Raw genomic sequence first — 69990 nt, forward strand, 5'->3', positions numbered from 1 at the left:
ACCGTACACCCGGATACTCCGGGTTGACTCGGATACTCTGGGTACCACAGTCTCCGGGTGAACCTCCGGGTGGGGGTTATCAACTATTTTTGGCTAGAATCACCCGGATCCCTCTGGGTTGTGACTCGGATACTTTGGGTGAGATTAGAAAATACGGATTTTCATCCAGGATCTCTTCGATGACGGTTCCGGTGACTTTTGGGTGGGGATTTTGGACATAGAGCATCATATTTACCTTCTCTACCACGTAGGATAACAAGCACACACAAAAAATAACCGAAACTCGATTATTGCTTCTAAAGGTGGTGAAAGCCATTGTTGAGCTCGGTGAGCTCAAATCTGATCGATCTAGCATGGAGAAGGAATTGGAGGGGGGTCTAGGGTTCTCACTATGTCCTAGCAAGCCCGTGGTCCGGTTGTGGAGGTTGGGGAATGACCGGAGCTCAAAATCATCGTCGGGGAGGTGGTGGATGGCTTGAGGAGGAAGAAGACGTTGCCGAGGAACTTGAGCTCGACGGGGAAGATAACCTCCGGTGAGGGAGCTCACCGGAGACCTCCTCCTTTGCCTCCCCTTGCCTCTCCTCCTCTCCTTTCTTCTCCTCACCTCTCATTTTCTCTTGACCGGTTGAGAGAGCAAGAGAGAAAGAGAGAGCACGTGAGGGAGAGGGAGTGGGTGGGGGTGAGAGAGAGAGAGAGGGCTGCTGGTGGGAGTGGGAGAGAGTGGGTGAGGTGTAGGGCCAGCTGGTGGGTCCCACGTGTTAGGGAAAAAGACATTTTAGCTGCGAATTTTATTATTTCTCTCCCGAATTTTCTTCTTTCATCCGATTGACTCAAAACGAAACACTCATTTGCTCCAAATAAAATTGCTCAAAATTAAGCATGATGCTTAAGAAGCATAATTATGCTTAAATACATGATTATGGGTTTCGGGCCATGACACCGGTTTCCATGTAGGCACCTTGTCGTCTGTCGAGCCAACTCGTGGCCGCCCTTGCTTCCCCCGAGGCCTCGTCATCTCCCCATATAAATGAGCTCATCTCCTCCATCTCCTCTCTCCGTCTCCGAAGCGAATGTTGTGTGAGCATTATAGATTGTGGCAACAGGTAGATCTAAACGAATAGCAAAAGACACATTCGCTTGAAGATGGTTGTGTTTTTGTTATTTGTTTAGACTTACTATTGTCACTATGAATGTAGATTTAGATATTGTCATTCGTTTAAGCTAGATTATGGCAATATAAAGATCTAAACAAGTGACCGAAAATACATTTTCTTTAAAATAATTATGTTTTCACTATTCATTTAGATGTACTATTGTCACTCGGATACCGTAATATATAAAATGGACATTTCGCAACACATTCACTTGAAGATGGTTGTATTTTTGCTATTCTTTTAGACTTACTATTGTAACTACAAATGTAGATTTAGATATTATCATTCGTTCAAGCTAGATTGTGGCAATAGAAAGATCTAAAAGTGACAGAAAATATATTTTTTTAAAAATGATTGTGTTTTCGCCATTCATTTAGATGTACTATTATTACTCGGATACTGCAAGATATAAAATGAACATTTCGCTATATAAAATACTCTACCTCAAATATAAAATACTCTTTGATATCAAATGTGAGGCAGATCCTTATGCTGAAGAGTTCACGGTAGAATATTTTTGCACATGTAGATAAATTATCACTGCCGGTTCTAGTTTTGAACTGACGGTGATAGTTAGATTATCGCTGCTGGTTCTAGCATAGAACTGATAGTGATCGTTGGATTTTCATTATCAGTTCGATGCTTGAGCCGGCAGTGATACTTACTATCACTATTGGTTTATACGCTAGCAATAATAATTTATAATTATCACTGTTGTTAATTCAGTCAGTTAAAAAAACGATAATAATATTAATTTTTAATTGATAGTAATGATATTTTCTATAATAGTGAAGTCCCTGTGACGCTTGCCGGCTGTGCCGAAAATTAGAGTGTTGTGGTCACGGGCACTTGAGAAATTGCAACTCTGCTATGCTATGGCACCCACCCTAGCTAGCTTAAATGTCGACACGTCCGTGTTCTGGGTAATTGTGTGATTTCTGGAGAGGAAGAGGAGTCATTGTTGTTGTGCGGCAGGATCGTGGGTCCTTAGTTACTGAATAGAAACAATAATAATTTACAAACGCAACACATATTAATTGTTCATTTCAACAACAACAACAAATTAAGAATAAGGTTAACTGTATCGGTCATACAATGAACCAAACCAAATAGCAATGTAATTAGAAAGCACGAGATCTAATTTTATTGAACAGAAACACGTACGTACGTACGTAGCATCACTCATGTACTTGTCACGATCAACAATAATGAAGACCGAAGTACGTAATTAATTAATTAGAGGCCGAGGAGCTGGCAGTTCTCCCAGATCGTCTTGGCCGAGCGGCGGAGCCTCTTGGCCTCCTCCTCGGTGAGCTCCATCTCCGCGACGCCGAGCACGCCGCCGCGGCCGAGCCTGGCGGGGAGGCTGAGGAACACGTCGTTTTCTGCCGGGATGCCGTGGAATCCCCTTACCAGCACAGACACTGGGTGAATGCGGCGCTGGTCGCGGAGGAGGGAGGCGACGAGGCTGGCGACGGAGTAGCCGATGGCCCAGGATGTGTAGCCCTTGAGGCTGATCACCTCGTAGGCGCTGTCGACGACGGCGCGGCGGATGCCCTCCAGCGCCTCCTCGTCGAAGCTGCTGTGGCTCTCCTGCAGCGACTTGAGCACCGGCATCCCCGCCACGCTGACGCTCGACCACACCGCCACTGAGCTGTCACCGTGCTCACCCACCATGTACGCCTGCAATGCATACACATGGCATCACACCACTGCACTGCTGCTAATATACTCTAGCTAGCCAGTAAGAAGAGAATAAATTCATCGATTCATAACAGTTTCTAGTAGCTTGCACATAAATCCATTTATCTCCACCGTTACCTCAAATTCATTAATTAGAACAATTCTTCTAAGCTGAGCTAAAGTAATTAGAACAATGCAAGTATCGCCATTCTTCAGGGCTTTTGAAGCTGAACTAGTTTTCACACATTTATAATCACCGGCGTAGCCAAGCAGCATTTTTCTTAGTGAATGCTTGCTGGTTCCTGCTAGAGTTCCCATGGACAATATTTCGAAAGCCACAAATTGAACCATTATACTAGAAAAAGAGCAAGACATTAAAAGATACTCAAAATTACAAGCCAAAGCTAAAGGAAAATATCTACAGCACCGCGAAAGAACGAAGGCCCATTGGGACAACGCTAAAACCAAAAACACTAACTACTATAACTATGTTCCCATAAACACTGATGTGGCGGTGGAGAGAGCCGTTGCGACTCGCAGGGTCATCGCCGCATCACCGGCTCTCTGTTCGGGCCCAGCACTGGTGTGGCGCCGGGCTTCGTGCGTCTGGCGCATATTGCTGGCAAGTCAGATATCGGTTTTCGTGCCGGCAAGCCAGATTCGTTTTTTTCATTCGGAGAACCTAGCGAGTAAAGGTGGCTCAGTCCGTATTTGTTCGAGTTTCTGCTTTTGAGTTTCTCTGAAAAACAGTGTTTTTGGTTATTTTAAAAGTTATTTTTGAAAATAGGTTGTTGACTTCTACAATAAATTTTTGACTTCTCGGCACATAGCTTCTCAGAGAAGCACATCTCAGCGAGCTCTCAGCTTTAGTTCATTTTTCACAGAAACAGGCTTCTGGTGGAGAAGCCACTTCTCCAAAACCTCGTTTGTTCTGGCTTCTGCCAGTAGCAGAAGCAGTTTCAGAAGCAGCAAACAAACACAGCCTAAATGTGCGGGATTAAATGGACCGCTAGGTACTGTCATTTGGCCGGTCAGCTACTATTCTATATAATTTATTTAGATCTAATATTATATAGGACTACTGTCATTTGTACGGTATATATCGGTGAATTAAGAACCAGGATTTTCGAGTTTTAAGATCGGATTCGTAATTTGCCACGTGATACCCTCCCGTGAGGACTACTATAACTACGTTCCCATAAACACTGATGAGAAATCCGACAGCCACCGCGCGGGTCCGGCCGACCATGGCATTATCCTGCAAAAACTGTCGCCCCTGAGCCAGACGACGCTAGGAGGAGTTCACGGCGATTGAGCATCGTGTACTCTTTGTCGTTGTTGCCAGGTCTACTTAAATGTGCAGAAAGAGACCTTGACAGACTTTATTAAACCAAAGCGCGCTGTCGCCTTTCGTCGATCTGTACCTTTGGCCTGTGGGTCCCAGCTGTGCCGGACAGGTAGGATTACAATATTTGTCACTGGAGTAGTAATTACTCGTATCGTGTCATTTGACAGACTCTAATGCTAGTTTCAAAATGTTTGTCTTTTGAGAGTTTTTGCAGTTTTTATTTAGTCTTGTTGTCATCCTTACTTTAGTGATGCTCCAATGGAGCATGGTGGCCGGGTTACGGATGTAAATACTCCACCAATTGAGCATGGTGGAGTAGAGATCGTGACAACTAGGATCTATTAGCTTGGGCTTCTATTTTGAATTTTTTAAAAATATATTTTTAATTTATTTGAAAAATTACTTTGAAAAATAGAATGTTAAGTTCTACAATAAATTTTTAACTTCTCAATTTTATTTTATTTTTTCATTTTTTTCAGAAATAGCATTTTAGTTTCTCAGAAATCACTTCTTTAAAATCCTATTTATTTTAGTTTCTAATTTCTAACCGCAGCAAAATAAAAAAACAAAGAGAGCCTTAACCCACCAACGGAAAAAGAAAAAAGAAAGCTGAGTGAGCACCGGGGCCCACTCCCGACGCCACACCACTGGCCACTGGCTACTGGGCAAGGAAGGAACAAATGCTGTGGCCCCACCCCCACGTGTCGCGAACAGAGAGAGAGAGAGAGAGAGAGAGGAGGGCACTGACGACGGACCTGCACGTCCTGGGCGTTGACGTCGAGGTGCTCGGCGAGGAGGAACCGGAACCTCGACGAGTCGAGGTTGGTGCCCGATCCGATGACGCGGCTGGCCGGGAACCCCGACAGCTTCCAAGCCACGTAGGTCAGCACGTCCACGGGGTTGGACACGATCAGCAGCAGCGCCTCCGGCGAGTGCTCCGCCAGCGCCGGCACGATCTTCCTGAACAGCCCCACGTTCCGCTGCAGCAGGTTCAGCCGCGTCTCCCCCGGGATCTGCCTCGCGCCGGCGGTGACGATGGCGAGGTCGGACCCCTTGGTCACGGCCAGGTCCGTGTCCGACACCAGGCGCGTGCGCGGCAGGAACGCCGCCGCGTGCTGCAGATCCAGCATCTCCCCGCGGAGCTTGTCCGGGAGCGCGTCCACCAGCGCGATCTCGTCGGCGAGGTCGCGCGTCAGGATGGTCTGCGCGATCGCCATGCCCACGTTGCCCGCGCCGATCACCGACACCTTGGTCAGACGGCGCCGGTGCGACGACGGCGTGCAGGCGCCGTCGGCCACCGGCCGGAAGAAGCCCGACGACGCGCCGTCCGCGTCGAACCCCAGCTGCGATAGCGACGAAGCCTTCTTCATCTTCCTGTTCTTGGCCGGCGATAGATACTGCTGGTGGCGGTGGTGGTGCTTGTGCGAATGGGGATTACTGGAATAGTGGGTTTGTGAGATTATGAAGGTCAATTGCTTTGTGAGAATTGGGGGCTGCTTCTATTTATAACCCCACTGAAACCGCGTACCATTTGCCACTTGCATCAAAAGTATCGGTGCTCCCTTCTCAAGAACAATAGTATCAAAAACAAAGGCGTCGATGGTTTTATGGAGTACAGTAGCTTCTTCATCTCATCATCTGTATGGTCATGAATTGGCGCCACTACTCCTAGTTTAGTTTAGACTAAAATCTTGAGTATGATTGTTACGTTAATAGTATCAGATTTGAGGTCGTCGCTCTTTGGTATTGGCTGTGTAGTATAAGTCACCCTATATAACAAAAGGGTATAACATACGCGTGCAAGAAGAAAAAAGATCCAAATGTATAGCTGCTTCTACTGGCAGTCTTTTGAGTAGTATCAGATTAAACTTCATTTGCCAGTAAGTTATTATATATGATCATTTGTCAAAAAAAAGACCCAAGGATTGCAGAGTGCCCACTACAGTAATTGGTCAAATCAGACCGGCCGATCAGTGATATTTTTCTTGTGTTGCAGCTGGGGTGGATATCAGATCTGGAAGAGAACTTATGGATCAAAAATCACCGATTGCCCATGTGGACCTGTAAGAAGTAGTACTTCGTTGAAATAAATCCAATCTGGAGGCGGCAGCACAGCAGCCTCCGGGAATGGATGGAGTTGCCGGTTTTTGACCCCAACAAAAATTCGATTGGAGATAGCCTTACCTAAGTTCCCAGGCTTTACAAATCTAGACGTTCGTTCGTTGACTCCCGCCTGCTTCGAAGCTTCCGATATTTCCCCTGATCCGCCTCTGATTCACAGTCGACACAATTTTTTTTCTTTTCAAAAAGAATATGCGGGAATTTGCAAAACTCCAAAGTCAAAAGCACGCGCTGCAGGTTCCTCTTTCTTTTCTTGCTTCCGCAACTTTATTTCGAAACCACATGCAGCTTTAATTCTAGAAGCGGAATGGCATAATCCATTTGCTTATTTTGTTTCTTCAACACCGATATTTTCTAGCCACCAAGAAGCTTGATCGCTTCTTTCTTACCTGTCTGTCGTTTAGGACATCACAGTCTTCAACAAATACATTTAACTATTACTTTTTCCAACTACTTTTAAAAACAAGTTAAAAAATTGATGACATAAAAATATTTTCACGACAAATACACTAATATTATTTTCATATACCAGATTCTAATAATTTTGTACCTACCGGTGGTCAAAATTCCTAGTTATTTAAGATCAGAACTAATTCCGTAAAATTGTTCCCACAAAGTCCTCCAATATAACATGAGAGCGCGTGCGAGTTACATATCATACTAGTATTACTTTGCCATAGCATGCATGAGGAGGCTTGAAGCATTTACTTCCATTTCACGTGTTAGACTGACCACCACTTACTAATGCATCCAACAACCCGGCCACCGTACGATTACCGATGGAACCATCATCATCATGCTTGAAGATACTAACAGCTAAACAACACGGGCTTAGTCCAACCAACGTATGGACATCTGGTCTCGTTAGTGTTGCATAGCAAAGGTGAAAAACCAGAGTTTCTCCCAATATTGACATCATTTATTCCGACTAATTTCTCTCAGCACAGAAAATGCAAATCCTATACCACAGAATTCTCCGGAGAGTGCCATTCTCGTGTCATAACCGCCGACAACAAAACAATATTTTTTTTTGGTGTCAATGAGGCTTGTAAGTTGATCCTACTTTCCAGCGTAACACTGGTTAGAACCAAAATGGAAACCGGAAGAAAAAAATCTTTCAATCCACGAATCAGGCCATGCTGTGTTGGTTCGGTGCTCTTGGTTTCCAGGTCCTCGAAACCGTGATGAGACTCTTATACAAAAATGGAGGCAGCACCGTTTTGCGGAGTTATTCAAGAACTTGGGAGAAAAATAGTGTTGGTCATCCTAACTTCACAGCAACATTGAGGTTGGGTTCTCAATGTAGCCCTTGAACGCTTTCAGAAATTCCGCACCAATTGCACCTGCACAGAGTTCCGCCAACATAAGAGTCAATTTCTCGTCCACAGTACAAGGAGACATGGCAGAAAGACCGAAGAGCTTACCATCAATAACCCTGTGGTCACAGCTTAGCGTAGCTGACATGAATGAACCAAACTCGTACTGAGCATCAGCGCCACCCGGTATCACCCTCTTCTCGGCTGCTCAAAAAAGAAAAAAGAACAAAAAGAAATGAAATTAACAGAGAAACCATATGGAATGAAAGAACATCAGACGCTCCTAGCTCCTAGCAGAACGTAGAGCCATTTATTTGGAGCTTACAGAGTTGTGCACAAACAAAACAAATATCACCTAAACTTCTATATTCTAAGTGCTATTTACAGATCCAAGATTATGTATGATTTCTGTGTCCAACTGATGGAGTCCCCATAGCAGAATGCAACAATAGGTTCGCACAAATCAGATAATACGCTTTTTAGAACAGAAAAGTACTATAAATGCAGATACTACTGTTACTTTTAAACACAAGCGATAGAGCAGCATATAAGCAGAAATGTAATGCAAATGTTTCATAACTCATTACCAGAACCAATGGCCAATATTGCTGACTGAGGAGGATTTATGATGGCACAGAATTGTTTAATTCCAAATGGACCTCCCAAGTTTGATACGGTGAACGTGCCACCCTGAAAATAAATCACCAAATTTATCAAGAAATGGTTTTTGGTTCACACTTAGCAGCTGCCATGTACTCCATACCTCGTACTCTGCTGGTTTTAAGCTGTTCTCCCTTGCTTTTTGAGCCAACTGCTTCACCTCCTCAGCAATTGTACCAAGTCCCTTCTTGTCTGCATCCTATAATGTAAGTTTAAGTCAGAAAACAGAAAAAGAAAACACATATTGGACAAATTTTGAGTAACTTACCCTAATTACTGGAACAAACAGTCCATGCTCAGTCTGAACAGCAACATTGATGTTCACATTGTGGTATCTGTATGAGAAATAAATTCGTCATATATAACTGACCTAGCAAATAATATATTTTCCCATTACAAATGATCCATCAGAACTTACTGACGAATAAAATCATTCATCCATGAGCTGTTACACTGAGGGACCTTTTGAAGAGCCAAAGCTGCAGCCTGCACATCACATAAAGACATTCAATTCTGGACAGCACAGAACAAATTAACAGATTCCACACTGAAACCAATAAAAAAAATGCACATACCCAACCTTCATGAGCCCAATGTAAACAAAAGAACAACAAAGGTAGAACCAGTAATTACCTTTATAACAAGATCGTTGATAGATATTTTCTTTCCACCAGAGGCATCCTGCAGAGGGTTCAGTTCCGCTCGCAACCTGGATCAGAATGAAACAAGTAACTCATAGTAAGACAGAAGTAATGCATCAGTGCTGTTGCACAAATAAAAATAATGCTGTATAAATTAGGTCTGAAACATACTTGATAAGTTTGTCGACACGTGTGTCAACTGTCAAGTAGTAATGTGGAATTGTTTGTTTCGATGCTAGAAGGCGGTTCGCGGTAACCTGAAGACAATAAAGTCAACACACTCTCAGGCTGTTAACATTGAATACGAAAAATCTTGCCAACATTCCGTGCCTTCGACATTTACCTTTCTTATCTGTGCATTTGGAATATCTACGTAACTTAATCCTGGAGCAGCAAGAGCCTCCATCTTGCCACCCTTGGCTACAGAAGCTTCATTAAGGCGAAAGAAAGAAAAAAGATCAGAAGTAGGCTGAATTCCATTCGAATCACCAAAATAGAAGCCAAAATGCCATCACACAAGATTATTAAAGGTAAAGTGAAATGAAATGCATCAATCATGTTGCAGCAAGCAGTCGTGAAATACAACAGCAACTACCAAGTATAGCAAGGATCCAAACATCAGAAAGAGAGAATTGTCCACTGTATCATCTAGGTAACTTGACGGGGAAATAGAAGCACGTGATCTCGCAACTTAGGATAAGTTTGCAGTTGCAGTGGTGAGCTTATTTTTCAGACTGCAGTGGAATGTGGAAAGCAGTCGTGAAGTACTATGCACCATGCTTGGACAATCAGATTATAGTTTAGTGAAACTTGTCATCCAATGGTCAATCTTTTTCTTTTTTCTGTCACGTAGATTTTCTCCAAAGTAACTAAACCATGTTTGTCTTATTTGGAAAGCAACGGTATCTAACTTGGCAACATGGTTTAGCAAAATCAGTCAACCAAACATTACATATTTAAAAGTAATTCCACCAAAAGAGATTACCATAATTTACCGCAATGCCAAAGGAGCCTTAGGCATGCACAATTCAATGACTAATATCAATCATTAAGAACCCAAATGTAAAGAATCACGCACGGCATATAATCTAAGGAAGCCCACTCGACGAGAACACAACATTATACAACAACCAATGTCGGGTATTTGCAAGGGGAACACATCCTAGGACCTCTAGAAAACCTCACCCAACTAAAACACAACATTATATAACAATCATGACAGGTACTTGCATGCGGAAGACATCCAAATTAAAATTGGCAGAAGAGATCTAATGATCAGTACTGAAGATTTATTCAGCTTGCAGTTATATTTTTCTACAAGTAGGGAACATAAGATTACATAAAAATCACCAAAAGCAGGGTTGCAGCAACAGGATAAATAATAACTCACCCAAGTAATCTTCAATGTCTGCCTTAAGAATACGCCCATCAGGACCACTACCTTTCACACTTGACAATGGGACCTGTTTTAAGGAACACAATCCTCATAATTGTTAGCTATTATATTTGTTAGAACAACTATCTATACAACTGAAATAACAAGCACTTACATTGTTATCTTCTGCCAGTTTTCGGGCAAGAGGACTGGCAAATATCCGATCTCCAGATTGAGAAGTTTCTTCAGTCTTTGGGGCCTTGGACTCAGGAGCCTTGGTAGGCTCTTTCTCCTCCACCTTTGGCTGCGAAGGTTCAGGTTGAGCCTTTGATTCAGCAGGAGCTGCAGGTTCAGCTGAAGATGAAGGCTTATAATCCTTAAACTTCTCAATGTCACCCTCTTCTTCCACAGTTATAGCAATGATCTAAGGGAACAGCATGGATCAAATTATTCGACCCAGATCAAGTCAGCAAAATATACATGTATTATAAAATATATGTACAAATAAATAGTCAGTCAAAAAATATCTATTCTTAAGTAAGTAAATATGTACCTCGCCAACTTTAATTTCCTTAGCACCATCGCCTAGAATAATCTTAGCGAGATAACCCTCTTCCATGCATTCCATCTCCACGGTGGCTTTATCCTAACCACCAGAAATCCACTCAAAAGGTTATTTGGTTTCTATTGCAGCTTAAGTAAAAGAAAATACTAGATAAAATATATCGTGTAGCTTTGCAGATAAAAAACTTACAGTTTCCACCTCGCAGAGGACCTCACCAGGGGAGACCTTGTCTCCTTCCTTCTTAAGCCACTTGGCAATGTTTCCCTATAGGCAATAGATGCATCAGGTACAGTACATATAAGTTAGAGAATAAAGGCAAGATGCAATCCTGATTTCAGTGTGGCTATAACTTTGTTCATAATAATGATTTCTGGGTAACAAATATACCTCAGTCATTGTAGGTGAGAGCGACGGCATCCCAATTTCCTGATGTGGTGGCAAGTCTGGAATAAGTAAATTATGTTAAGACAGCTAACATATGATCATGCTTGCTATATCTAATCGAATTTTGTAGACACTTTGAGGCATGAAATAAAAAAATGGTGGAGATGTGGAGCCCAACATTGGAAGATACTAGAACTTTTGTGCCAACAAAATGCAAACAAACTAAAAGGCAAAAGCCTTGTTGGCGCAACAGAAAATTGTCCAGAAAATTCAACAGAAAAAGGTGGGAAAAAAATCCAACCATCTTGTACTATAACGGAATACAGCTCTATATGCTGTGAAGATAGAGGATAAGGATATAATGAAAGAAGAAAAATAATGCCAGCAGATGCAATTTCTGCGAAAGCGATTGCAAGAAGATCTGTATTTATGAATATTCGTTAAAAAGGAACTTGTTTTACTTAGCAATCAGCTGGTCATGATGTGAAGATCTTCAAATTAAAAAAATACATACAGATGGACAGTACCTGTGCTACTTGAGAATGACCGTGCTGATGCCACCTTTCCACTGGCAATAAAAAAATCAAAACAGCTTCAGAGTATTACCAAGACCCGATAAGAGACAGTACACTGTACATCAATGGGACATTTCTGGTGAGAACCACTCTTAAAATAGGATAGTGTGAACTCCAATCTCATCCATCAGATTTGACTTTGTTATAGAGCAAAGCATATTGCCATTTGCGTGCACAACTAAAAGTGGAAAGGGCGTGAGTATAATGGAATAACTCAGCAGCCTTCTCAAAGATGTCATTGGCTCGCTGTGAGCAGCCTGCCCACCAGCGTTCGAATCTCAGGTTCAACTCGCGCTGGTGCTCACTGGGATTTAGTTCCCAATTAATTTCAGGTCGTGCTCGTGCTGGGGACTACAGTCCGAGACATCTCTTTAAGGCAGCGCATGAGTTTGAGTATAGGTGTAGGTATTAGCTTGCACATAGGGGGGGGGGGGGTGGGTGAGTGTGCGCGCGTGTGGTGAGTCTGTGCGTGAGTTCAGATTCTACAACTTGTACCTCAGGATAGGCCGTCTAAAAATAAAAGATGTCATTGGCTTTTCATGGTGTATCTGAGCCATCAAGATCAAATCCAATGGTCAACATTTCTAGTTCTAGTTTTCTGCTTCTAGGGATGATTTTTATTTCATGTGTTCCCATACAGACCAGTAAGCTATGAATAACACAATAAAAAAAACGCATACCTCAAGAATGAACCATTGAGGCCACCAATAGAATTCAGGACACTGCTGCTGGGAGCTCTTCTCCAGGTATAGCTTCTGTTTACTCCTAGTGATACCTGAAAATAAAGCAAACTCAAAAATCAAGAAAAAGAAAATACTGTGCATTAGTAGGGTTGTCAAGCACATACCTTGAATGTCTCAAGCTCTTTCTCAGGTTGGTTGTATTGGGAAAAACTGGTGCCCCCAGTTCTTTTTCCAACACCTGAGGAAACTAGAGGCATTGAATTTTCAATACCGACAACAAGGAGTATCGAATAAAAGCGAACTTTTCACTGCACACATAAAGTCCTGCAGGAATCAAAACAACTACTTCTGCAAACAAGGGCACATCAAAACTAAGTAGATGATGAATCAGGCATTAAATAATACAATAGGAAGTGCAAGGATCAACTCAGTAAGCCGAAAAATGCTTGGTGAGGATACAAACAGTCAAACAATAGTGAAGATGGTGACATAACAGGAGATGAAATGCCACATCAGGTTATACCTTTGTTGCTACATTTCATCTTGTACAAGCAAAATCAATCAATGGTCTTTCTATATCACATATCTACAGCTCCTAAATTAAATGTACTAGATACAGACATACAGTAGTACAGTACATTATAAATAAATCTATTATTTCTAGAAACCATGCTGATTGCAAAAGAGCATAGATGTATGCCTAGAGGATACAGAATAACCAATATATGTGTGCCCACGACATAAACCATATGCATCATTGCCTAAATAAGGTGCTGTACAAGTTTACATTGATGGCATTAACAGGTCTGAACAGTAACCGCAACATAACTACAACACTAGACACAGCAGTGGGCAATTTGAGTAGTAAATAGTTATAGCATAGTAAGTTGCCTGAGACAGCATATCCATCTCCAGCTCAGTTTAATGGATGAAATTCACATGACTATCCACCTCTTGAGAAAAGTGTATGAGTGTATCATCAAAAGGAGAAAAGAAAAGAAAGAAAGGTCAGAAAGATAGCACGTACCATTTTCCTTCACGAGAAAGGAGCCAGAACCACTAGAGAAGTGCCGAACAAGAGTAGAACGCTCACAATCTATAGCATTGTGCAAACTCCGCAGCTGTAGAACCAAAGGAAGACAGCAGCGTTAAGAGGAATAGCTGCGCGCTTATAACTCATTTTAGCAAACAGCAATTAGGTTTATGGAATCTTCCCAGAGTTGTGCTGTACTATTCAATGTCAAAGGAGGTGTAATCGATCTAGCCGGAACAAAAGCAGAAAAGGGCATGTCAAATTTCATCTGTATCGCACAATCCTAACACACACACACACACACACACAAATGACAAGAAACCAAAATTTGAAAGGTACAGGTGTTAAGGTTGTGATTCATACAAAAGGCTGCTATAGGTTTGGCTGTCAGTTTATCACACCTACAACAGTCGATGTCATGAAAATTACAACACCTCCGCTTCTTGAATACAAAACCAATCCTCCAATAAACTTCGGGTTGATAAAAGAAAAGAAATCTCCAACTGATGAGCCGCACACACACACACATACACATTCGCCTTGTCATGGCACAATACCCTAGGAATATTCACCCAACCGATCCCATAAGATCGTGGGAATGGAATTATACAAACTGCCGCACCGAGCAGCATATTGTACCATGCACTCACACAGACACCCACATCCACGAGTGGTTCGCGGCCTAATTCTAGCACCAAATTATCGGGGAAAAAAAAATCCGTAAATTACTCTGTCCCCCCTTGCCCAATTCAGCAACTCCAGCAATTACAGAACGCAGGGTCGACGCATCAGCGTGATTAGCCGACAGAAAAGGCGGATCGGCCAGATCGGAAGGATGTGTGAAACGGATTTCCAATGTATTTGGAGAGAGAGAGAGAGAGAGAGAGAGAGAGAGAGAGAGGGTGGGAGGGTTTGACCTTGCGGGAGTGGCGTAGCAGTTGAGCGGCGGACATGGCGATCGGAGGCGGGAGGGAAGGGAATGGTCTAGGGTTTGGGCTTCTGGAGAGGGAGGAGGCGGAAGAGATGGAGATTGGTGTGCAATGCGCTGCGCGGAATGTGGCTGTGTCTGTTTAGTTTAGGCTTGGGCTTTGTTTGACCTCCCCAACCACCACCCCACACCCTTAGCCCCTCAACACCTTATCGGCTGATGAAGTATCAGCTTTGGTTCTCTCGATCCACTTTGGCGGCGGTGATCGGAGAAGAAGAACTGGAGTGTCAGTGAAGAGGATCTGTGAAGGCGTCGATGTATTGTTCCTTTTCATCAGGTTCTTGTTTGTAATTTTTGTGTTCTGTGCTTGAATCAATGGAATCCACCCCTTCTCAAACAAAAAAAACAAAACAAAAAAACCCCTTGAGCCCCTCAAGCTAAGCTGCAGCCTGCAATGATGGTGATCTTATCATTCTCAAAGGAAAATGAATCTGCAATGCTCTTTCCCTTTCTTTTGAATTCCTCGCATCTTTGTTCTAGAGCATGCACAATACATACATGTAGCAACTCACTCTGGCCTGGATTCAACGCCATGCTCATCGTGCAACGGATCAACGCAACAGACGGCCTCACAGATACACAATTGTAGCAACCACATCACGCAATGCAACATCGACATATTCAGGCCCATCATCACAACACAAGGCAGCACTGAGCACTTCCATGCTTTTTTTTCAGATGTAAAGAATCGATTCATCTCCAAAGAATAACAACAGTAATAAATAATATAAGGTTTGGAACGGTACAGTATGACAACAACACTCTACGTAAACAACGCTTTCTTACACTAGAACATATCTCGCTCATCTATCCTTCTCCAAAAACTTCAAAGAAAAACAAAATGGAATGGTGGTGTCAATTTTCTTGCGTTTCAATAAATTGGCTAAGGGCAGATTATCTGTACAGTGGCATCCACATGCTGCTTCTCACATGTAAACAAGGGACACCCAAAACTCCTCTTTCCCTTGTCTCTCTCTTTCCTTCTAAACCATAAACTAACATATAGCTACAAAAATATTCAAAAACCAGCACTGTTGTACAACTCCAATGCACCTCGGTTTAGTGCGGATCGCAGGATCTCATGCAACATCGCATAGGTCCATTCCACTCACGCCATCCCCTTGATTTACTGTAAGGAAACTCCTTTCTCTTTCGCCCGCTTGGGTTTTTCTCGAATGGTCATGTGGATGAAAATCATGACTCGCACTCGTCATGCTTCTCTGAGCAGTCAATTCTCAGAGCTCGACCTCATGGAGATCCTCTGTCAATCCGTTGAACTGCACAGATGAGTTGCTGTTGGAACGACTATGAGAGGGTTTGCCAGGCATGAGTGGCGAAGGCGTGGTCTGTCCATCGGGTGATCTAGCGCCCGCAAAAGCACTGAACTGCTCAGAGTATGTTCCACTCCATGACGCAGCTCGTGATCTTGAGAATGAGCTGCTGTCGCTTCCTGATGACACCCCCGAACCCTGGTAAGGAGTGGAGATGTTGTCCATACTCGATTGCCGATGAATTGTTGATGGCATTGCTGCTAAAAATTGCGTCGATGGTGGGGGTGAAGAAAATGACGTTTCTGCTGGCGGTGAGGCTGAACGCTCATCCTGATGGACGGTTTCGCTCTGTATCTCTGCTGCTTGGTGAGGTATCTGATCTGCAGCAGCTGCTGCTGCAGTGGGCACGAAGAACTTGGCACCAGCTGGTGGTGTCACAGATGGAGCAGCTGGTTTGTTATACAATGGCACTGCTCCGGACGCACCAGCCTTATTGAACGTGTCCACGTACCTAAATGAAAAACAGAAAAGCCATCAGGTCTCCAGTCAATACTTTGGATAGCAATACAGAAAACAAAACTGGAAGTAAATGACAATACTACTCCTATTCAATTACCTGGACCGGACACCCATCCGTCCACGAGCAGAAAACTGGTTCTGGCTACGTGGGATTGGTGGCATCCCCAAACCTTGCTCTGAAGAATTTGATTTCCATTCCACGACCCCATTGGGAGCATGGCTTCCACTCATGGGACCATTCAGCTTATGGTCCGGCATACCATTCTGGAAAGATGATTTTGTTGGAGGTGGAGGGAGAGGGGGTTCCTCGGCAGGAATCGCAGCACCTTCTTCCACCCACCGCTTCAGCTTTTCATCATAGTAAAACTTGTTCTGGTCCCCTAATTTTGCCTTCAGAACAGAAATAAGATCTTAAGGTTAGCATTGCATGTAGAAGAGAAAAGCTGAATAAGAGGTGGAGATACTCCAGCTTCATAACTCAGTAGTCAGCAAATACCTGGCGGTGTGATTTTGACACCAATCCCATTGTCTTCTGCAGCGTGGAGCCTAACCAACCAAATCGGGAACTACCTGATCCTGACACACCCTGTAGATTTTTTTCAAAATGAAGTGAAGAGATAAAAATGAAAAGATCTATCCAACTCAACATTCACTAATCAGGAAGAAAGCCCTTTTTAAGTTTTGCTTCCTGAAACCAAGACGCAAGTACCTGTTTCGGGGTTCTGCCAAAGTCCGGCTCAGAAACACTTCTGTTGTGTGCAATTTTCCTGCCAGTGCCACCACTATTCTCTGCTATCTCACTCATAGACTGCATTGAAGCGGACGGCATTAACGATGACATGGCCATTACCGATTGGCTATTTACAAATTTTGAAGCTGCAGGTGCAGAGTAGGTCTCTCTATCACTAACGGAGCCCTGTGGCAAAGGTGGAAGTGGTGCAGATGGTGTACCCATCATGCGGGATATAGATTTATCAAGTGAGGTGAAAATCTTTCCAACTAGTTTTGTTGGGGCAAGATTTGTACCATACCCACCCTACAGAAAAAAAGAAAAGAAAAAAAAAGAGTGGGTTAATGATAAATAAACCAAGGAAGAGAGAGAACGAGAATATCAGATACAATGCAAAACAAGATTTGCAGTATAATAGAATAGAGTCATCAGAAACTACTACGAAATGGTATGGTCGTACCTGCTGATGAGTGCGTATCCTCTCTTCCAGGGAGGAAAATAATTGTTTCCATGCCTCCAATTCAGGGGCACGGCCAGAGGCTTTCAGCACCTTCATAGACGCTTGGCAATACCTGGAAAGTTTAATATTCAACTGAGTCATAACGTACAAGTATAGAGCCTAGGGGAAGCACTGAGTTATTCACTTGTTATGGAAGCCAACAACCTACCTCAAAGAATCAGAAACCCTTCCCACTTCAGCAAGCATATATGCATATATCAACTTATATGGCTGAAAGGGTAGCAGGATATACTGAGAATTACCAAGCACCTTTGCATATTCATAAACTTCTGTCCTCTGTTGTTTGTATTTTAAAGATATTAGTCCAGACAGTGAATGGCAATGGAGAATAAACCAAGAAATGAATGTGCACAATCCTGCCTATGTATCCATGTAATAATTGTTTAAAACATGTCATGTCTAGGACACCCTTCATCAAACAAGTAAAGGAAAGCATTGCACACCATATTAAAAAAAATTGCAGGTAACACAGCCAGTTACGGACCTGAATGGCTTCAGGGCTGACAAATGTTCGAGGACATTTCAAGTGGTCTGCACCGATGAGGCATAGCCTTGCACTTTCAGAGTACGGATCAATATTTAGTTCAGCAACTAAATAGCATGAATGAGCAGCTGCAGCCTGTACCAGATAGTGTGTAAGATACTTGATCACACACACCACCCAAAAAAAAAACTGAATCTACAAATGCATATCAGACAAACCTCATTTTTCTCTTTCCAAAGGCAATCACCAAGATGGGTTATTACTAGATCATCACCTTTTGTCCTGTTTGCAGTTATAATAGCCAAATTCTCCTCCCAATCATCCAACATGCCATTAGGACCAGGCTGTGTCAAAAAAACAACAAATTATGAACCCAGCCACAAAGTATATAGAAAACCAGTAAATATTATCAATAAGCAACAACCAAAAGTCATGATACTGCACTGAACAAGACATATAAGTGTATCGTTACATCGCACATGAGTAGCGATGACAACAGAAAAGTTAAGGGCAAATTTTCTATACCTTTGAACTACATGACCGGTACTTAATAGTCAAAATAATAATACTTCTAAGAACTGAAGAAATCATTAACTTTGCAAGTACCTCCATAGGTTGATGGGATGCTCCTAGTGTACCATAGTCGCTTTTGAAGTTGTTCTCTACATTAAAGACATCTGCGGGTTGTCCAGCAATGAGAAGACACAATGTTCGCAGTGGTGACCAAGATACAAAATGGGAGTGAGCCATTTTCTTCACTGTATCCACATAAAACTGTACCACAAGTCCAGAAAAAAAAAACAATGAAACTAACTTGGAAATGAAAACTCGACAGGAAAATCAAGCAACCTACTAGATTACAAACAAAAAGGGACGTTATATTAAGTCAAACAGACCTTGTCACCAAGTTGTAAAGCCAGTATGATTGCAGGTCCCCAAAGTTGACCTCCCTGGGCACACTGAAGGGCCTCTTTCCTTCTCCCACAAACTAGAAGATTTTGGACCTCTTGTGCAACAGCCTAAAAGCATAGTAGTTGTCTCAAGTGAGGACATTTGGCCAAAACAGCAGGGATATTGAATATGAACAACAACTACCTGCATCTGACTTTCCGAGGGAATATTTTTCATGCAGCGAACAACAGATCCATAACCCCCCATGTGAACACTACTTCTCTTACACGATGAAAATAGCTTAGTTACTGCCATCTCTGGACCATCTGTCTCCTATTATTAAAAATCCATATAAAAGTTAGGCACAAACTACAAAGATCAAATAAGTTCCCCCACAATGATGCTAACAATAACCAATCAAATTCAAGTTACTCAACAAACAGGAAAAAAAGAAATGAATCAAGGTTCCTCGTGATAATGCTAATAAAATAGAACTTAGATACTCATAACTTCACATGGTTGAACTATTGCTCGCGAGCAAATTCCAGACCAAATGAACATATATAATGATCTGTAGGTTTAGTTGCTCAAGTAACTTAGGAATTTTGGTTTCACTGTAAAAAAACTCGAAACCAGTCGTGGGTTAGTGCTAATTTGGCATGCCAATATTATCATAACACAATGTTTAATTCTTCTGATGTAAGTCATATAAATCAACAAGGATGGTAAAGGGGAACAAGGCAGACAATAGAACAGATACACAAACTAATAATACAACTATAACAGCAACAAACTAAAGCATAAGAGGAAGTACCTCGTGTGATGGGTCGGACCCAAAAGGTGAGCGCAATTTCCCATAGTGTTGACACAGTATCTTCAGCAATGAAATAAGCAACTTACAAGGATCACCTCTCTGGAAATCACTGGCTGAAGATTCGTACAAGGTAATCATCTCATCAAGCCATTTATTCACATCCTTTGATGCAGCACTTCCACCGACCAGAGGACCAGGAACAGGTTGACGGCATAAAGCGTGGAAGTAACTAAGTGCACCGCTATTAGTGATGCTTGACGGATCAACTTTATTGACAACAACCTCTGATAGATTAAGAACTGACACTGTGGCACTAGAATTCTCCTTAAATTGCAAAAAAAAAAAAAAGTCACTTCAAATATGTGATGTTGCTTTGTTATAAAAAAAAAATGCATCACAAAGGGAACTATCAGGATACCTGATTTCCACTGTTAAAGTTTGTGGTCATTGAGCTGGTTTCTTTCATAACTATAAGCTTCCCTCCAAATCCAAAAACAACAAGGGCATGTGGTGGTCGTCCAGCTGATGACCTCCCATCATTAGGGGAGTGACCGAATTGCAATTGTGAAGCATTTGCACCTGGAAATTGTTGCTGAGTGAAGTTCATGGAATTCTCAGTACCCAAATAGCTGTTTGACAAGTGCCCTTGTGGGTTTGCATTTGCTTGACTCTGGCTGTGGTAAATGCTCCCCGTTGGGACAAAGCCCTGTCTATTCACGATACCATTGACATCACCATAACCCTGGTTTGTGGAAGTTTCAAATCCTATGTAATTAGACTGGTGACCTGAAGAAGGTTGGAATCCCATGTAACCAGCCTGTTGAGCTGAAGAAGGTTCAAATCCCTTGTAACTAACCTGGTGAACTGTGGAAGCTTCGGACCCCTTGAAACCAGCCTGGTGACCCGTGGAAGGCACAAACCCCTTGTAACCACTATGGTGACCCGTGGAAGGTTCAAATGCCTTGTAACCACTCTGATTACCCATGGAAGGTTCAAATGCCTTGTAACCTCCCTGAATACCCGTGGACCGTTCGAACACCTGGTGACTGGTCTGGTGACCCGTTGCAGGTTCAAACCCTTTGTAACCGGCCTGATAACCTGTTGAATGTTCGAACACCTTGTAACTGGATTGTTGACTGTCAGTTGAGTTATAACCACTCTGAAGACTTGATAAGTCTAAGCCCTTGTGTCCAACATTTGAAGCAGTTTCGACTGTGTTAAAACCAACCTGATGGCTTGTAGAGGAACTGATAGTCCCAGCATTTGCATGCTGATCAAACCCATAGAAACTACTTGTCTGGCTACTGTCTGTAATACTTTCAGATTGCATAGTGTTACCAAATGCATCCGTCTGCCATTGGCTCTGATGAGGGTAACCATTCGTGAATGAGTTATGTTGGGCCACCTGATTGTGGACAGCAAGATCCTCGGTTTGTTTGACATTATAATCCATCCCACCAGAAGCCGCAACAACGCCATGGTTTGCACCATTCTGAACTGCACTAGCTGTCCCAGACTGCATGACAGCCTGCTGGTATGACTCAAGTGAGTGCCACTGCTGGGTGTTGGTATCAAAGTACCAACCCGGGTATTTTGCATAGAACATCATGTTGGGTGGGTACTCCGTGGCGCCCCCCTGTCCCCAACTTGAGACATCGCCTGTGGTGGCACCCTCCTCAGCAATTGTCTCGAGCGCTGCATGCGCTGAATTCTGTAGGTATGAAGCATCAAGCTGCTGCTGCTGCACATTCTCACTACTATGGTCCACCTGGGCAGCATTCGCAGTTGTATCAAAACTGTCAACCTGGTACCATTGCTGTGTTGCCTCATCGTACTTCCACCCAGGGTACATGGTCTCCAAATACTTGGGATCCGTGGAATCCACAGCACCACTGCCGCTCTGCTCCAGCTGCCCATCAGCATTCTGATTTGAGCTTCCCGCAAAAAAATCCTGATCCGACACCTCAGCGGCCAAGCTCTGATTCCCACCGAAGAAGCCGCGATCTGAGGCCCCCACAGTACCAACCACCGAGCTCCCCAGGGTCTGGTTCCCGGCCATGCTGCCGAAAAGGCCATCCTCGCCGGCACCTCCCAAGAGATCAGCGAATGGATCAACCCCATCGTCGGCGTCACCTCCAAAGGAGGCCCACTGCGCCTGCTTGACCGCAGTGTGGACGCCGCCGACCTTCCCTGAACCCGGCGACCCACCCTCCGGAGGCGGCGCCTCCGTGGCGGGAGCGGGTGGCTCGGGCGCCCCAGGCCCGTCATCGATTAGGCTGAGGCCGGATACGGCTCGAGCCAAGGCGGGCTCCGGCAAGCCGTCGTGACCGTCCTTGGCGGGAACAGGGGCGGGCGCGGTGGAGAGGTGGTTGTCGTCGTCGTCGTCAACGAGCTTGTCGAAGAAGTCGGCGTCGGTCTGCTCATCGGGGCCGAAGGAGGAGGAGGAGGCCATGCGGAATCGGATGGAGGAGATCTGAGCGGATCCGAGCGGAGGGTGGATCTAGGGTTGGTTCCTCGCTTGAAATGGGAGCGGGGCGGACGGCGGGGAGCCGGATCGGAATCGCAGGAGGAGGCGGGGCGGTTGCGGTCACGACCACGACAGCCGACGTCGCATCGCGCCACCCGTTTCCTTCTTCTTCTTCCTTACTTGCCTCCTTTTCTCTCTCTTCTCTTCTCTTCTCTCTCCTCTTCTATTCTCTTGGCTACGTATGTATGCTTCTTCGTTTTCCTCCTGTTTCGTTCCGTTTCGTTCGGGAGTTTTTCACCGCTTATTATTATTATTATTATTATTATTATTAGTTTTTGAGGATTAATTAAATTAGAAGGAATTGTTTTATGGAAGGAGGTTTTGCAGTGACCTCGCCTGAAGCTGCTCAACACATGCTATTGACAACCTATACAATTTTCATCTAACGTTAGCGTTTCATTCATACTTTGAAGAATCTAATGTTTTTTTCCCTAGAGAGTAAAGTGTAGATGCATACAAATACACGCAAATATATACGGGTGTGTTTGTTCCTCGAACGGGGTTTTGTAGAACTGTATCCTATCGTCTGAATGAGCGGAGTCATATCTAAACTATAAAGGCGTGAATACGTTTGATGTCGAGCATCACATCCAATCCCTCCAGTCGGATCCAACATCCCACTCTCCCCATTGCAATTCATCACTTTGTTATCTTCATATCTTCCTCTCCGAATCTAATCCAACGATCCCCTTGGTCTCCACCTCCCCCTGCCCGACCGAAAGAATCAACCCCCAACGATATCAGCGCTCCAGCCCAGCCCCTGCCAATCATGCACATGTCACTCCCTCCTTCCTGACGACATCTCCGCCCCCTCCTCCCTCCTCCCTGATGACGTCTCCGCCCTGTCCTCCCGACGGCACCACGGTTCTCTCCTCCCTGACCCCTATCACCGGCAACGCATATCAGGACCCCGACCTTGGATTTTCATATGTCTCATGTATCAGTCCCTAGATCAAGTAGCTGATACGCACAGAATTCAACAGAACAATATCAAATACATACTTCAAATAAAATAATTATCTAAAAGGGACAAAAGATGGTCTCGTGGACTAGGATCCACGGCAGATCAGCCAAGCAAAAGAGCTTACAGCGGAGCGAAGCGAAATAAACGGTGCAACCCAATGCCACAAACAACTCGGGTGCGGACGCGACCTTAGACTTCTTCTCTTTAACTTCATTTGGGTTGAAGTTATTCTCAATCTCAACAATTTGAAAGCAGCAATACTAAGTACAGAAGATACTCAACAAGTTTTATATTACTTTAAGGGTTGATAGATACATAAAAAATATTGTAAGGACAAGGTTTTACGATTTGGTTTTAAACGTAAAATAGTTTTAATCAGATATTCAGTTATATGTTTTGTATTGATAGTTTTGAAACAATGTAGACAAGGTAACAAGATAACAAGGTACATTGAGGGGTTTCAGTCCTAGCAGAGGCTACACCTTACTCTGCAGTCCCTATTATTATATCTAGTGTACCTCTAGTACCACATAGCTCCTGACGGATTGAGCCAACAACCTCATCATACGAACATCTAGTCCACACACTCACTCATCAAGGATACACACGTCCCGAGTCTAATCATTAAGGTCACTACTTTCGCATGTCCATAACTGTGGACACGGCTATTCAAATAGTTTTACACTCTACAAAGGTTGTACATTGTACCTACGTGATATACTCAGCCTCCAACTTTTGTAAGTAGAGAAGCGAATCACACCAAGACACTTTAATCACTTTTCCTGCCGCACTTTTCTACTTGATCCATCAAGTACCAGATGTAAGACCCCAAACCCGGATTCTCTTGTGCCTCCAGTATCAGTCCCTATATTAAGTAGCTGATACGCACAGTATAACAGTTATAGTATCACAGTCAAACATCGTACATAATTATTAAGGTTATAGAGTACAAAAGGTTTATAAACCATAATGTTTATTACAAACCTGGTGGAGAGACCAATAAAACACAGCAAAAAGCAAAAGCCTAAGCCACAAGTAGCTTAGGGTGCGGGCACGACTTTTAAGACTGTTCTTTATCCTTTTCTTCACCTCCGGCGAAATCAGCATCGGCTTTCTCATCTGAAAAACAGCAAGAATGAGTACGAAAGATACTCAGCAAGCCCTATACTACTTTAAGATGTTTGATAGATACATAAATGGGTGGTTCAAGGATAAGGCTTTACGGTTTAGTTTTAAGAGTAAAGTAGTTTATGTAGCTATCTAATTGTATCATCTATGATTGACTTTAAAATAATTTAAATAGTTTAAAACCAAGTGACAAGCTATATCTGGGAGTTTCTCGATCTTGGGAGGGGGTACACCTCACTCCGCAGTACCTTTCATCATATTTGGTGTACTTTTAGTACCACACAGATCCTGAAAGATTTAGCCAGCAACCTCATCACACAGACATATAGTCCACACACTCACTCATCAAGACACACGCACCCAGAGTCTAGTCAAAAAGATTCTGCCTTCGCATGACCATGACCTCCAACCATTGCAAGCGAAAGAGCGAATCATACTGAGACACTTCAATCACCTTTCCTGTTGGGCTTTTCTACGAGATTTACCTCCAAGCGTCAAAGTCCATGTACTGAAGGTCAATCCCCTTTTAAAGCCTAGACCGGTACTAGCAACCTCCAAACAGAGGGACAGATGACCACTTGACTGCTCGCTACTCCCAGCCTCCTAATATGATGCCCAACTCAGTCCGGTGAAGGAGAGGTCAAGTCTTGCACATTCGGGACGCATGGTTACACGGGGTTTGCTAAGGCATGGCTGCGAAATGACTCGACCCTTAAACGGTCAGGGTAGGTATTTTCCAACAATAAATACCACAAAAGGTAACTCAAGCCCTAAGAGTATCCTTATCCAGAGTACTACTCCATCTACCCCCATCAAACAGTTTTCATCTATTTTTACACATCACCCACTATATCCCACATGGCATCAAGGATTTTCCAACAATTACATAATTCATAACAATCAAGAATTTATGGTATATGAGTTATTACTGATAACAGTAAATCTTATCTCCGAGGAAGGTGTTTTAAAAACGATGTCTCCGAGGAGACGTATTCAATCATAAGCATGCTAGACATCAAGACGTCGTCTGTCATTAATATAGATAATAACAGGTAATCCTAAGGTGATATATATTTTGGATAATAATATTTATGGTATGGCAAGTGTTTAATAGGATTAACTACTACAAACAGTTTGTAAAAGCTCAATACATAGCACATTCAATATAAGTCCAGTTTTAAGTTGATTATGTAGATTATTTGAAAACATAGATTCAATATGATCAAGAGATAGAACTTGACTTCTCCGAAATTCTCTTCGAATTCTTGGTTGTAGTCGGGATCCTCCTCGCTCATGGCACTTCCCGCGCAACACTCGCAGAGTTCTAGTTGCTCTGCAATTGCGACTATGATCAATAAATGTTATACTAGAGAAGAATTAAATAACACCAAATGAAAAACCAAATGATCCCTAATAGATATCACAATATGATAGATGAGTAGATATTAATTTTAGATGAATTTCGGTGAAAAAATCGCTGAAATTAGAGCTAGAACGGAGAAGCTATAGCTACCAGAAGATTTAATCTAAAATTAAATCAGGAAATTACAAAATAGGACTATTTATAGATTGAACTCACAGATGAGGCAAACGTGAACAGTAAAACAGGGTCCACTGACCGTGAATCAGTGTGATCCATATGAACAGTAATATACGGGCCAAGTTGGACCTAGATGGGCCATGTTTGAGATTGGATGGGCCTAGGCTGGGCTTGGATATACAGTACTTAACTGCACAGTGCTGACCCACCCGGGTAGGGTCGGGTGGCTTAGTGGGCTTTAAAGATGGGCCAGCCCACGTGGTGCGACCATCGAAAAACTGGGCCACCCTAACAAGCCGGCCCACATGCGGCTGGGCTGCCATATGGCCAGGCCGAGCCACAGCCCGAGACTGTTTTCCACGCTCGCGCTACAGTAGGCATCAGCCGACCTGAACCTTTGCCATTAACTGGAATGAAAGTTTAACATCCAAGATTTGCGAAACAGGGGGTAGGGTGAGCGAAAAAGTGAAAGCTACGTGTTTGATATTAATCTTAGAACGGGATCAGTGTAGCCATAGCATGAGATCGGCCGCCACTCGCCGTCCATAAGTCGTTGCGGAATACTTTATAAGATGCCAAGGAGGGAAGACACAACAGAATAAGATGGGTTCTGAATGCAATGTCCAACACAAGCATGTCCCAAGGGTCATTAAGTGATTGTAACCATCAAAAGGGGCGACAATATAAAAAATAAAAATTCCGGTATAATTGATGGCAACAAGAACGAATATTTCATAAAATCGCTCATCATACTAAATGCTAACATTACAGATGCAAAAGCCTAAAAGGAAAGAGCATTACAACTGAGTCAAAGACACCACGGCTAACCATATAATACAACACTCCGCTGAAATATATATAGATCACTAAACAAACTACCAAATGAGAAAGAAAATGGACAGCAACAATCAAGATTAAAAAATAAGCCCAAACTTCTAAAGCATGCTCTACAGTACCCATTAATATCAAATTCGCCTGCGGTTATCTATCCTTGGTTTCTTAGATGCAGCAGCAGCATTGGAATTATCACCACCGGATTGTATCTGGTATTTTTAAAGAAATAAACTTTTAGGTTATCTGCATAATTGTTGTACGCCAAATGATAGACTGCAAGGATAGTCTTACCTTATCAAGCTTGTCTCTGACTAGCATTACAGTTGCGTTCATTGACTCGGATGGAAAATAATCCTACAAAGAAAAAGTATTTTATCCATATATTGGTAAAGTAGCATTAAACTTAAGGAAAGGAAACCACAAGCCACAAAACGAAGAGGAGAAAACTGCTATAGTGGCGGGCTACATAAACAGGTTGCATTGAATATTTGAATGGCAGGATATCCACATAAGCTACAGGTTTTGCGCTTGCTGGGTATTTTGCTTAAGTGAGCTAGTGCACGGATGTGTTCTAGTATTAACATATCTTAGTTGATTCATTAGCATTATATAGTATCCTGTAAATATGTCCAAAATTTCTCAACAAATGGTTTACGGCTAATCAGATTAAACTGTCATTTTACTACATACCTTATTGGAGGGCACATGACTGAAACGAGGATCTTCGATATGAGAAGCATGAATTGTCTTCACATATTCCCTGAATATGAATAAGATGAACCTGGTCAAGTTATGTTGAAAGGAATAAAATTGCACCAAATTCGTAACTTCCGTAATTTCAGAAAAAAGGGTATGGCAAACCCTGGGTACTACCAACGTGTGAAATGCTAACCTCTTATTGGAGTTCATCTGATGGTGTGAATTCCAACCAGATGATCCCTGAGCTAGAGAATACTGAGATGTCCCTTCAGGTCTGCCAGCAGATGCTGAAAATGCAAGCAAATACCTCAATCCAAGTACCAGGGTAAATAAATTAGCAATGCTCGTAATACTCGAAAATACTGGTTACGTGTTTTTGTCATATTAAATGCAAAGCTGCAAAGAAAGACCAAAACGTTAACTGTGAACCACACATTTTATTCGGCCAAGGACTTCATTTCTCCTAACTTCCAGTTTCTCCTTGGTATCCAAAAGATTCTCAAAATGAGGCGCATAGGACACCTGCAACCGGTTGCCAAGAAATACGGACTCATCAAGCTTCCTCTTTGCAAACCTGCAGCATCAAAGCACCAGCACCTCAATTTATATGAAATCCACTAATTCTGGATTTTACTGTGAGAAAAGATGCCAGAAGTTGGCAGCCGATCGGCTTGAGCTTCAATGCTAGCAACTGCACTACAAGAATTACAGTTCCAAATTTGGTAACCCCAACTTCCAATGGATATAATCGATGTTATTTGCCAAAAAAGAAGTCTGCTAAATTGACTTTTGTGTTCCAATAAGCAACCTCTTGAAGTCCGGTGACAATAAGCTTAATATTTTGTCCTGGCTTTAACAATAAGAATCATAGATTAGCCAACAGGCCACATGCTATATATCCTTCAACCATTTCATATAGCATGCAACAGTCAAAGTTGGTGCGACATCGAAAACACGAGACAAGTTGGTTCACGCACCCAATCTTACAGTTCAATCAATATCTGAACTATACTTGATGAACGCATGAACATCATGGTGGACTATAGCAGGCACTACTTGATCAACACACTAGTGCAAAATTCGGATGGGTAGAGATGCGCGTGTATTGTTAATCACCTCGCGTTGCTGACCTGTGAGAACTTGATGAAGAAAACATCGGTGTAGGGTTCACAATCCTCGGCATCCATGGGCTTACACCTGAACCCAAGGGGAATCAACCAACCAATACGATACGACAGCAGGGAGGGAGGGAGGAGAAGAGGTGACTGACTCCTCGACTGAGCCGTACGTCCCGAAGAGATTGGCGAGTTCGTCACCGCATCCGAGAGACGGCACGTTGCGCACGACCAGGTACCTGCGGAAACCAACCGCCAGCAAGGGCACTTGTGTGAAGAGGAACTCCAATCACAGAATCGGGTGACGCAGAGGAGGAGGAGAGGTAGGTAGGGTCAGGGGTGGTCGGTACTACTTGGACTCGTCGCAGACGGTGTAGACGCGCACGGCGGCCGGCTCGTCGCGGTCGCGCGGCATCCCTCCGGGCCCTCGATGAACGGAGAGGCGGGAACCGGGTGGCCGAGGGGCGCCTCCGGCTGCAGCCGCCCGACCACCTGGGGTGCGTTGGGGGAGGCGTGCGGGCTGGGTGGCGCAGCTGGAGATGGAGGAGTCGGGCGGCCGGACACGGAGGGAGGGAGCTAGGGCGGAGGGCGTTTGCCACCCCACCCCTACTTTCCTATGTAAATTTGCAAAGAAGGGTTGACGAGAGGTTCAAGCTCAACCGGTTTGCGCAAAATTTGTAAATCCAAATCGGGATAATTAAAAAAAATTACAAAAATACTATTAAAATTGTCATTCGAGTGACATCCTTGCAAAAAATAAAAAATCATAGAGTTATTTGCAAATACCCAATCAAATAAATTTGTTTGTGAGTTACAACAAAAACATAAATATTAAACGTGATTACATCAAATACAGACTCATATAAAGATATAGATATGTCATAAGAGTGATGTCATATTTTAATTTTAGACGAGATCTGAAAATAGAAAAGATTATCTACTAATTTTCTCTAAATTTTTAGTTATATATCCGTAACAGGTAACGATGAAAAAACTAGGATGAATAGTAAGAATGAATAAAATATTTAAATTTTAGAGTTTATATTAGATGTGAGGAGAGTAAGGCTTAGTGGCGCAGGAACCGACTTAGATAGTAGAGATTTGCCGAGTTCACTTTGAATGCCGTGCGAATCCGTGTGTAATGGGAGATGAATGAAGAATTATTGTCAAACTGAGCAACATGGGTTCATTCAGTAATGTGTATGAATCAGCAACACATTTGTTATTTGTACCGTTCGATTTGCAACAGGAGTAGTGTGCTTGGTTGCAAGTAAGGATTGATTTCACATCACCGGACAAAGAAACATTCATCTGTCACTAACATTTCAATGAACGCTGCTGCTTCTGCATCATCAGGCAGCAGCACACATTTACAGGCCTGCGAGAGTGACAAAACTTATTGTTTTCCCCTTCTTCCAAAACGATGTGGGTAATCGACATGGAACTTCTCTTCCTTCACAAAAAATAGATAAAATGGTTCCTCCGAACAAACTGGAGCGGCACTCAGATAGGGACACCGTAATTCACGATCTTCGACAGCGCTAAGTTAAGCACTCGCTTCTCCTTCTTAACCTGAGAAGCTAAGCCAGATATCTGCAAAGAAAAAATCAATCTATGCTATGAGTTCTGAAAATAACTAATCACTCAGTACATGAGATGTAATAAGTGGTCACCAATAGACAGTGAAATGCAAATTGCTACAAATATTGAGAAGTGTTTTTTTTTTTTTTTTTTTCTGAAACCAAAGCCCCAAAGGAATTGTTGGATAGTCAATGCAATTTCTGCTGCAACAAACAGCTCATGTAGATGGAGATAACAAAGATGACCCCAAAAAATAGATGTGATCCTCTATATAAGAGATTCTGAGAGGTCAAACAATAACAAACAGCCCATATATATACAAAGGCTACAGTATTTAAGAAATACATTCTTACACACATAATATCCATGCCAGGAGCAAGTAGTAAGACTGCCGAGAAAGTAAGGCTTCAATTTAATTCCATATTTAGAATATAGATTCAGCAGACATACATGTCATTACAGAAATCTAATTGGCTAGAAGTCTCTGATCAATTCCAATAAACATCACCATGTTCAAAGATACAGGTAGGTTTACTAACCTCCGATCGAAATTCAGATGCATGCGCTCTGGGAAGCTGATCAAGAATGCCCTTGAGACCTAATAAGATAAAAATCATCACATGAAAATTCAAGATAAGATGATCTCCATACTAGAAGTCAAATGTCACAAAACAAAACAGTAATATCTAGAGGAATTTTTACACACCTACTGCTTGTTTTTCAATATCACTAATCTGGTTCAACTCATGTTGAATGGTACGCCCTTCTTCCCTGATAAAGCAGATAGCAATTCCCATGCTATATTAGAGCAACAGGAAAGCAAAGAAATGATAAAAGAGTTGTGCGTGTGCACGCGCACGCATGTGTGTGTGTGAGAGAGATGCCTGAGTGTATTCCATCCTTTCTGAAATCTCTTTTCTGCAGTTGCTGCTCTATCCTGGATTCCATTTGCAACAAATCAACCATGAATAGCATCAGAAGTTAAGTAGATAAGTCGACAACAAACGGTTCAATTCTCTTGGAAATTAAATAAATTACCATCAGTTTTTGGCTTTCATTGGACACAAGATTGACAGTTTGCCGCATGTGATTCACTTCTGCTTGAATCCCAGAAAGTAGGGTCTACAATATCAATATGGAAACTTGTGTTAGACAATCAATCTATTTTCTTGTCATTTCTAAGAAAAATCAACCCTGCAAGCATCATATTTTATTTTATTTTTTAAGTGTGCGATATGAACTTCATGAATTGTGTTTAAATGTGTACTAAAACATAAGGAAATTGTATCAGAGCATTGGCATGTCAATGATAAAGTGCACAGTCATACAGGTGTGTAGCTAGTCACCTAGCAAGGAGATGGCAACTTCTAAGCAAGATGGTGAATGTAACTTTCGAGGGAATGAAACTGTCAAGAAGTAGCAAAAAGTATGTTCTACTCAAACTGGCATATAGCGCTTACCTCCTTGCTTACAAACATGCGTCGCACTCGTTGGATTAAGTAGCTCCTTGGCCCTGCAAGGATTCATTTATAATCAAATTTAATAATAGAAAAGGCCCAATTTTTCAACCTTCTTGGAATAATCATGGAACAAACCTCCACTGAATCAACAAATTAACAACCTTCGAGTTTTGAGCCATGAAATGCTAGGCAGCTAAGTATAGGATGGATATTTGAACTGAATTTCACAACTGCTTTAATAGATTCCACCGAGATCCAAATTTTCAGAATAATGTGTTCACACTGGAAAAAATATTTACCAGATATTCTTAGCAGATGCAACACATTGACTCACCGAGGTCTCAGGAATATCAATAAACTCTAAGGAGCATACAAAGGAATCGATTCTAGATTTTCAAAAGCCCATTTAAGTTACAGAAAATGATTTGGTTTAGAATGTGGCACTAATGACTGTAATGTTCCTCAAGCAAATAGCGAATAACTTTGTGCATAACACAAGAACCAATGAAAGTCCAATGCAAATAGCTGAAACTCATCCAACATAGCACTACAAAGCCAAAAAAAAAAGGGAAACGGCATTACTTTTGAATAGCACAATCCCTGCAAGGGTCGCGGAGCCTACAGCAATGCCTGGATCAGTTATCGCCATGATGACACCCTCTGCAACCAGTAACTAAACATTCAATGCTTGAAAGAAAATCGAAAGAAAAGCGTAATTTCACCAACAAAGAAGAACACCATCCACGAGCCATTAAATTAAAATCCATAAGTATCCGATCTTTGCGCGGCAAAATACCGAGACATGGCACCTTTGATCTTGCCAAACACCATCTGCTCATGAGCGGAGTACTCCTTCTTTACCCATTCCAACTCCTCCTACGAATAGGATAGGAAAAGGTTTGAGCTTTACCTAATTGTGCCTAGATCGAAGCGTGGGGAATGGGCCAAGAGAGCGTCACCTTCGCGACAAGGGTGAGGTCGGACGCGGCCGCGTAGGCGGAGAACGCGGCCGTGGAAGAAGCAGAAGCCGCCGCGGAGGCAGATGAGGTGGCTAAGGTGGTGGCGGCGCCTAGGGCAGCCTTGGCGGCGTCGGCCTTCTCGGTGCCGAAGGTCTCGGCCCAGCGGGTGAAGTCCACGACTGCGGCTGCAGCGGAGGAGGCAGAGGAGGCGACCATGGAGGAGATGGAGCCGCTCTCCGGCTGCGCTGGCGGTGGGGGCGGCGGCGCCGAGTCGCCGGAGCTGGTGGGCGCGTCGGTCATGGTGGGGGTGGTGCGGGTTTGTGCGTCCGATCCAATGGTCCAAAATCTACGAGGAAATTAGAAAGGTTGGCGTATTACAAAAAATACGTATCCTGGCTTTGTATACGTAGTCAGCGTGGAAAACGATATGAAAACGAAAACGCACTTCTCGTTCATGTACACAGCACAGTAGTTAGTTACACACGGCTTCGCACATATTTGATATTTGCTCTGAAAAAGGTAACAGTGCTAGTCAACCATTATCTTCATCCTCTTGTGCCTGCACGGAGTTAGGGCTTGAGCTAGGGTTTGGTTTCATTAGACATAGGATCGTCGTGCTAAAGGGTGCGGTTGAAAGATGTGATTATTATTTGTCGATAGCAAAATATATGTTATGATTTTGTTAATCTATCTTTAATTTTTAATAGATATTATGGGAGTACGTGTATACGATGGTATGATTGTGTGCTTATGTCTATGAGTTATATTGGTGCTTCTAAAAAGATGTGGAATTGTCTAAAAAATACTTCATCCCGTATTCCTACGAAAAAATCTTGATTTTTCATAAATGTATTGCTGGGCACAATTATATGACATATCGTGTCATTGTACAAAACATCACCTTTTACTCCGAACAATTTGAAGGTTATTTGGTTGGAATTCCTTACAAAATTTGGTCCAAATGCAACTGTTTTTTGTTCCCAAAATGCAGCCCGTTTAAGTTATTGTCTTTCCTTTAACAGTCAGTTCTTGGGCAAGCAATTTGATGATTGAACCCCCGACCATAGTTTCAGGAATATCTTTGGCATTTCGCGTTACATCAACAGATTTTTCACGATTTCGTGAAGCATGGACTAGGCAATAGAGAGAACCTCACTTGAAATTCAAAATCTCTGCAACTACACCATCTGAGAGCATAACTTTGTGCTGTATTTGGATTACACAAAATCGTACTAGCACACTAAATTACTACTACAAAAATAGGTAACATAGTGAAGCATCAGTAATGCTATTTAGGTCTTAACTCTTCTTCCTCCTCCGTCAACTCCTGATACCGATACCATTGCGATGCTGTTTTACCAACGGGCAATGGAGAAGAACAAAGATTTCAACTGGTTTGGGTACATGTACCGTCAAATGCAGCTCACCGTTGTCATATTCTCCATCAACGTTGTCGTCGGGGTTGGTTGATGGCACACCTGATGGTTCAACCGAAATCCACCCGAGCCCGGAGATCGCAATGTCACAAGCAGGTCTGCATAAGAAAGATAATTCTAAATTAAGCCTTTAACTCTTTATGCATAAGAAAGCAATTGTTTCTATTTTTTTTTTTTATCCAGAGCCTTGAGAAGATACACCCCCCCCCCCCATCTTCACTGTGAAACAGGAAAGCTAAGCTACCAATAAACTACTGACGTCGCACTGACCATAAAATGAATGTTGGGTGAAGCGATGACTTCGCTATTAGTTGCAAACATTACCTATCACTTTCTTGGTATTTTATCTTCAACTCACGAACACCCTGAAGACCCGCCCATCCTTCAGCTCTCCTTTCCGGTTGGGGGAGTCAATGTAACCCCAACTTCACTCTGGAAAGTGAAAAGAACAGGGTAAAAAAAAATGGAAAGCACGCATTGTTTCAGATGAGCAGGGCTTACAAAAAAAAAACTATGAGAAAGAGCTTCAATTCGATACATGAATAAAAATTTCATGTAAGCACCCAAATGAAAAGGCAGTGCAGAAATGTAAATACATTTTTTCAAGAACAAAGTTAAATACATGAGTTCCACAGAATATTGTAAAGCACAATTCAGAACAGTGCGGAGGAGAATGGGAGAAAGAGGTGAAGCCTCTCTCTCTTTCTAAGTAGAAGAAAAATTAACTGGTGGTACAATAAACTGTTACCAATTAGCATATGCATACAACAACATCAAAGACTTTGTCCCAAGCAAGTTGTATAGGCTAGAGATAAAACCTACAAGATCCAACTAAAAAGATGATAAGAAAAAATGATGATAACAAATGTTTCAGTAATAGTAAAAATAAAGTAATAACGGTATAAGGAGATTGAAGTATAAATTATAGTTTTGGCACGTGGATTGTCAACTTCCACACGCTTTTATCTGTAGATAGTTCTTTAGGAGATATTCAATTCCTTCAAGTATCTCTTTACAGACTCCTCCGCTGTTAGGTTTGGTCGACCCCTGCATCTCCTCACATTATCAACGCGCCCAAGTTAGATATGTCTAAACCATCTCAACCGATGTTGGATAAACTTTTCTTCAATTAGCGCTACCCGTACTCTATCACGTATATCATCATTTCAGATCTAATTATTTCTTGTATGGTCACAAATCCATTGAAACATACACATCTTTGCTACACTTAACTGTTGGACATATCGTCTTTTAATTGGCCAACATTCGGCATCATACAGTATTACGGGTCAAATCGTCATCCTGTAGAACTTACCTTTCAACTTTTGTGGTACCCTCTTGTTACATAGGATGCCAGAAACTTGGCACCATTTCATCTATCCGACTTTAATTTTGTGACTAACATCTCTATCGATATCACCATCCCTCTATAGCATCGATATCAAATATCGAAAGATATCTTTCTTAGGAACCACCTCTCCACCGAGATTAACATCTTCCCCCTCATGCCTAGTATCATCGAAATCGCACTTCATATACTTGGTTTTGGTCCTACTAAGTCTAAAACCTTTTGATTTTAAAGTATATTTCCACAACTCCAATTTCCTATTAGCCCCTATCATACTCTTGTTAACTAGCATCACATCGTCAGCAAATAGCATACACCAAGGGAGATCTCCCTGAATGTCCCTTGTGACCATATCTATCACCAAAGCAAATAAATAAGGACTCAAAGCTAATCCTTGATGTAGTCCTATTTTAAGCAGAAAGTCACAACATTATTGCACATATCCTTGATGAGGGCAATGTACTTTGTTGAGACTTTATGTTTCTCCAAGGCCCATCACATGACATTTCTCTGTATTTTGTTGTAAGCTTTCTACAAATCAATGAATACCATATGCAGGTCCTTCTTTTGTTCTCTATATCTCTCCATAAGTTGCCTTATCAAGAAAATTCGCTTCCATGATTGACCTCCCAGGCATGAAACCAAATTAGTTTTTGGTAATGCCCGTCATTCTTCTTAGGCAATGCTTAATAACTCTCTCTCATAGCTTCATTGTATGCCTAATCAACTTGATTCCATGGTAATTAGTACAACTTTGAATATCTCCCTTATTCTTGAAGATCGGTACTAATATACTTCTCCATTCATCGGGTATCTTTTTTCACCGAAAAATTAAATTGAAGAGCTTAGTTAGCCATATTATTGCTATATCTCCAAGACATCTCCACGCCTCAATGAGGATACTATCAGGGCCTATCGCCTCGCCTCCTTTCATCCTTTTTAAAGCCTTTTGACCTCAGCTCCACGAATCCTTCGTACAAATCTCCTGTTAGTGTCATCAAAAGATTCGTCCAACTCAATGGTAGAGCTCTCGCTCTCTCTGCTAAACAATTCGTCGAAGTACTCTCGCAATATGGTGTTGATCTCATCGTCTCTCACCAGAAGTCGATCGGTCCCATCCTTGATGCATTCGACTTGGTTGACATCCCTCGTCTTCCTTTAACAGATCTTAGCCATCTTGTAGACTTCATTTTCTCCTCCCTTTGTGATCAACCGCTGATAAAGGTCCTCATAAGCCCGACCTCTTGCTTCGCTCATAGCTCGCTTTGCGGTCTTCTTCGCCATTTTGTACTTCTCTATGTTGTCCGCACTCCTGTCAAGGTGTAAGCATCTGAAATATTCTTTCTTCTCCTTGATAGCCTTATGAACATCCTCATTCCACCACCAAGTATCTTTAGCTTCGCACCTACTTCCTTTTGTTACCCAAACACCTTTGAAGCCACATTCCTAATGCAAGTTACCATCTTCATCCACATGTCGTTTGCATTCTCTCCTTCCTTCCAAGGGCCCTCGTTAATAACCCTCTCCTTAAAGTTATGTTCCGCCTCTCCTTTGAGCTTCCACCACTTCGTTCTTGCGATTTTGGTGCTCTTGTCCCGTCGAACATGTGCGGAAGTGAAAGTCAGCCACCACGAGCTTATGCTGAGGGACAACACTCTACAGGTACCACCTTACAATCTAAACAAGCATGTCTATCCTCTCTTCTTGCAAGGACAAAATCAATCTGACTAAAGTGGTGGCCAGTACTAAAGGTCACTAAATGAGATTGTCTCTTTCGAAAGAAGATGTTAGTTATTATCAAGTCGTAGGCCACAACAAAGTTCAAGACATCCCTTCCCTCTCGGTTCCTACCTCCAAACCCAAAGCCCCCGTTCACCAGATCAAACCCTACATTAGATATAGCTACATGGCCATTAAAGTCTCCTCCTATGAAGAGCTTCTCGCTAATAAGCACAATACTAATCACGTCATCCAGGTCTTCCCAGAATTGCTTCTTGACACTCTCATTGTGACCTACTTGGGGGGCATACGCGCTAATAACGTTCAAAACCAAATCCTCAACAACTAGCTTAACAAGGATAATCCTATCTCTGTGCCTCTTGACGTCCACCACTCCGTTCTTAAGGCTCTTGAAGCCGGTATTCTCCACCTCCTTCCCCTTTTGTCCCTTCCATTTAGTTTCCTGGACGCGTAGAATATTTACACGTCTCCTAACCGTTGTATCAACTAACTCTCGCAACTTACCTGTTAGGGACCCCACGTTCCAACTACCTAAACGGATTCTACTTGGCTTAGCTAGCTTCCTTACCCTTCGCACTCGTCGACAAATACGAAGACCCTTGCTCATTTTTCACTACACCCGGGCACCGATGTAGCGCGCCACTAAGGATGCGACAACCCGATCCTTGCCCACTTATCATCGTATCCATATCAAGATACAGCGCATCACCAAGGGGATAACGGCCTGGCCCTTGCCCATTTAACACCACACCCGGGTTCAGATATGGCGCGTCGCTAAGAGGGTTACATCCCAACAAATTTCTTTTGGGTTTCATCTCCATAAGAGTGGCTGAGTTTTTTACGTTAGCTCGCCAAGCATATCACAACCCTCCTTAACCTGAGCTTGGGACCGGCTATGTTGGTACAATATGCATACCTTGTGAAATTGATCTGCTTCTGTGATTGGGACCATATTAATCTTTAGCTTCTTGGTTCCATAGAATGTAAGTCGTGTGCGTGGAAGAGCCTAGGTCATCAATTGATTATCAGTTACAACTCACTATTGGGCAAGGGAGGATTAGACATGATCAACAAAAATCTCAAAAGTGAAGTTGAGTACATTTAGGTACCTTGACAATCTCAATACAGACTAGCCCAGCCCAGAATAATGAATTCCCACACAATTCAGCATCTGTTTCATTAGCCTGAACGTAACATCATGTTCTGGAGAAAAAGATTAGTGAGGAAGTTTTGAGAAAGTAACATGTGTTCCACAGAAAGAAATATACATACAGGAAAGCATGCCCCCCATAGACGACTTTGTGGTGCAAGAGAAGGCAGATCATCAGCGTGTATAACTGCTGCTTGCCTATGGTGAAGGTGAACACCAGGTGTATTGTACAATTTCTGTGCAAAGGTTCAAGGACATGTAAGTACACTCTAATTGGATCTCTATAAAATAGAAGATGCAATATATCAGGTTGTAAAATAGAGGGAACACATATGTTGGTGCATTTCATATCGAGCAGTATGCATGGACAGATTTAAATGTATTACATCAGATGCACCTTTAGAGGTACCAACACATCTATATTAAAAAAATCATATCTTAACTGAAAATCAAAACACTACGGAATCATACCCCGTATCTCTAGGGATGCAAGTTTTATACTTTTTGGGTCATTGGGTTGACCCAAAACTCAAAAAAATGAACTAAAGATTCACTCTCACCTAATTAAGTTAAGGAAAAAATGAACTAATGGTGACCCAAAACTACCCATTGGGTACCCACTTGCATCCCTACCCGCCTCCTAAAAATGCTACGATTTGAATAGGGCCAAGGGTTGTTCCAGGAACAGCAGACTGTATTGGCTTGTATTTTTGAGCTGCAGCTGCCACCGGATCCTTAAATGCCATTGTTCCTACAACAGCAGCAGTCTCCAACAATTAGTGTGGTAAAGAAAAGAGTGAGCACCCTTGTGTATATAGTAACAGCTGAAATAAGGGGTAGAAAACAATTGTCAAGATGGTGAGGGCATACTTAGTGAAGCACTGAGAAATGCAGATTTCCCAACATTTGCTGAACCCTGTAATGGAGTTTGGAGGAAAAAAAGATATAACTACAGTGTCCGACAAGCAGAAATATCACTCATATTCTTCAAAGTTCAATTGCCTGAATTATTATTCAATGATAATAATGAAAAATAAAAGAAACTAAACATGATTCTCATCCTACTGAAGATGCTAAAAACTGATACAGGACTGTGTATCTTCCCCAAGCGGATGAAAAATCAGTTTTGGATATACGTATATTGTTAGTAACAAAAAAAAAAAATCAGGACACCAAACAGAACATTGTCATCATTATGTGTATCACGCTATCAACAATGACCTGATACATGAATGCAGTTTGTTATTTTTCTCTAAATGGCAGGAATTGCATTGTGGAACAGCATTCGTCAAATAGGAAAATTACAATATAATGAGCATATAGCTCAACAGTTAACATTTCATGTAGAACACAAAAATGAAAGTGATGAATGCTTACCGGTATATATACGTCTCAGCCCTAATAAGAGAAGAAACATCAGTCAGGATTGTGAAACGTGGAACAAGGGGAAGTCAAGATCACGTATTTGTGCCAGGAAACTTCCGTTGAAGTCAACTATGTCAACCTGCAAGGAAGCTAAAATCAGTAACCAGAAAAGAGTACGGACAAGAAAATCAAGGATATCGTGATCCATTGAGTTTGACCGGACAAGTTGTTTACCAATTTCACTATCAATGCTTTCTCATGACGTAGGTATGATAGCTTCTCCCTGAGTTCTTCAGCGGAAACAAATTGCTTGCCCCCAGGATAACCACCATGAGCACCAACGGCAGTCACCATATGTCCATGGGAGAGCAACTTGCACCTTCCACATAGAACGGTTCTTAGTTGATGGTACCTCCTTTTCTGCTCACAGAAGAAATAAAATCAACTCATGCTATGGTTGAAGCTCAAGTAATCATTCAAGAATGCGGAAAAATATATGTAAACTTGTTTGATTCGTGCGTGAAAATTCCAAGTTAGTTCATAGTCTAAGGTGGCAAGTAAGGAAACAGAAACTGTAATGCAGCATTGGCAAGCACAGGTACAGATGAACCGTCGATCGATTACCAGGTGCTCAAAGATGTCATCTTTGATCATTTCACTCTCTTGCTTGTCGGAAATTCTCGATCGCGTTAATGGTATCGATCACCACTCGCAGTTTACACGAAACGGTAAGTAAGTTTTTTTTTAAGATAAAGGAATCTCGGAAACATCACTTTGGCTGCGTAATGAGACAAACACCGTGGTAGAGCCGCGATTTGTTACCAGGGCGTATGTCGCGGGGTCGACGTAGCCCGGTGCGGCCTCCTCCGCCGTCTGCAGCGGCGCGCCGGCTTCCGCGCGAGCGCCCGGCGCTTCTCCTTGCGGCGGCGGCGGCGCCTCTCGGCATCCTCCGGCGCTAGCACGCGCGCGGCGGCGAGCTGGCGGGCGCCCCGGGTGGGGCGCGGCGGGGCCCACGCCGTCGGGCAGCGGGGTGGCGCGCACGCGGGAATGGAGGAGGGGGCGGTGGGGGTTGGCGGCGAGCGGTGGAAGTGGAACCAGGGTTTTGGGGAAGGAGAGGAAGGGGAGGTGCGGCGAGGCCATCGACGGCGGAGGAGTTTGTGATGCACCTCTTCTGCAGGCCCGGCCTGGTGGGGGGGTGGAATGGACTTTCAGCCCAGCCCAACTTGCCATTGCTTCTGAGGGAGAGAGAGAGAGAGAGAGAGAGAGAGAGAGAGAGAGAGAGAGATTGCACTTGCAGTGGCCGGCGTCCGGCGAGGTAGCCGTCTGCATGCAATGCAAGCCACAGACAGACAGGTTCACCTGCAGGTTGCCTGTGCTGCGAAGATGGAGAAATAATACCATGTCTGGCCGGTCCGGTCCACCCATGGATCCTGAAATATCGGATCCGGCAGCCGTGCGCGTGCACAGGAGGACGTACAGAGCCACGCATGCCAGCCAGAGAACTGAAGATGACCCCAAGAGGAGGCCGCATGTCTCCAAGCAACCGGTTTACAACTTAAACTATAAGGCATGCTAGAGATAGGAGAAACCGATCCTCGGAGATAATGACCGAAAATTAACAAACTAATTCGCAATATAGGCTGATATTTCAATATTCTCCCTCAATCACAACTTATACCATCTCCAGCACTTTCCTTTCAGGTTCATAATCCCTTAACGACGAGATTTTCGTTCCCTTCAGCGCTCTAACGGTTTCACTTCACGGTTCCTGTCATGAAGGAATCATTCTCTACAGGACGGGATTCTTTCTCTTTTCCCTTCGCAATTTCACTTGAAGGGAAGCTGTTGGAGATGAGAGGAAATAAAGAGAATGAGAACGGGGAAGGAAATCGGGAAAGGAACAAAATGAAGGGAATATGATTGGAGATGGTCGAGATTGCATCGAAAGGCCTCTCGTTGCTGTGCAGTCAAAGGCTTTGTAAAACCATCAGCAATTTGATCTCCAGAAGATATAAGCCGAATGTTTAGTAGTTTCTTTGCCACTCATTCTCGAACAAAGTAATAATCAACTTTGATATGCTTTGTTCTTATATGAAACACCGAATTAGCTGACATATATGTATGTTGCACTGAGATTATCACACTAAAGACATGCAACTTTTGGTTGGGATACACCGAGCTCACCGAGAACACTCTGCACCCATATGATTTATGTTGTAGCATTGACAAGTGATTTATATTCTACTAGATCTAGATACGGTAACTTGTTTGCGAGCACTCAATGACACCAAATTGGATCCTAAGTATACTGCAAACCCTCATGTAGACATTAGATCATCTAGGTATCATGTTCAATTTGTATCAAAGAATGCGCTCACCGATGTGGAGTTAGATTTACTAATTTTAACACCAAAGCCATTACTTTGTACATATCTCAAAATCCTTTTGATAGTTGTCCAATGCAATGATGTTGGAGTATGTAAAAACTGGCATACTGTATTGACAGAGAAGATAATGTATGGATGTGAGTCGTATATTGCAAAGCACCAACAATAATTTTGTATCTTGTACAATCCTCATTACTCAAGGGTGTCCATTCAACAATTGAAAGTTTTTTCAAAGTCGACAATGGAGTATTCTCTGGTTTACAATTCTTCATGCCAACTCGACTTAGCAAATTCAATGTATAGTTTTCTCGAGATAGAACTATACCATCTGAAACCTTTTTTACCTCAATACCAAAAAATAATGAAGCTCACCTAGATCCTTTAGAGCAAACTCACACCTAAAATCTTGGAGTAGAGCTTCAACCGCATCATTAGATGAGCTTGCCACGATAATATCATCAACATAAATAAGGAGAAAGATCGTTACACATCTCTTACTATAAACAGGAATAACTCCATTTTACTCCTTCGAACTATCACATTTATCCGAATAACCCCCTGAATTTTTAAATCGTATATTTTGATCCCCCGAACTATCAATACCGTCCATTTTACCACAAGAGAGGCTTTTCTTTGTGGTTTTGATGACGTGGTGGCGGTTTCACCACGTGGCAGTCCTAGTCAGTGTGTCCAGTCAGCATGCTGACATCAGCGTTGCGCAGTAATTCGATTTTTCTTTAGAAAAATAATTCATAAAAATAGCATGAGTTCAAGAAATTCTTGAAAAAAGGTGGCTATAGCAAGTATAAGAAAGACAATTCCAAGAAAAGACAATCCAAGAGAGCTTGATATGAATGTGGTGAGATTGCACTTTATGACCGAGTGTCCTAACAAGAAGAAGAAAGCACAAAGAAGAGAAGAAGAGTAAGTCTTACAAAAATGAAAAGCGTAAGACCCACAAGAAGATCTATTCGGATCAAGATCACATGGGTGAGAAGTGGGACTCAAACAACTCTAACTCCGACTTCGATGATGAAAGGGTCACCATAATCACCATCCGCATCCCAAACCCAGAAGTCATAACTCTAGATAATTAAACATATCAAGAGCATGAGCCTCTGATACCAAATGTGAGGATCGGTGATGTCATAAGAGGGGATGAATTAGGATACTTAAAAATCTAAACCAAATTAGCTCAAAAACTTCACAAGATAAATGTATCTCAATTTATATCTAAATGTGCTTTAAGTTTATCTAGTGTGTTTACTCTACCACTCAAGAGGATTGCAACCTACTCTAACAAGTTAAATTGTAAGGATATAAATGCGCAAACGTAAATAAGGTAGAGAGACAAAATCGGCATAAGAGATTTTTATCCCGTGGTATCAATGGTATAAATTTCACCCCTAGTCCACATTGGAGCCTCACCAAAGATATGCTACTGGTTGACACCCAATCATGATTCTTGAGCCACCAAACCACTATGACAAGACCTCAAGTCGGATAAACCAATAAGGCAAGATCTCACCACTAGGCTCTCTTCCAGTTACCTACCGCCGTGATCACTTCGGAGCTTGAGCCACCAAGGTAAGGGTCGCCGCGTCCACACCAAGTCGGAAGTGTCAACAAGCTTGTCGGCGAGTCACCAAGACTCTAAGGTGCTGACGTACCTCTTGGTACAAGTAAGGATCACTCCTTGATCTCTTCTTCAAGCTACAACACCTAGCTACAACTCACTCTAGGCCTATAAGCACTAAACGCTATATAATCTTATGCTTAATCGTCTTGAATGATCACTTCAAACACTTTGGTGGCTTGAATGTCTTCTCAAGTGTGTTTAAACTTCCTCTAGACTCCAACAGAATGTCACACCTTCAAATGATTGAGTGTATTGGTATTTATAACCTTAAACTCGCCAACTAACCGTTGCCCTAACAACTCACAGAAACTGTTAACACCAAATGATCTGGTGATAACAGTAGTACTAAGTCCAGATCATCCGGTGAGTACAACTCAGAAACTAACTGTTGAAACTTTACTCGATGCCTCTATGAACACCGAACACTCCGGTGTACCTTCAAATCTATCATCGGACCTTCCGGTAAGTTATCTTGAGCCATCCGAGCCTTTATAGTCTCTCTGTGTAAAATACTCCGGTGCATTCATCCGGCGTTCATTCCATTCACACCGGACCATCCGGTGAGTTAAACATTCTCTTCTTTTCCCTGAAAATGTTCCGGTTCAATTATCTCTGTGAACACCGGACTATCCGGTGAGTTGATCTTCATTCTTCAGCACTTAAAATCGCTTCTACAAGAAATATTCTGGTGCTTTATACCCTTCATCATCGCACGACCCGGTGCCTTCAAATCTTTCTGCCTCGAGGTAACTTTGTTGCATAAATACTCCGGTGAGTCTAACACACAGAGCATTGGACTATCCAGTGAGGCTAATAGCCTCTGAACACAATTCTCCGATGAGTGTAAAGTTCTCTATACCGAACTATCCGGTGAGGCAAATCTTTATAGAACTTTTTCAATTCAACCAAACTTTATTCTAGCTACGGTGACTTCTTAATGTATTGCATCTATGAGACTACTAACATATATTCTTGACAAATATATTAGTCCTAAAGACTATATTGTCATTAATCACTAAAATTACAGTTATATCCTAATAGGACCATTTTCGCTACACGCCACGGTAAAAACCATGGCCACGTGATGAAAAATTAACCGACACCTGGTGGTAGGAGTTTTAAGCCTCTAAACGTGCCTCAGTGGAGAGAAGTTGAGCCTTGAGCGTAGAGAACATGTAGCTCAACACCTGGTGGCCCTGCGCGAGCCAATGCAAGTCGCATACACAGGGTTCGGCACCGTCTCGGCGGCCTTATCATCCTTCGTGATCTGGATCGTCTTTGAAGGCGTTGGCACTGTGCCATCAAGGAACCCAACCAGCTAAGGTAGCTCCTCGCACGGGCGGCAAAACCTGAGCATTCCAGAGGTGACCGGAAGGCCAAGGAAGCTTGCCATGGACATTGCACAGTCGATGAAGAAGAGATCGACATGCTAGATGTGTTTTCGGTGGAGAAGGCAGGCTCCAATGCCATGTGGAAAATTATGGAAGCGTATAAACCCCACCCCAGAGGAGGCCGCCGCATGGGTATATATATATTGATGATGAAACAAGTTACAACTCTATCTCCGAGCAACCGGTTTACAACTTAAACTACAAGGCATGCGATACAGATAATCTAAGCCTAGAGATAAGAGAAACCGATCATTGGAGATATATAATGAACGAATATAAACAAACTCGATGGTAATACAAGCAGATATTTCCGCAGCAAGGTAGGCATGGACCATCCATGCATGGAGAGGCTCCATCGAAGGTACTAGGCGGGGCCTGACCTGGACCGGCCGGGCGGTGACAGTAACGGCTCAGGGCTGCCTGTCTGTGGGCCAGCTGCCCAAGCATCAACGGACTACGTCCAAGCTTCATGGGTCCCGGCCGGCCATGCACCCGGACCCGGACTGGACCTCCCTCAATCATCATCACCTCATGCACCGTTGTTTTCATTTGTTTCCTCCTCTCCTCTCCTCTGCTCTCCTTTCCTCCGTAGTATTAGTTTGTCTCGATCTAGATGGACTTGGGGTGGCTGATATATCCATGTACGCATGCATGCGCGCGGTTCATTTGGATGTACCATATATAGACGCACTAGTGTGACTGTCCCTGGCCCTGGCTGGGCGGACGACATGCATTGCATTGCATTCTGCAGGCAAATTAAAATGAGATAGATGGTCAGAGAGCAACCAGACAAGAATTACTAGTATATTATTGCTGCTGCCATGGTGCATGGTGACATCATACATGCATGGTGCATGGCTGACACTGACAAGAACAACCAGCTCGATGAGATGCACACTCCGATGGCCGTCCGGGCTCGGCCACCAGCCCACCGAAGCGAGAGGAAGGAGAAAGAGAAGAAAGGAAGGAGGGACCGCGGCCGGCGGTGGCCGAGGATGGCCGGGTGGAGGCTCGCCCAGGGGACGACACCGAGGGGCCGGGTACGCCGGAACTGTTATGCCCAAGTCGGGTATGCCGTTTTGGCAAAATCATAGCTCCGCCCGCAGGTAACTAATGTAAGCATGCACCACAGTGGTCATAAGAGTGGATTAAAAGAGAAAAGTGTACGTTCGTACAGTACATTTTAGGGACTAGCTTAATTTATAGCTGCAGCCTTTCGAAGCTACTTGGAGTGTAACTTTTACACCGTCGATGGTACGTACGTACTGGAATCTTACTCATGAAACGGAAAAGTAGTGTCAGAGAAGTCAAATCGGAGACCATTTTCTCGATTTAATAATTGGGTAAACTAGGCTTTAATTTTTGGTATTATATACTCCAGTAACGAGAAGGAAATATATACAGTACGTATGGTAGCTGCTCCGCCTCCTCCTTGTTTGAACCATGCATCTTCTCTGTCAATAGGAGGAGTATCTTTCTTGTGAGTGCAGTGCGCAGGTCGGAGAGACATTTGCGTATGCAGCATGATATGGTGCCTTGCTTACAATTGAACTGTAGCATGCATGCTGGCTCTGGCTGGCTGCTGTCTTGGCTCTCGTTCTTCCCATTCTTTTTCGTCTTTGGACTCCCTGCACAGCACTGAACTGTACTGCATTATCGCCATCGCGTCGTCGTCCCGAGGTGAGGTGATGAGACCCACGTAGGCGAATTCCTTCCTCCTCCGCTGCCCTGCCCAAGTGGTACGGCGGTCAACCCCTCTGTCCAATCAACCAACAACACGTGTCTCCGTGCCACCAAACCGGTTCAACTTGAAACGGTCCGGTTCGACCGTTCACCGGCTTTGATGAACCATCTCTAACAATTTCTCTTTATGAGTTCCATTCATTTTACAAAAGTATTCTAGTTCTCTTTAGCATTTTAACCATTTTTCTTTACGTTTTTTTCACAAAATGATTCTCTCTCCAATTCACTCTACCCCAAAATTCTCTTCTTAATTCGCTTTAAAAAAAATTGTTGAAAATAAAAAAAATAAAAGACATAAAAACAAGAAGGGAACTATATGGATGGACATAAAAACAAGAAGAGACCTACCACGGCTAGGAGGACTTTGATGATAGATGGGCTAGGAGGACTTTGATAGATAGCTAGACTAGATAGGTCAGGGTAGCCTCCTTTTTACGGTTACCTCCCTGAAAGAAGAGTCTCTTCCAAATCAGTAATGCGCCGCAACCCTCGCTGTTACCGGCATTTGCTACTCAGGACCTCTTGTTGAGCCTACGACTACCAGCGCTGCCGATGCAGTGCATGATCCATTTCATTTTGCAGAGTAGTCCACTTGGCCACTATTGTTCCGTATACTCATGTTTCTGGTTATTTGGAACCATGCAAAACTTTCAGCTCTGCCGGTGCCATTGATGTACTGATTAATAAGTAACACTATTAATCAGCAGCACCTACGGTAATCCATTCCATTCCTGTGAACAATGCAATGGCAGATTTCAGTAAGCCACTACTGTACTATTTGGAATGCATGCTCCCTCCTGCTGCAGTCTTTTAAGACTACAAGGGGATCTTCAGAGTTCCCTGCTGTCATTAATTTTAACTTGCATATATTTTCTCTAGATTGACTTGTATCTAAAACATGAGGCAAAGCAAGGCTATTGTATTTGTATTGTACAGGGAGAATACAGTATGCTACTCGCATGCATGGACATGGACATGGCTTATATACTACCAGGGCAGATGATCCAAGTGTAGACAGGGATCAGCGATTTCTAATTAAAAACTAATCCTCCTCACCGAATCAAGCAGTAAAATAACTGCGCTTTCCAATGCATAACAAAATCTTCCTCCTCTTCACACGTGCAGGGCACGTGTGTGGGGGTGCCAAGCCCCCTTTTCTTTTCTTTTTTACCTTTTCCAGACACGTCCTTTTCTCTTCAACCCCTTTTGTTGTGAGAACTCCACCTTAGCATGCTGCATGCATGATTTTAACTTTGGTCAAAATTAATCTTCCATTTCAGATGAACTCCACTTTATACTGATTTCATATCTACATGAGAATAGTATGCATCTCATTGGACAAAAGCCAAAGAATATGCCAAAGCTCCACCAATTCAAGTACATGAAAAGTAGAGGATGATCAAGCTAGTGACTAGCAGTTCCCAATAAACAAATAAATTGAAAGATGAAACAAAGCATCGTAGCTTTGTTTTCCAGAATAAGAAAGAGTACAATCAAACCGGGACAAGGACCGGAAGAAAACCATCAAAAGCACCCTGGGTACAAATATGGGCATGTCCAAGGACTGCTTTCCAAAACTGCCAGAAGATAAAGCTGGGGCAGCCAGAAGCAAAATGGAAACCGAACCTGTCTGCCCTTCCCTGTCTTGCCTACTACCCCTCCCCTCTTCATTAAGACAAGGCCATCCCCTTCTTCCTCCATCTCCCCCTCTTCATCCCCATCCCCATCCCCATCTCCCCTCCCCTGCGCATTTCCATTTCCATTTCCATCTTCAATTTTCAATTAAGGTGAAGCTGTTAGGAAGCAAAGCCTCGTCTCCCCTGTCTGTTGTTGCCCAACATGTGAACCAAGCATGCTTCACCACTGAGGCAAGGCAGTGTAGGGGTGGCAATGGTAGCAGTAGCAGTAATTGACCACCACTGGAGTAGAAAAGAGTCTCCTTTCAGTTCCCAGCCAACTGAGGAGGAGTACCACCAGTACTAGTAACTCGGTAGGATACACACTCTCCGGTCCGCACTTACTACTCAGCCTCAGCTAGTGGAGTGGAAGAGTACTCCTGTCGCCATGCAGTCCGGCTACGGCGGTGTCTCCGAGTTCCAGCAATTCATCATGGACGGCGCCTTCTCCATGTCCGCGCCGCCGCCGCCGCCGCCGCAGCAGCAGCAGCAGCAGCCCCAGCCTGCTCCCGCCGGGGTTCAGGAGCTGGGCGGGCCCTTCAGGTACCAGCCGCTGCACCACCACGCCCTGCCACCGCAGCACCACCACCACGCGCCGCACCCGCACATGCCGCCGCACTTCGCGCACTTCGGAGCCGGGCCGCCGGCCGCCGGAGGGATACCCTTCACGCAACAGCTACTGCACCAGGCGGCCGCCGCAGGGCACCACCTCCAGCTCTTCCACGAGCAGCAGCACCACCACCAGCACCAGCACCACAAGCCCCAGCCAGCGCCGCCGCAGCACCACCCGCACCCGGCGCCGGCGAGGTGGACTCCGCAGCAGCACCACCAGCCCCACCCGCACCACCACCATCTCGGCTTCGACGTAGAGGCCACCGTGCCGGAGAGTTCCGGGCCCGGCGGTGGGAGCGCGGCCTCGGGCGGCGCCGCCCCGCCCGGTGTCCCCCCGTTCTTGGCCGCCGCCATGAACTTCAAGCTGGCCGTCGACGCCGGTGGCGGCAGCGGCGCCACAGGGGGCACGGACGACGCCCTCAACGACGGAGGTGGCGGGGGCAGCGGCATGATGCTTCACGTCGGTGGCGGCGACGACGAGGCGGCCACCGAGAGCCGACTCCGGCGGTGGCCAGGCGATGAGGAGACCTCCATCAAAGAACCCACCTGGTACAAAGACCTCTGCTTACTGCTTCTCCAAATCTCGCAATCGAAGTTAATTTGTTCGCCGATCTGTTTGCTCTATTAATCCATGACGAAAATTGGAAAAAAAAATCAAATAAATCTTGTTTGGTTGCTCTGCTTCGGATGCTCGGGAGGAGGGAGCAGAGGACGAGAAATAATAGTGACATGATTGAGAAAGAAGGGGAAGAGAACACACACACAAACACCTGATGCTGATGCTGATGCTGATGCTGATGCTGATGGCGATTCCTCCCCTCAAACAAACACACACACTCTCATTCACTCGAGGACCTACTTTTTGGCTCCCATTCCGTCTCTCCTCCCTTTTTTTACGATGATTACCTCACCGAAAAGGTTGACATGGAGAAAAGGGCGCATCTTGTTCTTGCATGCAGCAATTCTAGCCATGAAAACATCTTGCTCTTGGAATTCTTTCTCGCAATTGCAAGTTCTTCTTTGTTTAGTGACTAGCGTTCTTCTTCTTGGTTGCCGCTCTCCCTGGATGTGATTGTGCAGGCGGCCGCTCGACATCGATTACTTACACAGCAGCACAAGCAGCAGCAAGAGGGCAGGGAAGGAGAAGGTGGCCACGCCGGAGTCCCCCGCGCCGGCTGCCGCGGCCAATTACTTCAAGAAAGGCGACGACAATGCTTCAGCCGCTGCAGCGTCGGCGTCCGCGGGCGGCGGCAACTACAAGCTGTTCAGCGAGCTGGAGGCCATCTACAAGCCCGGGAGCGGTGGCGCGGGCGGCGCTCAGACGGGCTCTGGCTCCGGCCTCACGGGCGACGATAATGCCATTCTGGAGCCGGCCATGACCGACCTCCCCGGCGCGGCGGCCGCGGACGCACCGCAGCTCAACACGTCGGAAACGTCGGCCGGGGAGGACGCCGCGGCGGTGGTGCAGCAGCAACCGCAGCCGTCGGCGGACGCGGCGCGGCGCAAGCGGAAGCGGCGGCGGCAGGAGCAGCTGAGCGCGTCTGCGTCCTTCTTCGAGCGGCTGGTGCAGCGGCTGATGGAGCACCAGGAGAGCCTTCACCACCAGTTCCTGGACGCCATGGAGCGCCGCGAGCGGGAGCGCGCCGCGCGCGACGAGGCGTGGCGCCTGCAGGAGGCCGAGAAGTTCGCCCGCGAGGCCGCCGCGCGCGCGCAGGACCGCGCCAGCGCCGCCGCCCGCGAGGCCGCCATCATCGCCTACCTCGAGAAGATCTCCGGCGAGTCCATCACCCTCCCGCCGCCCGCCGACGACATCAACCAGGACGCCGCAGCCAGCGTCGGCAAGGAGCTTATGCCCTACGATGGCGGTGACACGGCGCCCGGCAGCGGCAGCGCGGGCGCGCTGCACTTCAGCACGTCGCGGTGGCCGAAGCACGAGGTGGAGGCGCTGATCCGGGTGCGCACGGGGCTGGATGGGCGGTTCCAGGAGCCCGGGCTGAAGGGCCCGCTGTGGGAGGAGGTGAGCACGCGCATGGCGGCAGCGGGGTACGGGCGCAGCGCGAAGCGGTGCAAGGAGAAATGGGAGAACATCAACAAGTACTTCCGCAAGGCCAAGGAGAGCGGCAAGAAGCGGCCGGCGCAGGCCAAGACGTGCCCCTACTTCGACGAGCTCGACCGCCTCTACTCCCGGTCTGGTTCTGGTGGCGCGCAGTCGTCCGCGGCCGGCAACACTAATGCCGGCACGGGGGAGGACGCCAAGGCGAGCTCTGAGCTGCTGGACGCGGTGGTCAAGTACCCCGACGTGCACTACGGCCCACCTGGGTTCGTGTTCGACAGGGAGCAAAGTGAGGCCTGCGGCGGTGGCAATGAAGGCCGGGATCACGATGCTGCCGACGATGGCAACGGCGCGGCACACGACGATGAGGAGGATGGCATTATTGGCAGAGGGAGAGCGAGCGATGATCCGGAGGACGAGGTGGAGAGCCATGGCCACGATGATCACTAGGTAGCAATGCAAGCTATAACTCGATCGATCTCTAACTTGGAATAGCTGCTGCATGCATGCGATGAGATGCGAGCTTACAAGTTGAACGAGTACTCTTTATCTTCTCCTTTTGTTGCTTAATGATCTAGCTGTTTGTTCTTGTTAGATATATATTACTCCACGTTTCTTTACTTGTTAGTACTACCTCTACTTATATATGATTACTTATCTACAAGAGATTAGTTTAATCAATTTATTTGTTACAGTGGTATGCGTTGATCATCATAGCCGAAGAACAATGTAGTGATGAACTGGCCGGGCCTAGCAGCATCAGCAAAGACTCGGCACGTGTGTTAGAGTAGGTAGCACTTAGAATAGAAACAAAAACAGATCTGTTCTTAGGGCTTCAGTTCTACATCAGATCTTCCATTAGTCGGCTCAGATCTTCCATTAGTAGGTTAACATGAAATGATTTAAGTTTTTATTTTTAAATTAAAATTAAAATAAAATAATTTACCCAAATATCTTCAGTGTACTATAGCTTTAGCTCTATAAATTTTTGAAGTTAGAAATATCCATATGTAAGAATCTTTATAGTTATAGCCGTATCAAACACGGTCGTAGTGTAGTCAGGATCTGTTTGGTAAGACTCTAGTATCAAGAATTTTTGAAGCTGATCATTTTCAGCTCTGAAAATCTTAGAGCTAGAGCTATGTGCATATTGATGGTTTTTTTAGTCATTTGTTTTTAATTTAAACTAAAAACATATATTTAGATTATTTTATTTTATCCTATAAAATCTAAATCTTGCATGTATCTCGGAGCGGAAGCTATACCAAATATAATCTTAGTGTACTATAGCTTCAGCTCTAAGAATCCTTTAAACTGGTTATTTCTAGCTCTATAAACTTTTGAAACTGGTGCTGTGGATAGATTAAGTGCCTTTGATTTAGACATATTATTTTTTATTTTAGATTGAAAATAGATACTAATTTATTTTATTTTATAAACTTTAAATCATATATAAGTATCGAAGCTGAAACTTTACCCAAAAAGATCTTGATACAGACTCTTGATGCATCTTCTCCCTTATCCTTGCTTGGCGTCCTGATCAGCCCCTGGCCTTGGCTCATAAGTAACGCATGCGTGCATGGGTGATGGATGGAGTCCTGGCATTGTTGGCAATCCATACCCAAATGACGAATGCATGCGTGGTTCGTACATTGAATCCACACCCGTTGTTCTGATTACTGCAAATAATTTGTTTTTCGTGGATTCCTTTCTGCAAACTTGTGAGGCCATGAGGATGCCTAAGGTTAAGTAGTCACTAATTCACTATATACGTGTGAGCATGTGCACATGGATTATAGAAAATGCTACATATGATGGTGATGTGCTGTGTGTGTGCATGGATTATAGCATCATGATTGTTGGTGACCTGGGAATCGGAGGTCTTCGAGTCTCAAGATCAGAACAGCAGAGTGCTACGTAGCGCCCTTTCGCGGGGGTTATCTCCTTGAGATACGAGAAGACCAAGTTCCGGGAGAGGGTGTTCGGGGCCATAAACAATGGTCCCTGAGTACCCGAGTTCCCCGATAGCCCAAGAAGATCAAGTACCGGGAAGATGGTGCTCAGGGCCGCGAACAGTGGCCCCCCGAGCACCCAAGTCCCCCGATGAAAAGAAAAAACAAAACCGGGAAGAGGGTGCTCAGGGCTGCGAACAGTGGCCCCCGAGCACCCGAGTCCCCGAGGACCCAAGGGAAGTCAGTTCCGGGAGAGAGTGCTCGGGGCCGTGAACAGTGGTCTCCGAGCACTCGGTTCCCCGAGGACCCGAACAGTCAGTTCCGGGAGAGAGTGCTCGGCCGTGAACAGCCCCCAAGCACTCGGTTCCCCGAGGACCCGAACAGTCAGTTCCGGGAGAGAGTTCCGGGAGAGAGTGCTCGGCCGTGAACAGCCCCCAAGCACTCGGTTCCCCGAGGACCCGAACAGTCAGTTCCGGGAGAGAGTGCTCGGGGTCGCGAGCAGTGATCCCCGAGCACTCGGTTCCCCGAAGACCAAGAAAGGGTACGTCCGGGAGAGAGTGATCGGGGCCGTGAACAGTGGCCCCCGAGCACTCGGTTCCTCGAGAGCCTGAGAAGTCTTTCGTCAGTGGCCCCCACAGAGGCCCAGCGGTGATGTGTCAGCTGGTGAGCGGCCCGATGCTGCATTTAAGAGGGCGCATGGCCTGTCACTTCCAACTGCTCCCCCCCACGCTTGCTGTCAGTCCCTGCCACGGTCTAACAGGGAGGCGTGGGGACATTTAATGCACGGGTCCCATCGCGCGTCATCCGGCACACCTCGGGATAACGTCGCAGAGCACGAGACACCCCGCCTGTTGTCCTGCTGTGTCAGACCTGCTTTGACCGGGCGGGCACGCTGGGCTGCTCAGTGGCTACCCGGTGGGCCCTCCCCGTGGTGCCCGTTGAAAAACGGCATGGTGACGAATAAGACCGGACGAGGGCGCGTTTTCAACCCTTCCCGTCACCTCGCGCAGCAGCCCATGATGGTTGCTTTCCATTTTATGGCGCCTTGGAACTCGCGCCATCCTTTTTGGCACGCTACCGCCCCGTCGGGTATATAGGCAGGGCGGGCTTCCGCGGAGAAAAAGAACGGAGGTTGAGCTGAGGACAAGTCTCGAAGAACACAAGACAGAAGCATAGATCAGTCGAAGAATCAGGAGCACGAAGCTCTAGACTAGACAAATATTCTTGTAACTCAGCAGATACTCAGAGAGACATTCTCAGAGCATTTATAGCATACACACAGGAATAGGGTGTTATGCTCAGTACGACCTGAACCTGTCTAAAAATCCCCTGAGCATTTACTACTTCCGGCATATGATCATTCCATTCCACCTGCATCTCATTTACGCCCATTTATTTCACCTGTGAAGTGGATTCAAAATCATCCCCCCGCCCGAATCTCAAAGGGGTCCCTCCGGATCCCCGCTTGAGGAGTTCACCCTCCGACAATGATGCTATAATTATATATAAATGATTGTAATTTGGTACTTTTTCTAGTCGTAATTATATTTTTTCTATATAATCATAATTTGTTCATCTTTCTGTACACCCTTAGTTGTGATTTTAAAAACGATATATTTACGATCTACAAGGTAGTTCAGTTACTATAAATATATATGGTCGTAACTCATTAACATCTCTAGTCGTAATTATGTTTTCTTTTATTTGATTGTAACTGACTATTTTTTCTTAGTCGTAACTTGAGAGTGATGTAAAGATAATGAAATTGTGTTTAGACGTAGGTTTTAACTACAGTATAGCACAAATTGTATTTGAGATGTCTACCGTGTCGAAACCTAATAAAAAAGGAAAAAAAGCTCCCCACCATTCACATCAAGACATCAACCCAAATAATACTGCACAGAGCGCACACACGACCACGTACCGCTCCTTCCATACGTACGTCTTTGCTCCAGCTTCAAGACGAAGAGCAACATATCGACCAATGACGCCTCCCTCGTCGTCCTGCTCATCACGGTGCTGGTGGCCACCCGCGATGCCTTCCGGGTGTCGACTTCGCCGTGCGGCCGCAGTAGAGATCTGTTCTGAGTCTCTATGCAAAATAGACTTATATATATATTATCAAGCCATATATTAATTATTAATTTTCTGCAGCTAGTCCGATCCGTATCAATCTGGACTTATCTTATTCCCTGCTGCACACGAAGCAGCCTGACAGATTATATACTAGAAAACACCGGACCTCGATGCATGATATACTGCCACCAAATTTGTACAGGATCTAATTAAGTAAACACGTACATAAACCATGTATTATCCATAAGAAAATCAATATGTGTGTTATTTAGCCGCAAAGTACGTACTGCAAAATTTTGAGTGTGTGTGGACCTTGGATGGAACATGTTCAGGGAATTTCTAGCTAGTGTTGGCGTGTTTATAGGACTCGCAAGCATGCCAAAGTTTCTTTCAAGACCAAAGTGGTGAGAGAGAGAGAGAGAGACGTGTAGACAAGGGTCTGCACTGCAGTGCAGTCCAAAAAGTGTGACGTCAGTGAAGGACGGGGGTGGGGCCCCGTCGTTGGACATGTCAGGACTCTCGCAGGACCATCAGCATTTCCGCTCATTTTCTTCTCTTCGATCTTTTCTTTTCCTAACATCGAAACGCCTCGCTTATTTTTGGCTTTTCTGCTCTTTCCCCCCTCTTTAATCATAAGCTTTTTCTTTGGCCTTGTCCGCCTCCCCCCCCCCCCCCCCCTTTTTGTAAATATGAGCTTTATGGATTAAGGAGAAACATTTTATGGATTAAGGAGAAACATTACAGTTTAACTAGTTGGACAATGTAAGTAGGTACTTGCCTTAACTAGGCAGTAGTATGAACACTTCTCCTAACTAATTGTGCCAACAAATATGCCCAATTGGTTTCACTCACAATTTACTTGAACTATCTCTATCTCATGGAATGCCTGCATCGGCTCCTTGCCTCTCGAATGTAAAAAACAATGTCTCACCTATATATTCTCCTTAGTAACTCTTCAACGAAGACACCGACATGGAACGGTCCGATTCAAGAATCACCGGCTTCAGCTTCAGTAGGATCATCTAGGCATGTTTGGTTTGTGCCTCCTCAGTCCTACCAAAATTTAGTTACGACCTAAAGAGGGCATAACTAAAATTTTAGTAACGTAGCAGTGTTTAGAATGTAATCATACTAATACTGTCAAAAGTTTTTCAGTTGTGTCTATTACATGTAGGCCCTACATGATAATTACATTTTTAACATCTAAATATATTCAATATGAATCTTGATTTAGAGATTTAATGGCAAGAAATGCAATGCATCAAACGGATTGTAAATCTGATACACGATTTAGGAGAAAAAATCATTTGAAAGTAAGAAACCAAGTTCAAATGTGTCTTAGTTTACTTGTGATAAGTGATTGACATTGATATTTATTTGGTCTGATGATATTCGATTTTGCATGAGTTTTGATGTGTCTTAGCTTTGAATCTTGATGGTAGAATGATCGGGGTCAAGTGGAGTGCTTAGTGTCGGACGATCAATGAGGCCGAACGAAGTCAATTATGATTCTAGCTAAACAAGTGAGGTCAAACAAAGCATTTGTAGCATCCTGAGTTTGAACGTGCTTATTTAGTTGTAAGTTTAGCTCCAAATTAATTTTTTTTAGGGTTTATTAATCTAACTAAGGTTAAGAAGATAAGTATGTGGATGTATATATATACCTTCATGTACATTAGATGTACTAAGTTGAATAAGTGTTCCAAATAGCACTAGTGTCAATTTCAAAGTAATCTCTGCATTACGTTGGTTCATATGCTTTGGTTGAGATTCTTATGGTTCTTTTTGTGGTGGTTTTGAAATGGAATGTCTCTCAATTTCAAAACCTACTCTTAGATTCTGTTCAGCTCAAATCCAATTTGAATTCAAATTCTTGGATTCAAATCATCTTTCAAAAAATCTCGAGATCCAAAGATTAGATATTCTAAATGAAGTTGATCTAAATTCAAAATCAAATCCAAATTCAAATACCTCAATTTGAATTTAAACTTTACTCTTATCGCAATTATTCTTTTTCCTCTTCTCGGGCCGAATTCCATTTCTTCTCACTTTCCCGACCCGCCGAGCCGGCACGTTCCTTCTCCCCTCTCCCCCTCTTCTCCCACGCTACCGGCCCATTTCACCCTCGGCCCACGTCGCCTGTGTGCTCCAGCCAGCTCCCTCACATGCCTGCGCCCGCTCGGCCGTCCGCTTGGCCACATGTCGCTGACCTGGCCCGCTCCGTTTTCCCCTCCTCTACCTCGCCAACACAGGGGCCCCGCGTGCCTGGATGTTCCCCCACCTCCCGCTCATGCTCCAGTACATCGCGCCGCACTATGCTTAGTCGTCGCCGCTTTTGGCGCCATTAAGGCGTCGATGACTTTGTCGCCCGCCCCTCCCCTCTCTGCTCTCACAGCGCGCCGCCCGAGCAAACCCTGGCAGCCGCGACTTCGGCCATCGCCCGTACACGAGAGTCGGCGGCTGCGCCGACCCGTCGCATGGATGGGGATGGGCATCACCCACCGCGCTGCTCACCATGGACAACGCGGCACCGCGAGTCCAGCACCGCCTCACGCCAAGCTGCACCGCCCCCCTTCTCCCCCTTTTCCATCTCGCTGCCACTGCGCCCCCTTTTTAGCTCCACCACTGCTCGCCATCGACGTGTTGCCAAGGAGGACGAGAGGCCCGTCACCGTCACCGTCCCCGTGCAGGCCCCCATCCGTTGGAAGCCGACATGAGCCACCCGTGCATCGGAGCCGAGCCGTCCGCCGTCGCCCTTCGACCAAATGCCGGCCACCGTGACCAAATCGCCTTCGTTTGTCTTCCGGTGAGCCTCTTGGTTCCCCTAGCACCCCCTAGATAGCATGTAGGCGTCTCCCGAGCCCCCTTTTTGCTTGTTGCCATGTGCCGCTGTGTGATTGCCGCACACCGCTGTGGAAACATCGCTGCTGATGTGGTTATGCGCTCTGTGTGGTCACCGGCCGTCGTGCTGTGTTCTCTAGAGGCGTTAGGCCTCTTTTCTTTGCAGGTTGGCCCCTCCCCGTGCAGGGGAGGTGCTGCCTGATTGTTTCCGCATCGCTGTCTTTACTTCAACCGTGATCTGGCACTGCTTTCGCCGCTGGCCGCTGTCAACGAGCTTCCCGTCGTGTTCCCCGTAGCGTGCAGAAGCTCGGCATCAACTCGTCATCGTGAAACTTCGGCGAAAATCCGATCCCGGCGAGCTTTCCAGCGCTGTGCCGTCGTGATTCCTCACCACCGGCTTAATTCCCCTCCGCTTCGCTGCTCGCGCGCGTCCGCACGCTCATGCAACCCAGCTCGGGCCGTGTCTCGGCCTAGCCAGCAGGCCAAGCTCGGCCCAGTGGCTGGCCGGCCAGGCCGGCCGGCCTAGCCGCCAACAGGTGGCACCCTGTGGGCCAGCCTAGCTCCCCTGGCCCGTTAACCAAACAGACCAAGGCTCGAGCGGGCCTGTACTTTGTAGCCTAAGCCTGGTCTGACCTATCCAAGCTCGGACCTGGCCCAATATGGGCCCACCTGGTATTGTTCATGTGGGACTAGGTTACTGTTCAGTGGGCCTCACTTATAAATAGTGCCATTTGGTATTTTTCAAACTTAATTTAGATTAAAACTTCCGGGAGCCGTAACTTCTCCATTCTGGCTCCGATCTCGGTGATTCTTTCGCTGAAATTCATTTAAAATCGAGATCTACTCATCTGTCATGTTATGGTACCCGTTAGGGCTCATTTGGATTTCCATTTGGTGTTAATTGATTATTCTTTAGTATCACCGTTATTGATCGTAGTCGCAATTTCAGGATAACCAGAGTTCTGCGAGTGCTATGCAGGAAGCATCAGGAGCGAGGAGGATCCCGATTATAATCTAGACTTCGAAGAAAATTCCGAAGAAGGCAAGTCCTATCTCCTTGATCATATTGAACCTATATTTTCAAATAACTCACACTATATTGAACCTATGTTTTCAAATAACTTACACGATAAACTAAACTGGACTTATTATCGCATGTGCTATATATTGCGTTTTCTTTCAAACTACTTTTAGTAGTTAATTCTATCAACACTGCCATGCCTTACATGTCATCATCCAGAATACATATCACCGTAGGAATACCTGTTGTTAAATATATTAACGGTAGGCGACGCCTTGATATCTAGTATGCTTAGGATGGAATACGTCTCCTCGGAGATGTCGCTTTTAAAACACCTCTCATCGGAGACAAGATTTACTGTTATCAATGACAACTCATATTCCATGAATCGTTGATGGTTGTGGAAACCTTGATGTTGTGTGGGATATGGAGGGTGATGTGTAAAAATGGGTGAAAACTGTTTTGGCACGGGCAGGTAGAGTGGTCCTCCGGGGAGGATGCTCTTGAGAGCTTGAGTTACATGATGGTATTCATTGCCCATGAAGATGTCTGGCCCAGCCATTTAAGAACCGAGTCATGTCGTAGCCATGCCTTAGTGATCCCGTGCAACCATACGTCCTGTATGGGCAGGACTTGACTTTTCCTTCACCGGACTGAGTTAAGCATCATACCAGAAGGCTAAGAGAAACGAGCAGACAAGGGTCCATCTGTCCCGCTGTTTGAAGATTTTAGGGACCGGCTTAGGCTTAAAAAGGGATGCTGGCCTTCGGAACATGCAGCTTTGGGACTTGACGTGTCTCGTGAAAAAGCTCGACAGGAAAGGTGTTTGGAGAGTCTCAGTATGATTCGCTCTTCCGCTTGCAACAGGTAGAGGCTGAGCATATCGCGTGGGTAAAGCTGTACAACCTCTGCAGAGTGTAAATCTATTTGAATAGCCGTGTCCACGGTCATGGACATGCGAAGGTAGAACCTTTTTGACTAGACTTCAGGTGCGTGCATCTTGATGAGTGGGTGTGTGGACTAGATGTCCGTGTGATGAGGTTGCTAGCTCAATTCGTCAGAAGCTGTGTGGTACTAGAGGTATACCAGATGTTATAATAGGGATTACGGAGTGAGGTGTAGCCCCTCCCAGGACCGAGAAACCCCAGATATAGCTCATCACTGGTTTTTGAACTACTTAAAATATTTTGAAGTCGATCATAGTTGATACAATTGGATATCTGCATAAACTGCTTTACGCTTAAATCTAAACTGTAAATATTTATCCTTGAATAAACCCCTTTATACATCTATCAACACTTTGAAGTAATATAGGGCTTGCTGAGTACCTTTCGTACTCACTCTTGCTGTCATTCAGATGAAAAAGCCAATACCGACTTCGCCGCAGGTGAAGCCAGGGATGAAGAATAGTCTCTGAAGTCGCATTTGATTTGCACCCACAATGCTTGTGGCTTAGGCTTTTACTTCCATGATGTGTTTCGACGGCCGCTAGGCCGGGCTATTTGGTATGGCTTGTAAGCCTTTTGTACCCAGAACCTTACTACTTACATACGAAGTTTGACTGTGATAATACAACTGTTATACTGTGCGTATTAGCTACGTAATCCAGGGACTAATACAGGAGGCACAGGAAATCCCGGTGGGGGGGGGGGGGTCTTACAGCATCGAAGGCGGATGAAGATGACATGTTGACAAAGTCAAGCAAAGGGGATACCTGTGTAAGTGACAAGGCGACCCGAGAGATCGGAAGTGGTAGAGACTTGTTGACGGTCAGGATCGTAAGACGAAGTACACGCATCGACATCAGAGCGCTTACTTGAGGTGTAAGCAAGTGCGGAGTCATGCTTTGAGAAACGTCCAGGGTTTCGCAGTTTGACCTCAAAACTGCGGGAGGACTGGAGAAATACGTGGTACCATCACGAAGCTTGCGTCGAGATGAAGCTAAGTCGTGAACGCGCCACGATTGTCCGATGAGTCAAGAAGAAAATAGACCATAATACCCTAGTGGTAGGTAGGAGTGTACTACAAGAAAGTGCTTGTCACGGCTGTTCGATGAGTCGAGAAAAAATTAGGTGAGAGCTTTGTAAGAAAAATCTTTATAATCTGCTTAAAATAGAGCTGACCTCTGCTAAAATAATTTTTTTTTCATATTATTATGCTTACATACTTGTAGTTTATCTTTATTGGTTTACTTGCAAGTTTGCAAGTTTTTCGGTCCTAGATTTGATTTTCATTTTAATCTTTGGCCTAACATTTTAGCACCTTATGATGTCACTCTTCTTGTTGCTAGAGGAATAAAATCCTCATACACACGTTAATGTAATATGGTCTTAAATTTTCTTGCCTTTAGACAATCAACTTGGAGAGTTTATTGCTCAGTGTTCTCTTTTCTTATTTTTTTTACAAGTTATGATCTTTCGAATGCTAAAATACATGGATTGATCTTAAATAGAACATATGATTCATATAACATCCGTGAAGTCGTGTTGCCTCAATTTTCTCTTGTTAAAACTTCTCTCTATTTTTGTTTTTGCTTGAGTTTTGAAGTGCGTTGAGTGATTCAAATAGAAGAATATTATCGATTTCATAAAAAATTTGTTGATATGTCTATTCATCCTCTCTAGACCAATATGCTCAAAAGTTAATAAAGCTAATCAGGTACTGCCACCTCACCCAGGACCCTCTTATTGGCAGCCATTTTTTTTGCGGGTGTTTTTGGCGCCCCAAACTTTGCCCTTGTCAACAATAGGGCTAGCATTTTTTGGCTGATGTTTTTGGTGTCTTACCAAACAAGAGCCAAATGTATTGGCATTACCAATTTGTAGGAACGAGAATGACGACTAGAGGTGGGGGTGAATAGGTGCCTCAACAATTTTTTTTCGAAATAGATGGACTTTTTCTATTTTTCACCCAACGCACCTCAAAACACTCAAACGGAAGCAAAAAAATTAGAGAGACAAAGCAAGAAGACTACTTTTATGGTAACATAACTTCACAGATGGAATATGAACTATAGGTTCCATTCAAGACCATTCTATGTGTCTTTGTGCACAAAAACTCGCAACTTTCAAAGAAACTAGAGAAGATGGACACCGGACAAGGTTATCCTCCAAGATGATAGTGTAGTGGCAAGAGGACTCAAGACCCGCTCAAATACATGAGTATGTGAGTGTTTGAGCCACTAGCATCAAGAAAAATAACCCTGTAAAGGTGAAAACTACAACTCAAAGAAAAGATCTCCGGGCAAGGAACCTCTCCAAGTTGATGATTTAGAGGCAAGGATACTCAATACCCATGAGCATACACTCATATGTGAGTTTTTATGCCACTAGCAACAAGAAGAATGATCTCACAAGGTGCTGAAAATTTAGCCCAAAAACTAAAACGAAAATCAACACAGAAAACCGAAAAACTTACAAACTTGCAAGGAACCAATAGAGGAAAACTAGAAGGAGGGGAATTCAAGCATATGCAAAAATATAAACTTAATTACTCAAAAAAGTCAGTCCTATTTTAGACAGATTACAAAAATTTATCTCTCAAAACTCTCACCTATTACATAGGCTAAGCACTCATCCTTCTCTCCTCTAAAGCCCTAACTCTAAGGCTCTCAAATGGGTGGCACAAGGGAGCTCAAGTGGCTGGTTCAAAGCTCTCTCTAGCCTTACCCCTCTATTTATAGGCCTAGGAAACTTGACCCTTAAGTTTCCTAACTTTTTCCCAAAATATCCCTCTCTTGTAGTGCACTCGTACCTACCACCGAGCGTATTTTGGTCCATTTTCTTCTCCATTCATTGGACGGCCACGACGCCTTCACGACTTAGCTTCGCCTCGACGCAAGCTTCGCGATGGTAACACATACTTCTCTAGTCCTCCCACGGTTTTGAGGCCAAACCGCGAAACCGCCTGCACACTTCTCAAAGCGTGACTCACCGCCTTCCTTACACCTTAAGCAAGCTCTTCGATGTCGACACGTGTACTCCGTCATACGATCATGACTGCCGGTAAGTCTCTCCCGCTCCCGATCCCTCGGGCCGTCTTGTCACTTGCACCGGCATCCCCTTCGCTTGACTTTGTCAACACGCCGTCTCCATCCGCCTTCAATGCTTTGCTTGACCTCCACGTGTTCAGCTAGAATCACCTTTGAGTCCGCCTGACCTCCTTAATCGTCTGGCACCAAGCACTCCGCTTGGCCTTGATCATCCCGCCGTCGACCGCCAAGTTGCATCCATCACCTGCACACCATGAGACAAGCAAACACATATCTCCAACTCCAAATCCAATTAGTCCATAATCATTATGCTCAAATAAAATCTCAAATTAATTCAAATCACATCAAAACTCATGCAAAACCAAAGATCATCAAACCAAATAAATGACAATATCAATCACTTATCATAAGAAAACTAAGGCACATTTCAACTTGGTTTCTCCAAATTTTTTGGTAGGGCTAGCATTGGCTCAAAACCAAACGGAACAAGACACGCCAAGATGAAAAACGGACAAAACCCATATGATCTCGAGCTGGCATGCCAATTCCTGCTTCTCCCCAATCTGCTCAATGAAGGCCTTGCTCCCCTTGGATCCGGACCTTCGGAACTTTATGCACCCAGTTCGATTATCAAAATAGGAGAAAATCATTTGCAGCTAGCTATATTGATCGATCGGTGTGTGTGTGTGTGTCATATATATATATATATATATATATATATATATATATATATATATATATATATATATATATATATATAATTTCACGTCTCAATCGAGTAAAAGATATAGTAGTTTTTTTTTGCAGGAAAGAGATAGAGTAGTTAATAATATATATACTTTGATGAAAAAGGGATTTTGAACCCATAAATTAAAGTTGGATTGTCCGTCGTCGAAAACCTAACCTAATAAGTATTTTTAATCTAACACCGTCAAGTTCTAATATAAGCAGCTGTTGAAAGAACTCTCCTAGGTCATGTTTAATTATTAGTTGATGACTCCTACTAATACGTGGCAATGATTGTAACGCTAGCTCCAGTGTGCCTGTGTGTTCATATTGTGGTTTATGTGATCGATGTTCTATAATTCCCTTACATATATTGTCTTGCAGTAGTGCCTGTCGATATGGAGGTTTCCTACGTCACAGAGAGTTCGTAGCTAGTTGTTAGAGTGATGCAAAACCTGTTATATACGGTTTCTGACAAACACACAAACTTATGAGGATGAGGTTGTTTCTGCAAGTGTACCAAGAACAACATTAGAGCGAGAGATATATGATGACATGACCGGCGAAAATTCAGAAAAATATGTGTCCCTTTAAATGCGTTCTTGTCCTATCTCGGCTCACTCTCTATGATCATGTGTCATGCATGATATACGGGTGAGGCACTTGAATTTTGTATGGACCCATATATGTTATTGCTCTTGCATGCATTATATTTGGTGTCCCCATATGTTGGAAGGACCATCCTACGTATACGTACGTACACCTATGCGTCCAAATTATTAGATACGTACGTGACATTACATATCAGCAGTTCAGCACACTGTCACGACTATATATATATATATATATATATATATATATATATATATATATATATATATATATATATATATATATATATATATATATATATATGTGTGTGTGTGTGTGTGTGTGTGTGTGCTGGACTGAACATGCAGGTACGACATTTATTTAGATTTTGTATATACTATTAATTAGCTGTAGTGGAATTTAAGGGTCCCAATTCCTATCGCAATTTGATTGTTTTATGTGAAATAATGTGTAAAGAATTCATGATATGAAATTCGTGTGCCCGATCCCTTGTCGAGAAGACGAAGAGTTGGATGTCCTCCACCGTACCGTACGTACCTCGTCCCAACAAACAGAGGCGTTGTCGGCCACCTGTAATACATACTGGAACTGGACGGTCGACGATGCATGCATGGGGCAACATCCATCATGATAATTTGGAGGCTCACGCACAAATTGCCAATTAATTGATATCGTACACAACCAGATCTAAACATTCACTAGAAGTTGCATGCGCTCAATTGGTCCACACCATGAGAGAGAGAGAGAGAGAGAGAGAGAGAGAGAGAGAGGAGATGGATCGATAACACTGAAACAGGTGGAATAGATGCATCCCAACAAATGACATGTCGAAACCCTTAGTGCCACGTGAATGAATGCTTTGCACACATACAGGGAGGGGTTCGATCATCAGTTCCATCGCACCACCGCCTTCGCCATGACTTAATTTATCGACGCGTCCAGTCCTCCAGCACCTCTTACCCTTCGCCCCTTGCCTCATGTCCATCTTCAAAGACAGTGCCATGCATATACCACGTCTCTCTCGTTTCCCCTTCCACCTGCTGGCAATTGTTGACCTTCTTCGTCACATACGTAAAGAGAGGCATATCATAATTAAAGTGATGAGTGATATTAATCTATTCGTTGATCATCTCACCTGTTTTACAATTTTTATCTATTTTTTAACGTAAATCTCAATACAAAATAAACCATGTGCCTCTCTATTATCGTCCACCGCTCTCTTCCTTCATGTGGGAAAACAGTTCATAGGTGTTGCTTTCCCGCACAATGCCTACGCGGGCGGACGGACGGCCGGTCGACACAGCTAATTATTGGTAAAATAATATGGTAGGGAGGACGACTACGTGCAATGGCTGCTGGCTGGCTACCTCAACAAGGTACGTGACCATCATTTGCATGCATGCTTTCCATTGAATTGAATTGACAGAGGTAGTTTGATTTCAGGTGGGTCTCACTCCAACGCTAGCTAGGCTAAGGCCTATACATTTTCCCGACATGTAGGACCACGGAGGTTAGGGCACCACCACAGGCCCACACATATATAGACATACTCCATATCAGAGAGAGTGAGAGCAAAGCATGAGGTGAGAGATGAGGTCGATGGTCGCAGCTAGCAGCTGGCAATGCATGCATGCATGCACTTTCTGCTAGATTATCATATATTGTCTCTCTTGTTGCACTGCAGCTTATACATACATACATCGGTCGGTGTGTGTATATATATATATATTAGGTGATACATACATCGGTCGTTTTTCAAGAGTATATGTTACGTTGATGCATGCATAATGCATAAATTAACAGTTTGCATGTTTTGTGACGAGTGAGACTTTGTTGACGTATGTATGCTGCCGATACGTACGTCAAGGTAGCACACAAAAGGACTTGCTTATCCCCGGCCTTCTTGGTCGATTCAGGTAGGAAGCTGGCAGCCCGGCTGCTGAATGAATAATACCATGCAAGCTGTTAAGGAAGCTAGGAAAATCTCACCTGCAGCCAAGTCAGTTCAGGTGATGACGAATTATGATTAATCAGGGATGGAATTATAATATATTAGCAGCTTGATTACTACCACTGCTGCTGCTACTGCTACTCCAGCATGCATTTGTCCTGGACACAATCGCATTTGGCGTATGGATTATTAAGCTAGCTATGGGTGTCGAACAATTCATGTCCAGACAGCAGCAGCAGCAGCAGCAGCATTAGGTTTCAACGCGATCCATCTCAAGGAAAAGAAAGGCCAAATTAAACGGGATGACAAGGTCGATCCAGTACACACACAGGCATGATGCGATGTTACATCTATGCATGGATTCCATCCATCAATTATTCATTCGCTCTCATGCCGATAAGGAATGGAATCTCCGACGACTGTGCTGACGGTCAGCAGGCTACAACGTACAGTGATGCAGCATGCAGCCCAGTACGTCTAGAACACTAGCAGTGACGCGTGCAGTCGTAGGAATACTATTTCACATCACCTCACTATATAGTGAGCAACAATACCAGACACTATTAATCCACTGGAGCTAAACAGAAATAATTACGATGCATGCATGCTAATGTTGTTAACAGGAAAACCAATAATGCATGCAGAAACGGCAGCCCCACAGCAGGGCCAGGAGCCTCGGTAGGTCCCTCGTAGTCACATCGCTAAGAACATGAATAGTACTGCAATTCTCTCGCAAGGACTTGCTAATTCTGAGAGACATCAAGCATGTACCTCACCTCAGAAAGGCTAAGCTAATAAAATGAGAGTGTCGATGATCGAGTTTATCATCGTCAACTGTGCAACCTGATCACGCGCATCATTATACTTTACAAAAGAAAGCTTAGAAAGATGCTCAGTTTCTTGTGATGAATGCACCGGTGGTACTACTAGGGTCTGGGGCCAACTGCTGTTATGCATAATAACCTGATAACCTCATGTCTTTATGGGAACCGACAAGGTAAATGCTACTCTGCTCTAGTGCTCTGGAGTCTGGACTCTGCTTCTTGTAACACCCAACGGAAATGGAAGGTATGCAGACAAGAATATATAATACCACAGCAAGAGACAAAGAGGATCAATCTAGGTAACACACCATTGTAGAGCTCAGGAGGATCCTACTGTCAGCTTCAATACAACCATGCCCCTCAACTTTTGCAATAATATTGCCTGCCCTCTTTGTATCTCAGTACCTGGGTCAATAGGCAAACTTGAAGGCTCTCTCTGCTTTGGATAGTTCTGGGCTTCTGGCATATGAACAAAGCAGAGAGAGAAAGGCCACAAAATATTGTTGGTTGCTAGAATACTGTGGATTTCCATCACTACAGCCTTAACTGGAACGAGTGTCCTCTCCAATGAGTGAGCAGGCATACATAGTAATTCCACGTGACTGCAGGATTTGTTAGGACCAATGAAGGTGGTGAGAAAAAATAGAGATAAATAGCTAAATAAGCATCAAACACCCACATTTGTATGTATCAAATATAACCCTCTTGACAATCCCAAATCCCAATCGCTGTTTATCATGCATCAAGCATCTCCCTGTTCGTACAGGAAAACTTTACTCTTCATGGAAATCTTGCGTGCCGAGGGGTATTTAACTATTTGTCACTCTTATCAGGTGAGCGGTAACAGATTTACCACCGTGGTCTACTGTCAGTGACTCAGTGATCTCATATATCAGCGAGAAATCGAATTGATATACGATAAGAGTGATAAATAGTTAAATAATATGTATGTTGAATATGACAATATGAGGCCATATATAGCCTCAATAAATAAGACCATACGTATAGGGAGATTATTTTTCAACTAGGGACAACATATATAGCATTAAATATAATAATATCGATGTATCGTGTCGCCATTCCATCCACAGGATAAAAATGGCATGCTTGCTTGGTTGCAACCACGGAGTAGAATGTGTAAGTGCATCTCAGGGAGCAAGTTCCTCGATTCAAATCGTTGACCATTTGTGACGGCACAGCCGGTGTCGTACTTGCTTTTTGCTGATGACACGTTGTTCTTCTTTCGAGCAGCAGCTGACTAGGTAGCAATTATTTAAGACATGATCCACGATACGCATTTGTTACAAGGCAGCTTATAAATCTCGAGAAGTGCTCAATGATATTCGGTGATGCATGCCCTGGCGAAACTTAGGAGGAGGTAAAGAATATCCTACAGGTTACGCAAGGTGGCTTTGAAGCAAAATATTTAAGCATACTTGTACTGAAGGAAGGATGAACTGGAGTAAATTCTAGACCTACAAGTAAAGATGAGTAAGAGATTAGTCGACTGGGGAGAGAAATATATGCCTAGTGGTGCTAAAGAAGTCTTAATAAAATTAGTGGTTCAGGCTTTACCAATGTATGTGATGAGTGTCTTTAAGCTTTTCGTAACTGTTTGTGATGATCTGACAAAGTTGATGAGGAGCTACTGATGAGGTGTAGAGATGGCAAACATAAGATGCACTGGGTTGCATGGAATAAAATGATCCTCCTAAATAACTGTGGCGGCTTGGATTTTCGTGATATGCGTCTCTTCAATCAAGCTCTTTTAGCTCATCAAGCATTGCGGCTAATTGACAGACCATATAGCTTGTGTGTGAGATTGATTAAAGCTAATAATTACAGAAATGGTAATTTAGTTGACTCTGTATTTCGAGGCTCTCCATCTACTGTGTGGAAGGGCATTGAACATGGACTGGAGCTGCTGAAAAAAGGGATAATTTGGAGGATTGGCAATGGAAGAACAGTGAGGACGTGGAGAGATCCATGTAGAGGTGCCTCTCGCCGACTTATATCTGATCAGGGTTGGTGCAGATACACAAGAGTGGTTAGTTTCATTAATGAAAATGGGTGCTGGAAGGAAGATACACTTAGGGATTTTTTTTTTATACCTAAAGATGTAGAGCTTATCTTGAATCAGACCGTCTCGAAGACAGGAGGATGACTTTCTGGCGTGGCGCCCTAAAAAAACTGGTATGTTCATGGTTAGAAGTGCGTACCATTTGGTTGTGGATGATTTAATTCGAAGTCGATATGTTGGTGCATCTAGTTCGAGGCTAGCTAGGGACAAACCAGATTGGAAGTTTATCTGGCAGACCTCTGTACCAAGAAAATGAAGATATATGCTTGGCGTCTGATTATAAATGGCTTGCTAACAATGGAAAATAAGATGAAACATCATATTGAATCTGTTGGTACTCGCCCCAGATGTGGGATATGCGATGAGGACTCCTTTCATATGGCCATCATCTGCCCAAATGCGTATACATTATGGCAGGTCATGAGTGATGTCTGGCCTTTGCCGGCAATTGATGACATATTGTATACAGGCCAGGAGTGTCTCTTTGATGTGCTGTATGGAATTAATCCAGAAGAAAGAGCTAAAATATTGTTGTTGATATGGAGAACTTGGCAGCTTCGAAATGATACAACTCATGGAAAGGTGAATCCTCCAATTGAAGTGACGAAACGTTACCTATGTAGCTATGCAGATACACTTTCACCGTCTGACAAAATGACAAACGGGATATACTGAAGGGTAAGTAGATTGTGAATGCTGATGGAAGAAAGATGAAGCAACCTAAACAACCTTCGTTGGTTACATTGCAGCCTTGGCTACCACCTGTGCTGGCTGGGTTGCAATTTCGACGGATGACTCCTATCTTAATGGTTTG

The 69990-nt window shown here is 44.1% G+C and overlaps 6 protein-coding genes and 1 pseudogene across 8 annotated transcripts; 1 reads left to right on the top strand and 6 right to left on the bottom strand.

Moving 5' to 3' along the window:
• Positions 1 to 2168: 2168 nt before the first annotated feature.
• LOC133922868 (L-lactate dehydrogenase-like) lies at positions 2169 to 5970 on the bottom strand. Its single transcript, XM_062368391.1, has 2 exons — positions 4941 to 5970; positions 2169 to 2837 (listed from the first exon to the last, which is right to left on the bottom strand). Exons 1-2 carry the CDS (start codon positions 5553 to 5555, stop codon positions 2391 to 2393), a joined length of 1062 nt encoding a protein of 353 aa, XP_062224375.1. The 5' UTR covers positions 5556 to 5970; the 3' UTR covers positions 2169 to 2390.
• Positions 5971 to 7137: 1167 nt separating this feature from the next.
• Positions 7138 to 14820, bottom strand: LOC133922869 (dihydrolipoyllysine-residue acetyltransferase component 2 of pyruvate dehydrogenase complex, mitochondrial-like). Of its 2 annotated transcripts, none has more exons than XM_062368392.1 (19): positions 14456 to 14820; positions 13533 to 13626; positions 12670 to 12752; positions 12503 to 12597; positions 11775 to 11815; positions 11251 to 11306; positions 11053 to 11127; positions 10852 to 10944; positions 10474 to 10722; positions 10314 to 10386; positions 9267 to 9352; positions 9095 to 9180; positions 8916 to 8991; positions 8701 to 8768; positions 8551 to 8617; positions 8386 to 8481; positions 8210 to 8312; positions 7731 to 7826; positions 7138 to 7649 (listed from the first exon to the last, which is right to left on the bottom strand). In XM_062368392.1, exons 1-19 carry the CDS (start codon positions 14489 to 14491, stop codon positions 7579 to 7581), a joined length of 1644 nt encoding a protein of 547 aa, XP_062224376.1. In that variant the 5' UTR covers positions 14492 to 14820; the 3' UTR covers positions 7138 to 7578. The 2 variants fall into 2 exon arrangements, with proteins under 2 accessions (XP_062224376.1, XP_062224377.1); XM_062368393.1 differs by having other exon boundaries at positions 12670 to 12743; positions 14456 to 14819.
• Positions 14821 to 15218: 398 nt separating this feature from the next.
• LOC133922870 (protein transport protein SEC16A homolog) lies at positions 15219 to 22477 on the bottom strand. Of its 2 annotated transcripts, none has more exons than XM_062368395.1 (13): positions 20174 to 22477; positions 19756 to 20076; positions 19146 to 19274; positions 18947 to 19069; positions 18657 to 18824; positions 18269 to 18394; positions 18051 to 18185; positions 17715 to 17842; positions 17507 to 17618; positions 17026 to 17352; positions 16813 to 16902; positions 16414 to 16706; positions 15219 to 16308 (listed from the first exon to the last, which is right to left on the bottom strand). In XM_062368395.1, exons 1-13 carry the CDS (start codon positions 22205 to 22207, stop codon positions 15762 to 15764), a joined length of 4533 nt encoding a protein of 1510 aa, XP_062224379.1. In that variant the 5' UTR covers positions 22208 to 22477; the 3' UTR covers positions 15219 to 15761. The 2 variants fall into 2 exon arrangements, with proteins under 2 accessions (XP_062224379.1, XP_062224378.1); XM_062368394.1 differs by having other exon boundaries at positions 19756 to 20079.
• A 4105-nt stretch (positions 22478 to 26582) lies between these two features.
• LOC133922871 (uncharacterized) lies at positions 26583 to 29201 on the bottom strand. Its single transcript, XM_062368396.1, has 8 exons — positions 28916 to 29201; positions 28718 to 28801; positions 28564 to 28644; positions 27882 to 28021; positions 27641 to 27734; positions 27439 to 27508; positions 27040 to 27102; positions 26583 to 26957 (listed from the first exon to the last, which is right to left on the bottom strand). Exons 1-8 carry the CDS (start codon positions 28975 to 28977, stop codon positions 26880 to 26882), a joined length of 672 nt encoding a protein of 223 aa, XP_062224380.1. The 5' UTR covers positions 28978 to 29201; the 3' UTR covers positions 26583 to 26879.
• A 621-nt stretch (positions 29202 to 29822) lies between these two features.
• Positions 29823 to 32915, bottom strand: LOC133922872 (uncharacterized). Its single transcript, XM_062368397.1, has 9 exons — positions 32563 to 32915; positions 32413 to 32479; positions 32186 to 32263; positions 31604 to 31656; positions 31182 to 31265; positions 31028 to 31080; positions 30850 to 30914; positions 30683 to 30741; positions 29823 to 30155 (listed from the first exon to the last, which is right to left on the bottom strand). The coding sequence occupies exons 1-9, from the start codon at positions 32860 to 32862 to the stop codon at positions 30066 to 30068; spliced, it is 849 nt and encodes a 282-aa protein (XP_062224381.1). The 5' UTR covers positions 32863 to 32915; the 3' UTR covers positions 29823 to 30065.
• Positions 32916 to 33703: 788 nt separating this feature from the next.
• Positions 33704 to 40806, bottom strand: LOC133923278 (putative nitric oxide synthase; annotated as a pseudogene).
• A 7541-nt stretch (positions 40807 to 48347) lies between these two features.
• Positions 48348 to 51722, top strand: LOC133922873 (trihelix transcription factor GTL1-like). The gene is made up of 2 exons (XM_062368398.1): positions 48348 to 49598; positions 50130 to 51722. The coding sequence occupies exons 1-2, from the start codon at positions 48826 to 48828 to the stop codon at positions 51550 to 51552; spliced, it is 2196 nt and encodes a 731-aa protein (XP_062224382.1). The 5' UTR covers positions 48348 to 48825; the 3' UTR covers positions 51553 to 51722.
• The last annotated feature ends 18268 nt before the right edge of the window (positions 51723 to 69990 follow it).

This window comes from Phragmites australis, chromosome 6 (assembly GCF_958298935.1).
Source record: "Phragmites australis chromosome 6, lpPhrAust1.1, whole genome shotgun sequence".
Lineage (NCBI taxonomy): Eukaryota > Viridiplantae > Streptophyta > Magnoliopsida > Poales > Poaceae > Phragmites > Phragmites australis.

What these genes read in the sequence shown, in the direction of transcription:
- LOC133922868 (XM_062368391.1), bottom strand. Translation starts at nt 5,555, where the DNA reads ATGAAGAAGGCTTCGTCGCTATCGCAGCTGGGGTTCGACGCGGACGGC. An exon ending in TCAACGCCCAGGACGTGCAG is followed by an intron (nt 2,838 to 4,940) that starts GTCCGTCGTCAG and finishes TATGCATTGCAG; the next exon opens with GCGTACATGGTGGGTGAGCA.
- LOC133922869 (XM_062368392.1), bottom strand. Translation starts at nt 14,491, where the DNA reads ATGTCCGCCGCTCAACTGCTACGCCACTCCCGCAAG. An exon ending in TCCTCTGCGAGGTGGAAACT is followed by an intron (nt 10,945 to 11,052) that starts GTAAGTTTTTTA and finishes TCTGGTGGTTAG; the next exon opens with GATAAAGCCACCGTGGAGAT. An exon ending in AACTGGCAGAAGATAACAAT is followed by an intron (nt 10,387 to 10,473) that starts GTAAGTGCTTGT and finishes TCCTTAAAACAG; the next exon opens with GTCCCATTGTCAAGTGTGAA.
- LOC133922870 (XM_062368394.1), bottom strand. Translation starts at nt 22,207, where the DNA reads ATGGCCTCCTCCTCCTCCTTCGGCCCCGATGAGCAGACCGACGCCGAC. An exon ending in TTGGCAGAACCCCGAAACAG is followed by an intron (nt 16,903 to 17,025) that starts GTACTTGCGTCT and finishes AAAAATCTACAG; the next exon opens with GGTGTGTCAGGATCAGGTAG. An exon ending in CGGATGGGTGTCCGGTCCAG is followed by an intron (nt 16,309 to 16,413) that starts GTAATTGAATAG and finishes TTTTTCATTTAG; the next exon opens with GTACGTGGACACGTTCAATA.
- LOC133922871 (XM_062368396.1), bottom strand. Translation starts at nt 28,977, where the DNA reads ATGCCGCGCGACCGCGACGAGCCGGCCGCCGTGCGCGTCTACACCGTC. An exon ending in AGTCCTTGGCCGAATAAAAT is followed by an intron (nt 27,735 to 27,881) that starts GTGTGGTTCACA and finishes TTGCATTTTCAG; the next exon opens with CATCTGCTGGCAGACCTGAA. An exon ending in CAGATGAACTCCAATAAGAG is followed by an intron (nt 27,509 to 27,640) that starts GTTAGCATTTCA and finishes ATTCATATTCAG; the next exon opens with GGAATATGTGAAGACAATTC.
- LOC133922872 (XM_062368397.1), bottom strand. Translation starts at nt 32,862, where the DNA reads ATGACCGACGCGCCCACCAGCTCCGGCGACTCGGCGCCGCCGCCCCCA. An exon ending in GGTGTTTGGCAAGATCAAAG is followed by an intron (nt 32,264 to 32,412) that starts GTGCCATGTCTC and finishes TACTGGTTGCAG; the next exon opens with AGGGTGTCATCATGGCGATA. An exon ending in CATCTGAATTTCGATCGGAG is followed by an intron (nt 30,156 to 30,682) that starts GTTAGTAAACCT and finishes TTTTCTTTGCAG; the next exon opens with ATATCTGGCTTAGCTTCTCA.
- LOC133922873 (XM_062368398.1), top strand. Translation starts at nt 48,826, where the DNA reads ATGCAGTCCGGCTACGGCGGTGTCTCCGAGTTCCAGCAATTCATCATG. An exon ending in TCCATCAAAGAACCCACCTG is followed by an intron (nt 49,599 to 50,129) that starts GTACAAAGACCT and finishes GTGATTGTGCAG; the next exon opens with GCGGCCGCTCGACATCGATT.